Source organism: Phalangium opilio, unplaced genomic scaffold, assembly GCF_054372755.1.
Source record: "Phalangium opilio isolate 3A_F unplaced genomic scaffold, DU_Popi_V2 ptg000094l_1, whole genome shotgun sequence".
Classification (NCBI taxonomy): domain Eukaryota; kingdom Metazoa; phylum Arthropoda; class Arachnida; order Opiliones; family Phalangiidae; genus Phalangium; species Phalangium opilio.
The window spans coordinates 2,356,016-2,428,104 of record NW_028324199.1 but is presented as its reverse complement, the minus strand read 5'-3'; the positions used below and the strand labels follow the sequence as shown (position 1 = coordinate 2,428,104).

Sequence of the window (72,089 nt, the reverse complement as noted above, 5' to 3'; positions counted from 1 at the left end):
TAAATGATAATGGCTATTTACAATGCATGTGATAGGATGGGAAGTGAGAGCGCCAGACTAGAGGTGTGCCTTTCGGAGGTACCTAAAATAAGCAACACTTACTAGGGTTGAAGTAGAGCCATTTGTGTCCCAAAGTAGGTCTACTGAAGTGATGGCACGAACTGAGAGAGTTAACGCGCGAAGACTAGTCATTGCGGACTTAATCACTGGATTGCCTCGTAGAAGGTCAATCTACCCTACATCTAAACAGGTCTTAGCTTAGAAGGTGAATACGGCCTAGGGGCCTACCGCACTAGCTAACTATCTCTCAACTAACACCAACAACTATCCATGATAAACTGCCACTCTATCAGGATACTATCATGATGACTAATGAGAGAGACTGCCGAACAGACAGCAAGAAGATGAGACTTTACACTGACTCTAATACACAGCTGACCTGACTTTATATAGCCCTAGCAATAGGTATAGCTCAATATAGGGGGAACTCACCAAAGCTGCAATATGAGACGCCACCTATCCCACTCATGTTCAACTAATCTATTATGAGGCTAAAAAAGTCTTAATATAAAAAACTTAAGATTGGAGAGCAAAGGGAGCCGGATGTAAGCTTAGCTATGTGTGACTATGAAGGCTCAGTAGCGCATCCGCTACACGTCTAAAAGTCTGTTTTATCTCAAAAGTCCTTTTATAGCATAGCCGCTACGTATAAACGGTACTTCCGCCTCAAACGTTGCCAAGCTAGTGACTTGTTTGTCCAACAAGCCCATTAGTCCAACCTGACTATATCGGAACGCCCGCTCTGCTCTCACCAAGGCACAACGAATATGTAAGCGAAAATGGAACGCCAGTGGGAGTATTTGATAGAGACCAATGAGAAAGCCCTCTTTTCCCATGTGAACCGCAAGAGAAAGACCAAATTTATTATCACGGAACTGGAGTGTGCCTTACTTCCCACCTAGCGCTAATCGCTAACATCTCAACAGTTATTTCACTAGTGTTGCCTGAAACTCGCTGCCTTCTGCCATGTCCGGTACTGCACTGGCACGGTTAGCCTTAACGGAACTGGAGGTGCCCCGAAAACTCGCCAAACTGCAACCTTCCAAATCAGCTGGCGCCGATGGCCTTCACCTCTACCTACTTCGCGCTCACGCCCCAACACTGTGCGGGCCACTACCAACTTTTTTCAACGCTAGATTCTCTCTAGTCAGAGTTCCGCAAGCCTAGCATCTAGCCCGCGTTACTCCAATTTTTAAGAAGGGTGGTCGCTCCAAGGCCACCAATTACCGTCAAATTAGCCTTACTATCGTGGCATGTAAGTTCTGTGAGCGTATTACCAAAAACATTATAAATGCCCACCTTTCCGCAAAGGACTTCGTGCACCCCTCCCAACACAGTTTTCGTGCCCGTCGCTCTTGCTTAAGGCCTCTCACTTGTGGATCACATGGCTAGACTATAGTGGGCTATTAGATGTCATCTACCTAGATTTGTCCAAAAAGGTTTGATACCATCTCCACTCTGAGCATTTCCGAGGGTCTCGTAAGTGCTGGTATCTCCAGTTTGGCACTCGCTTGGCCGTCGTTTGTGACTGGCCGCTTGCAAAGTCTTGTCTTTAAGGGTCATATATCCCCGCCTTCGCTTCTTCACATTGGGGTTCCCCAAGGCCTGTCTTGCGGCCGCTCCTCTTCGGAGTGTACCTTAACTTGCTTCCGGCTTTAGTCAAAGATTAGGGTTGGCATGTATGCCAAAAGGGGGTTTGAGGCGAAGTTCTTTGGACCTAAGCCTGCAGTTCCCATCCCCCCTTATGGCATCATTCATGAAAGGATTCACTGCCGGATGTCTGCACTCCAACTGCAGCTCTGGCTCGACATGGATGGCAGGGACAAACCAAGGAGTATGCCCCAGGTTCATCCAACACTTGGGCAAGAGAATTGCTTGCCCTCACCAAAAACCAAATCAAATGGGCTACCATTTCCTTCACTGGACACCGTCGGCTTTATAAAAACCTGCATTTAATGGGCATCGTTGATGACCCGTTCTGCAGGTTCTGCAGGGAGGCAGAGGAAACCTCCTCGCATATCCTCTGTACCTGTGACTACCTCGCAGCCTTGAGGTTTGAGCACTTTGATAGGCATTCCATGGAACCTGACAACTTCTCCTCTGTCTCGGCTAATTGGGAAACGATAAGACTGTGTGTAGGCTGCCGATGAACAAATACATCCTCTGGCGGTAGTGGCAAAACGATTTGGAGAGTGACGTATCGCTCTCTTGTTTTGCAGAAAAGCGCCTTAAGACCCTCAATAGTATTAGTTTTACCAATTTACTTTAAAAATTTGGTTTTGGGTTTAACCAAAGGGATTTTTAGAAATTATAAATTATGCTTCAGGCATAAAACTTATATATAAAAATATATTTTGTATAACCATTCCTTTAATGAGAGATTGCACGTTGAGAAAGTATAAGCTCAGCCTCATTTTACGAAGCATGATATTTCGACTATTACTTTTAAATTTATAATATTTGATTTTTAAATCACGACGTTTATATTGATTACAGAATTTTGTGATATGTTGAAAGAAGTCAACGCACAAGGAAGACAATCAAATCTAGATATCATACGAATAAGGTATTGATGAAGAGAAAGAACCAAGCAGTGTTTTCTACAATGCTTTTGGAAACACTTAAACCTATTTGGGTTTAACCAAAGGGATTTTTAGAAATTATAAATTATGCTTCAGGCATAAAACTTATATATAAAAATATATTTTGTATAACCATTCCTTTAATGAGAGATTGCACGTTGAGAAAGTATAAGCTCAGCCTCATTTTACGAAGCATGATATTTCGACTATTACTTTTAAATTTATAATATTTGATTTTTAAATCACGACGTTTATATTGATTACAGAATTTTGTGATATGTTGAAACAAGTCAACGCACAAGGAAGACAATCAAATCTAGATATCATACGAATAAGGTATTGATGAAGAGAAAGAACCAAGCAGTGTTTTCTACAATGCTTTTGGAAACACTTAAACCTATTTTCAAAATATACCTTTATGGCCATTTATTGGCAATTGGTGCACTGGTCATTGAACTTTCTTTCGGATTTTACTTTAGACTGTTCTAGTAAGTTTTAAAGTATAAACCTCCATTAACGCCATCGTGATTAGTTTGAGGGCTGGCTTTTATCATGTTCTCCTTATTTTTATGAACTTCGATTCCTTGGTAGAAAAATATAAAATGGTTATTGTCAAAAACGGATTAATGTCACAACAAGCATCTGTCCATACTTCATTGAGAAACTTCATCTTCTTATATTTTGGCTCCACCCACAAAATTTGTATATAGCGATTTCTAGTGGTCCAAAATTTTATTCTTATCCCTATTATCCAGGTTAAATACCTAGTTAGGAAATTGTGCCAGTTGTTAAAGATCAAAGCGGACAACAATGCGATATAACTACTGATTTAGTGGAATTAAGTGTAAAAGTTACGAATATATTTAATTGATGTTTCTTACGATTGACATTACAGTATCTTTAAATTATTATAAAAATGGCACTTAGCTGAATGGGTTGTTGGTATGTTAAAAGTAATTGAAGACAAATTATTTATTTTCGTTACTATTTTTCCGTAGTACTACTTATTTAGAAGGATTTTTAATAATGGTTCTTCTTTACCTTAAGTATGTGCTTTTTCTTGCTTTGTACTAAATTAAAAAATAAGTAATAATTGTACTAAAATTATTATTGCACGACCTAATAAATTACTTTTTCTCCTTCAGATGATTTTTTTAATATAACTCGTCTAACGATTAAAAGATTCAATGCCAAAAAAGAAATGGACCGCATATCTAATTTTCCGTGAAAAACAAAATCAAAATAGCAGTCATATCAAGAAGGAATTTGCTTTAAGAAGACCTATGTAGGGAGATTTTACGCTTCTAGTCTTACGTTGGTGTTAGTGGACAAGCCCCACCCCTTCCATGTCCGTCATTGCTCTGCGCTTTCCTATTGGATCCCGTGGGGATAGGTCATACAGACGCGGATGACGTATTCCGACTAGAGAAAAAAACTCGAGCAAAGAAAACAGAAAATGGAGGCTGAAAGAGGTGTTGAAACTGTTCGCGAATGGTTTTTAATTGCCATTAACAAGTTAGTTAAAGATTTTGAACCTAACTTGATGGATTTTGAATACGTGTCTCTACGTGAAAATCGTTCGTTCTATAATTGTTTCTAAATCGAATCAAGTGTACTACACATATGATTTTGTGATTTCCAAAAACCAAACCAAGGCTTAACGAAAAGGTAAAAGAGATAAATGGTGGAAAACATAGAGTAAGATAAAATATTAAGTCCCGCCTTGGTTTCCAGCCTCCCCCCACCCATGAGGGGGGATTTATCGTCTATCACGCGCGCACCGGACGCCTTTTTAGGTCTTCTTATAGTAAATTCCTTCTTGGTAATACAAGATATGACAGGGTATACATTATACTACTTCATATTACTTAAATACTAGAAATACTAGAAATACTATTTCGTACTACAATCTAAAGCGTACACCTAATACACGCAGTGGTTTCCCCCTCTCTTTTTGAGCGAGTTATCGCAAGTGATATTTATCATCTAAAGGGTTGTTAACTTGTTATTAACCTCGTGCGTTCTATGAGAGCGAGATGTCTAAATAGGTTATTAGTCTTAGGTGTCATCAAACCTTGAATGAAAATCGGCGAATGTCTCGCGAATTCCCCTCGTGCTAATAAAAAACAAGGTGGGAAAATTAAATTTTACCGTTTTTAATTTTAGCAAGAGCTATTACTTATCGAAAGGGTTAAGGTGTTTGATAAATTATTACAGGCTTTATAATTAAAGACGGTAAAATTTTAACCGTGCCAATGAAGGGATATCCACACTAAGCCTGTGACTTGGTTCCAATTGGTTCCCTTTAAAATGCATATAGGGGTGTGGCTAGCCCCTATGCCTCAGCGAACCGACAGCGCCCTAGACTAACTATTACCGTTAACCTCTGCAAGTTTTCATGGAAAGGAGAAACCGGGTTAGACCGCGGAGGAAAACTCCTTTTAACAAGTGGGGAGAGAACTTTCAAACTCTACGCAGAAGGATTTGTTCCTAGATTTTCAACCGGTTCCCCAGCCCGGCATCAAACTCGGAATCCTCTTGCTGCGAGGCGAAAGCGCTAACCGCTACGCCTCCCCACTTACGTTTGTGCCCCTTAAATATGACTTTTATACTACACAGTGGCTAAGCTTGATATTGGCTAGTTTAGCCAAAGTCAGGAACCAATCAAACTTAACGCACTAGGTCTAATTGCTTCCTGCCTTTGGCAAATTAAAATTCGTGCGTAGAAAGTTAGCTAGAATGATGGGGGTAATAATGGATCCGCCTGTTGCATTAATACTGCTCAAATTACGCTAAGATGTAATAGCAAAAGTATATAAACTGCGTTTCTGATAGGTATGTAATACACTAAATGGTGCGCTCTTCTGGTCTGACTGAGTGAAAAGTGTCAATAAACACGGGTCTAAATCACTTAGTCTTAGAGGTACGGGGAACTAAATCAAGGAAATTGGCACACGTGTGGTGAAAGACATACTATCTTATTTAGTCCAATCTTAGAACGTTTAAGAGCCTTTATCTTACAAAAATGTACGTTTAAAGTGTGCTAAGGCTGGTTATGTGAAAATTATTCAAAGTGAATTACACGAAGGTAATTTACTGGTAATTTAGGCAGTATTGGTAAATTACCGGCAATTTACGAACCTTAAATTATAGACACATCTCTAGGTCAATCTATCGAAATAACAACTAGGAGTGTTTTAATTAACGATTTTTTGAACACATCAATGTCAAAACTATGGTTTTGTCTTAATTTTAAAACAATATTAATTATACGATATTAGAATTTATATAATTTAAGTAACCAACATCATATGTTTAAATTAATTGAATCCATATTAGAATAATTTTAAGAATATTTAACTTTACATAATTAAAAACTAAATGTACATAACTAATTATTTGTGATTTTATCTATTGCAAACTCCTATTTGAAGTTCGTCATCACTTTTACGAAAATAGTCTCGTGAAGTGTGTAATTAGCTATTTTTACGCGCAATAAACAACCTTGTCATTTCATCGTTACTATTGGAATAATTATGAACTTTGTAGGTCTAATATTGAGGTTTAAGGCCGTAATTCTATTACGCCAGAGGTGTAACCGTTCATTTAATTTAAATTATATTCTTAGTCTTTCGCAAAAATCAAAACGTGCGCAAATGGTTTTAAGTTAAATCTGTCTTAATGGAAGCAAATTTCGTGATGCGAATATACTTCGATATACAGGGAAATCACGCATATGACATGTCAAGTTCAAGATGGCGCGGCTATATAAAATAAATATTTTACCGGAATTAAAATTCCGTTCAAAGCTAAAAAAACCCCCGGCTCTTAATTGCCAATGACAGATAAATCTACATAAAGAGTCGCGATTCTCGCCTCCAGGATACCCAAACCATCTCCGTCGTAGTTTTCAACAGATGTTTCATCAAGCCAGTTCCGTCGTACTTTTAACATAAGTTTCATCAAGCCAGTTACCAATTGACAAACATCCATGGCGCTTATACATGTTGGAGCTTACGTTTTTCGATCAGTTTCTCAAATTCTTTAATACAACTCAAACGCTTTCGGATCGGCTTTCGACGTCTGTTTGTTGCTTTTCGCACCTCAGTGACGAAACCTTTAGACTGACCGCATTCCGAACATCTCTGACTGTGGACGCTTTCCTTTGCGATGTCCTCGGGGATACTGCGGCAATACGCCTCAAGTTCAATTCCTCTGAGACTTTTCTCAACGCTCGTGTTCTTCGAAGAGCACCAGATTTCAGCGAACGAAATCAAAATGGCCATCATGGTCGAAGCCGCGAATACCAGAAACATGACGCTGACATCGTGGAAGGAAGTCTTTGAAAATTCCACCAGTCGTTTTTGATTCAGATATTTCGAACACGCTTTCTTGTTAAAGAGGTCATTTGCTAGGATTTTATGTCCAGTCTCCCAAAAATTCATAAGCCTAAGAAAAACCTTAATCTTGAACTTAAACCATTTTTTACAAACCGCGTCTTTATATTTTTAGGGGCCTGCCAACCTTTCTATAGTGATGCTGGGGGGAAATCGATGGCGATTTTCTCAGACCTGAACAACCAGTAAGTTGTGTAATGTAATTTACGCTCGTGTAAACATAGAGGATATATACAATAGAGGAGTAGACAGTTGTTGTATTCAGTTCTCGTAAAATATTTGGGAGCTACTTCCGGCACTAGGTGTCTTGGTTGACACTTGGTTACCTGTGTCTAAATATCACTTTTCACCTCCATAGAGGATATACAGTAAAGTTTATTTTTCAATAAAAAATAATGTTTTACACAGAAGGTAATCACACTGCAGAAAACCAGAAATTAATAGTAAAGATTTGGCGAGATATCCCTTATGTTTTGGTAAAGGATAAAGTGTCAACTCTTCTACTGTATATCCTCTGTGGTGTAAAAACCTTGCGCGGCCCTAACCTCTTTCCAAAACATAAAACTGAAGAAATTTGCCTATTTGATTTTTACCTTATCTGCCCCCTTGGTTGGCACACCCCGGGTTGCCACTTTACGTCAAGCAAACGAGATACTACAAAACCCCTCTTTTATAACGGTATTTTAAGTGCGAAATATCGGCTAAGCAGCGGAATACTTTACCTTATGTTTATAACGTTTTTGATGAAATTTGTGGAGTTGATTGAGAGCTGAAACGAATTAAAGGATGTGAAGAAATTGTTCTTCCCGTAATGCAAAGCGTTTTTCGAGGTGTAACCACGATTACAAAAATATTCCAAATGACTAAGGCTCCCTATGTATACCGCGTTTCCTTTATTGAAGACCTTATCCCCGTCTTCTCCCTCCTTTTTCTTAAGCTTCTTCAATCTTCTCGCGTATTCTTTAATGACATCTGGACGGGTGGCCTGTTCAACAAAACTTTAAATTGAATTAGAGAAATATTAATGACAAAATATAAGCTAGATTGAATCGGAGTATTTTTCATGGTTTCATCGGGGAGGAGTAAAATAGGAGTCGCATAGTGTAGTGAGCACCGCGAGTCTAGATTACCATAATGGGGTAAGGGTTCATTCTTGTTGCATTGGTTACTGTTTCTACTGTATGTTGAGCTGCTTTTTGGCACCCTCTCTCCAAGACAAAATTTTCTATTTTTAAAAAGTCTCGTATGATTTTGAACTACAGTAAATGAACGCTTTTTGGGTAACGAAGTCAAAGAATAAACAATAAACTAAACTTTAAAGCTAGATTTCACCTGAACAAAATCAAAGCAGTCTTTTTTGTTCTGGATAACAATGCTCATCTTGGGGTATTTGAAGATATCATCAAAGTAATTTATATTTCGATCAACATCCACTGTTAATTTAGTCGACAAGTGGGCTTTGAAGACTTCCGCCAAAATAAAACAACCGGCGAAATAGGTGGCCAAAATAACCTTCTTGCCAGTTTCGTATTTGTCCGTCAAGTTATTATTGTACGCTCCGAGGGAAAACCGCCGTAGTCTTATCAAGAATTGAAGGGTATTTCCCAAGATGCGACACCAAGGCTTCAAATTGAACAAGGCAAGAAAGAGGGCGATAATTATCCACACCTATAAATTAAGAAAATGTTCGGTTTAGCCCGTTCAGGAAAAATTCGATGAAGTATGATTGAGTGGAAATGGTGACGGGCAACCTGCGGCGATAAAAGCCTACAGTGTACCTCGCACACACCCCCAATCTCGTTTGTTGATTGTTATGTGCTGCCGCGTAGCCTCATCGTAATTGCATGAGAACTAGCTTCTATGTTTATGAAAGAGGGGTCGTTCTTTACGATTCCGTGCCGTACCTCATAACCTTAACACCGATTACCTGTGACGTTGCTTCGGTACCGTTGGTGGGGGTACAGAAGCAACGTCAAAGGTATGCAAGTAAAATATGGTTGAGAGGCATGCCTGAGGATGAAAGACTTGTAGGAAGGCGGTCAACGATACGTGGTACTCGGCTTCGCGGAAATAAGATAGCATGTTGTGTTCAAAGTTAAAAACTGGGTGGGTGTAAGCTCGATGATAGCGTCCCATGTTGACCAGAGTTGAAAAACGAACAGGCGAGTAAACAGTGTATAGATCGCCGGTCTGAAACGAAATACAAAGAGTTTTACATTTCTATTAGCGATTGATGAAGAAAAAGACATGCATACCCCTTGTTCAGCATCGGCAACAGGAACGTACGTTATATTTACTCTGAAAATTAACCAAAATAATTTAACCTTTTGTGATAAAATTATTTACGCTAGAAAATTTACCGGCCTGTCGGATAAATAAGAAATTCATAGTAAAGTTTATCTCCGGAATGGTACCACTTCAAATTAATTGTTTGAGTAACAATGTCGTATTGTTTCTAGAAGAAACAATATGACTGAGAAAATTAAATTTGTACACTATTGTAAAATTTAGCACATTGATGCACGGTTGTTAGGCGCAAATATACCTAGTTATCAACAAATTAAATAAAATTCATACAATGAAAACTTGTCAAGTACTTACGTTTAGTATTACGACTTTCATTAAAGTTTCAGAATCCATAATTGAACTCGGAATTTTAAAGAAGACGCGAGTAACAACGAGTAATACTGAAGAAAATCGTACTTTATTTGCAGGATTTTGTTTTAAAATTTTTACCAAGTTTAGCGGAGAGGTAATGAAAACTAAATCAGTATTTTAGTTCAGATTAAAGCCTTTAAAGCAACATTTCTCTCGCGTGTCTAATCTGAAATTAGAAAACACTTCGCATTAACGTTCGTTTTCCTAAATAGCAGCTCTTTATTTGAACTTTCAATAAATCCAACTATTATCTTTTTAGCGTATGTAACAACGGTACACTTTGTTTTCGTAATTCGTAAATCCGAACATGACGTTTTCAGAAGTTGGATTTGTTTGCTTCGAACCAATAAAGCGAAAATTTTAACCTCTTAACTAGACTTAAGTGAAGGAATTACGTATGTCGTTTAGTGAAGGAATTACGTCTGTCGTTTAGTGAAGGAATTACGTCTGTCGTTTAATAAAGGAATTAAGTGTATCGTTCAGTGTAGGAATTTCGTCTACCTTAAATGTAATTTACTCGACAGAGGTCGAAACTGAAACGGTGCTAATTGACCAACATGATTAATTATATCTATGCTTCTATGGTCAGTCTATCGAAATAACTTTTCAATAACGGCACGTCGGAACGTAAGGCGAGTCGAAGGTTTTGACGGCGATTGACCCTTGCTTTTTGTCGTAACAGACAGGAATAATTCTTAATAACGGAAATGTACAATTTCCAACAATTTGGTTTTCTACATTTTCGCTGCATAGAACAATTCGTTAGGAAGTGGAAATTTAGACCGGCTCGATATTTTCTAGAACCTTGAACATGCTTTTTATCCACAAACTCTAAAATATTATGGAGCGCGACTCATCAGGCAACGAAATATTCCCTTATCAACCCTTTCTTCCAGGGCTTGGCTAAAATAATTTCCATTTTTCGTGCGTGCTTTTCGTTCTCGTCTTATTTTAGAACATTACGCAAAAAATTAGTGTAAATTATTTCGAACAAGGCAACTTTCCATTCCGTTTAAACTAAGGGTACGTTCAGTAACGAAAATCTCAAGGAAATCGCTGTTTTCTTGATGTTTGGTTGATGGGCTAGAGACGTTACAGTGACGTAGAAGGTTGTTGAACGGTAAAGTGACATTTTGAAGTTAGCGTTGTTTTCGAAATTGGACTTGGGGAAACGTATTACCCGCAAAGCGCAAATGGCTCGTCTCAATTATTAACAGGCTCGCAAATAATGAATTTTTTTAAGAAAATTATGTCTATTTGAATGGTAGAAGCAGTTTTGTCAAGAAAACTAATACAATTACTGTAGGAATAGCATCATTGGAATTTAAATTTTAAATCCCGCGCCAAATTTTCGTCTGTCAAGTGTTCAACAATCAAGCACTACGTCACGCCATCAAAAAAACCATATCGATTACATGGTTTTTTTGATGGATAAGCGCTGAGCATCATGACGTCAAAACCGGAAACGCGAAAAAGCGTACAGTAGGGAAAATCTGACATCGCTTAGTAAGCGCTGTCATCAAAGAGGGTTACTGAACGTACCCTAAGAGGAGTAGGTAATTTGGTAATATAAGATAAAATTTTTTAGACGGGAAATAATCCAAAGACGAGTCGCTAGGTAAAGTTAAATAAAATTCAGATAACGAAATAGTACAATTTCCCTCGACGTTTCCTCTTTTTAGTGATGTATTAAATCTTGAACGTGTGATGTACCGAACACTTAATGAGTTGGGGACCATAAAAGAACCCTTTTATATCTGGGAGCACGGCAGTGCTCCCAGCCAAGTCGAGCACTGACATCCTTTTCTCGAAGCAACTCTTGGCACTTTTAAGCCCACTGTAACTTCGTGATGGGTACAGGTAAAAGTCTGAAATTTTGCTTGCCGCGAGGACTGTCAATCCTAGCTATAGTTTCCAAATTTCAAGTTCCTACCCTATATACTTTTCGAAATATCGCAGGTGAAATTTACCTTATTTTGTCACTCACTCACTCACTCACCGATCATCAAAATTCTAAGGTACTTCTAGGGGAGATAGAAACTTAAAATTCAGGATTTGGTTTTCATTTATTTTATAAAGCACAGAAAAATTAAAACATCCCGAAATTTTTATAAAATTGTTCTTTAGTTCTTTATTTTAAAACTAGATGGCGCTGCCGTCTTTTCAACAGAAATAGTTTGTTCTTGATGAAAGGACGTAATGGTCCATAGTTAACCGAAAGCTAAATATATTTTAAAGCTAATAAGAGTAGTAGTTTAAAAGAAATGTGTGGTAACTGATGCTACATTCTTATATTACGATATCGCGTACAATCTTTACTTCCTTATTCTCTGTGGGTCGAAAGGGGTAATTCAGCTTAAATAAGGACAAACGTTAGCGATTATATTGGCAAACGAAGTACCACGAGAGGGTCTTGTTTTAATATAACTACCGAAGTATAACGAGAGGGTCTACAAAAAGAAGTGAGATCCTATGAAAAACATTAACATGTACAAAAATGGGCCAAGCCTCGCCTCGTGCCCTTTCCGCCGTAAAACGTTCTGAGATCCCATGTAGAGCCAAGTCTGCCTTTTGTTCTCATTCAATCGCCAATTGAACAATTATGTTATAAATTAAGTCCTTTTCCTAATTAATAACCAATATTCTTTGACTCTATCATAATTATACATCTTTGTTCGTATCAAAAATATCGTGACTTGGCAAGCGCAGGTCATCCCCTTCGATTATTTTAAAATCGGCAGCGATTTAGTGAATATCCCTTCGATTATTTTAAAATCAGCAACGATTTAGTGAATATCCCCTCGACTTCCTTTTAATATTACTTACCTGCGATTGCCAAGTCACGATATTTTTGATACGAACAAAGATGTATAATTATGATAGAGTCAAAGAATATTGGTTATTAATTAGGAAAGGACTTAATTTATAACATAATTGTTCAATTGGCGATTGAATGAGAACAAAAGGCAGACTTGGCTCTACATGGGATCTCAGAACGTTTTACGGCGGAAAGGGCACGAGGCGAGGCTTGGCCCATTTTTGTACATGTTAATGTTTTTCATAGGATTCCTTTTTTCCATAATATAAAGTGAAAATGTGGAAGTATTTTTCGTAATTACGATGCATTTAGTACTTTTGTAGCTTTAAAGCTCTGTTTCATTTTGATATTCCAAAGATTTTTTTTAATATTGTTATTTGAAATGGCTGTTTATATATTACTTAAGCTATACTACATCTGTATATAGAATAATCCTTGGTTTAGTGACTTCCTGAAGAAAACTAAAACCTAGAGTCCGGCGGGTATAACAAGTCTTATCCGCAATAGGCTTAGTGAAACAAAGAGTAAATAATTGGGGCCCGAGGTGAAATAAATTTTTGGCTCTGATTTTCGTGTCTGAAATGAAGAGACATTAACGGTTCAGAGTGAACCGAAAGTTAAACACACTCTTAAATAATCAGGTTAAGATTTTATAATAGAAGAAAAGATCATGATGGCAATTAGATTAGTAAAAGGGCTAATGGTAAACGGGTAGTAGCTACAGACTTATTATTCTCTTTATGGTGCGCATTGACTATTAGTGCGTCTAGCTACAATTTAGCTTTGGTGTTATTTAACGTAAACATTCATGTTGGCAAACTAGGAGTATTGTTGAGGTGAGACGAGACGATAGTGTTTACACTGCAAACCAGTTGTGAATGTAGCTATCAGAATATACGGTAAACAGCTGAAGCGTAGACTTCATTTCCTGTTCTTTTCTGACTGATCTCCATGTGTCCAGGATTTATCCATATTGGATGTAAAATGTCGTCTGCTTTACTGTACATTCGCTATGTTTGGAATACTGCTTCAATATTTCATAAATTTTTACTTCAAAAAAGTGAAATAATTCCTTATCTAGGTAAATAAGTTTGTAGTAGTAGACCTCTTGACTCGGAGAGGTAATATTTTGGTTTTCCCAACTTGTTTTTTATTTTCTTGGTTGTAAGAATTCCATTTTGGGTATTTAAGTCATAAAAAGCATATGCGGGGGGAAGTTAAATTTAAACGGGTTAATGGGGGTCAGGGCAGGTGGGTAGGAAATAGGCTTCACAACAGTTTGACTCCCCCCGTTGGAGTCAAACAGAGTAAGGAAAATAAATTTCAGTCACTTTAGTCTTGTTTAGGGATCATTTTGGTATTGGGCGCCATTGCTGACTTTTGCTGTTCGTGATTTGGGGCGGCTTGTGTTCGCGCTCTTTTAATTACTAACGGAAATCGGAATTTAAGTCCGCGTCAGTTAATCACGGTCGGTTGTATAAATAGTAAAAGAGATTGTACATAGACACACGGTCATCGATTGCGTGCTTTTTACCGCGACACTTTGTTAATTCTAATTAACAAAGGTTAAAAACTTAAGACTGAACAAAGAAGAAATTTGGAAGAGCACAGTAGAATTTCAAGGTGAGATTCTGTTTCAAACCATTTAATTACATAATTTATTTTAATATTACAAAAGTTAAGCTTACACAATAATATTAGTGACCAGCGGTATAGTTTAAAATAGTATTAATTAACACTGGTAACAATACTATTGTGATGAAGCTCCCTCCGCAAAGGCTTAAGCAACATGAGGCCGAAAAACACGAGCGGCATTTTTGCTCTTAGCTATTCCTCCCTGGTACGGGCCGTATTTACTGGAACCCCGTGTCGTATACGGTACAGCACGGGGGCTCCAGCAAAGCATTGAGGCGTTAGGCCCAAAGCAACGTGTTCAAAGTTTTTTTAAACCAAAAGAGGGCGCCAGTAACAAGACGCTTAGTCCCAAACAACGGGATCGGCATTTTTTTGGGTTTTTTAATCAACAAAAGTGTTTTTACTTCATACATAGGGAAATTTACCTTTTGATTTTATTGTAACAAAACTTATGCAATCAACAATCCCTAAAGGGATAAAGTCATAATCAAGGGTTAATGTGACTTGCGACACTCATTAACAAGGAAATGGTAATTATTTTTAAAATATTTTTTTTACTTTCATTTTTGACATTTGATATTAAGAAATTGTCATAAACGGTTACAGTTCCTTCTACTCTAAAGTTTATTTTTTTAATGTTTTTTTAAGTAAGGTTGAATTTCGAAATATAATTTTGTAGCTTTAATTTTTTAAACGAGGGTGAAATGAAAATTTTAGAGTTAGCATAAACTTGATTTAGGCCTAATTAATGTGATTAGTTTTGTTTTGAGATAAATTTATTATTTTGAGGTTAAGCTAAGAATCAGTAAAGGAATTTTCTCTGAACCCTTGACTTAAAATAATTTCCGGTTGATCACAGATTCTTTTCTAGTTGCGTTTAGTGACATGTATCAAAGCATCTAAAGGCTATACCAATTACACATAATTATATGGAGCCTCGTTTCTTTGATAAGTGTCTCTTAACGCAGCCAAGGTTTATCAGATGTTTATTTTGGCTTTTGTTCAGAACTAAGAATGTATCAGTGTTCAATATGCGGGACAAAAAGACCATCTTTCAACAAACTACTAGCGCATTATCGCAACCTACACATACATGATCCGAATTTGAAAATAAAATGCAATTTGGGAAACTGCGGTATATCTTACACAAATTACAACTCTTATAAAAGTCACGTTCAGCGTAATCACAAAAATTATTTGAGAGAGTATGAAAATTCTGAAGTTGGTAACGTAAAAGTACCTTTCAATCCTGGAGAAGAACAGGTCGAAGAGTTAGATAATGGTGCAAATCAAATGGAAGCGCCAAATTCTGATGATTATTTAGTAAACTTGAGGAAGAATTTGGCGTTGACACTTTCAAAAATTAGAGAAAAGTATTTACTCCCACGATCCATAGCCAGTAATATTGCAAATGATATTGGTGACATAGTTGAGAACGTTGAAGACCTTTGTAGAAATGCTAATGCAAATCAAATACCTGCCACCGAGGCTCTGACTGATATCACGAGAAGTGAACATAAATTAAATTTGTTTTGCGCGCAACAACTAGATTTGCTTCTACCCACAGAGTATACTTTGGGGGAACATGAACGAAATGGTAGAACATTTAATGACACGTTTCAGTATGTCAATATCTTGGAATTACCAGGAGCAGATGACAAAGGAGTCTCGGACGCTAGCTTCCATAATGTAGAGGGCAATGGGATCCGCGAACGTCACGGTTATTAACCAAAATCATTACGCCAGTGCCACCTCTCGTAGGAAATTTGAGCTTTATTTTCCAACCAATAGCGTGGCTGCAAAGTCTCGAAAGGAGGTCTGGGAAATCGCGTCTGGAGCCTCTCTTTAAAAATACGTATCGTCTGCTTATAATTAGCCAAGGCTTAACGAGTATTAGAGTTAAAAATTGGATTTCAACGGCTTTTTAATCTTTTTTTTAGGCTAAAATTGATAATGAAAAGCCCAGCTAGTACCGTATGTACACTATTAAAAAACTAAAATGTGTTTCAGTTAATTTTTTCTAAATTTCTTCTTGAATTAAATGATAGCTACAAGAGGTTGGGAAAAGAAATCACTCACGATCTTTTAAAGCTCAAAAAGTAAGAGACAGTGATTTCGTTTCCAACCTCTTGTAGCCAAAATACGGAATATTTTGGCCCTAAAACACATATATAACATTGTGTTTCGGCATCTTTTAAAACCTTGCTTTTATCTTTTGAAAACCCGACCCCAATCATTCCAGTGGGCACAAATTGTTAATTAAGCCTTGGCTTACCTGGGGTTCTCTGCTAGTTTGGACTTAATTTGACCCTATTTAGTAGGTTTAAAGTCACAAAATGTAGTCTTATCTTAATACCAACGGTTACAGCTGTTTGAATAAAGTAATTATATTTTGTATATTTATGTCGCGATCGGATGGGACGAACCTCAGTAGCCACCGTTAGTCCGTTATTACAAAAAAAAATTCCCAGCAGACTTTGCTGCCAGATATAATCCACCAAAAGCATCGTCTGCTATAATGTCTGATAGCGCCTCTATGGCAAACGATACCGCTACAGCTGTGACGTACGCGGGTCCCATTGCCCTCTATATTGTGGAAGCTAGCGTCCGAGACTCCTTTGTCATCTGCTCCTGATATCGTGAATACGTGTAACGAGCACCTCTACTTGAACAAAATATTCTCCTATTAATTAGCTGCCACCTTTTCAAAACATTATCCTACTAATTAGTTGCCACCTTTTCCTAAATACTCTCCTATTAATTAGGTGCCACCTTTTCCAAAACATTCTCCTACTAATTAGCTGCCACCTTTTCCAAAATATTCTCCTATTAAATAGCTGCCACCTTTTCCAAAACATTCTGCTACTAATTAGCTGCCACCTTTTCCAAAATATTCTCCTATTAATTAGCTGCCACCTTTTCCAAAATATTATTCTATTAATAAGCTGCCACCTTTTCCAAAATATTATCCTATTAATTAGCTGCCAACTTTTCCAAAACATTCTCCTATTAATTAGGTGCCACCTTTTCCAAAACATTCTCCTACTAATTAGCTGCCACCTTTTCCAAAATATTCTCCTATTAATTAGCTGCCACCTTTTCCAAAATATTCTATTAATTAGCTGCCACCTTTTCCAAAATATTCTCCTATTAATTTCTGAAACCTTTTCCAGATATTTCTATTATTCCTAATAAATTGTTCGTGGTAAGAGGCGGGCTTTTTATACTCGTATTAATAATCATCTTACCTCCAAACAAGGTTGAGTTGGATTAGGTCCCGAGACCCATTTGTCCCGAGACCCAATTATCTCGAGACCCATTTGTCCCGAGACCCATTTGTCCCGAGACCCATTTGTCCCGAGACCCATTTGTCCCGAGACCCAACTGTCCCGAGACCCAACTGTCCCGAGACCCAACTGTCCCGAGACCCAATTGTCCCGAGACCCAATTGTCCCGAGACCCAATTGTCCCGAGACCCATTTGTCACGAGACCCATTTGTCCCGAGACCAAATCGGCGAGACCAAATTGTCACGGACCGATTCCATGTCCATCCTTGTCTCCTTAGAGTAATAATTTCGACTATGTCCTTCCGTGATGCGAAATTTATTATTTCAATTCATTTATAGAAAATAAATCCATTACCAGTAAAATCAGGAGATTGAATTAAATTCTAAAGAGTAGTAAAATAAGGATTGTCTTTAAAATTATATAGAAAAATAAAATATCCGCGCTTCAATCAACTGGAAAAACTCTTATCGTTTTGTTTTTTAGGCTTGGGCAAACCAAGTCCTTTTTATATTATACAAAAACGTCTTTGTTTGGACCAAGACCGAAAAAATCAACGATACGAGTGAGGTTTATCAATTGACTGAAGTTCAGATATTGAAATTTTTCTTTAAGTGTTTTTAGTAGTTTAATCCTTAATCACTATTTAATTCAATCAACTGATTTTACTCTTAATCGATCTATTCCCTCTAAATTTATTCAAAAAATTGCATATCTCCGCTTTTTCAAGAACAATTCCATTTTCCGAAAACATTTTATCATGAAATTAATTATTTTGAAGGGAGTACGTTTAGAGGGATCAATAATTAATATTTGAAATATTCTACTGAATTTCTAAGAAGAGCACCCATACACTGCAAGCACGGATGATTGCAAAATTTTATATCATAACTCGTTTAGAGTGAAGTGATTTATGTATTAATTCCGCTGAAAAGAATATAAAATGACATTGAACAGTACTGAGAAATTTTTCTTTTTATGGAATCTTTACACTAACATTTGGTTGTTTCTTTTCTTACATAATATTTTTCCAGTCCATGAAAGGAGAGCTACCTACTAAAAGCAACCACATGGGACAAAAGTTGTTCCTTTTCCTTTGATAAACGACATTATTTTATTAGTCCGAGCAAAATAAATTACTCTTAATCATATTTTATCGAATATCAGTCTTCTCCACAAATTGCAACCATTGAAAAAACATTTTTTGGTGCAAACTTTAAAATTTCTCAAGCCACTAACATTTAAACCAATGTCCGTCAAGGTGCTTACAAGCTAAGGAACATCGATACGAAATCCCTTCAAAATAATTAATTTCATGATAAAATGTTTTCGTAAAATGGAATTGTTCTTGAAAAAGCGGAGATATGCAATTTTTTGAATAAATTTAGAGGGAATAGATCGATTAAGAGTAAAATCAGTTAATTGAATTAAATAGTGATTAAGGATTAAACTACTAAAAATACTTAAAGAAAAATTTCAATATCTGAACTTCAGTCAATTGATAAACCTCACTCATATCGTTGATTTTTTCGGTCTTGGTCCAAACAAAGACGTTTTTGTATAATATCTGTCACTTCAGTCTTATGGCAGTAGTCAACTCTTAACAGGCTGAAAATGTCATTTCCCGTCCCTATTATCTAAGGAACCAAAAATGCTATTAGTTAGCGGTTTTGAATAAAATATGAATCGAAATCATCTTTGGTTTGTCATACATTATTGATAATGATGGCACGAGATATTAGTGAGTACTAAATAAAATTAATAGCCTTTTCAAAATCGTAAAGTTAATTTCGTAGAACTGTTTACTTCTTAAATAAGTGCATTGATTATGGCTAAAAAAGCGCCTCTTTTTAGGGTAGAAAGAAGCTAAAATACCATTTTTTTTAGAAAATTTGTGGCAATAAACAAGATAATTAGCAATAATCAGGGGTAAAAACAAATCCAATTTAGTAAAATTTTGAAACAGGGGAAATATATTCAGTTGATAAAACTAGATAATTCCAAAAACAGGTGAACATTTAGCCGCTCATAACAACCTAGCCAAACATAAGCTTAACCCTGTATCTAAACCTAACATGATCTATTACATCATAAATCAAATGGGTCTTAGGTTGCCTATTTATACCCTTGATGATCTACAAATATTCTTGATTATAATAATAATTTGCCCTAAAATGTTAAACTTACAATTTTGGAGACTTGGGAGACCACAAAAATCCGAAATTGCGTTCTAACATATGAATGCTCTCTGAGAATAGCCAAAGTAAAATTAATATATAATTAAAAAATAATGAAAAGCCTGTATACCTCATATGGAAGTGTTGAATTAACTGCGCTTACGTAAACACCACCGTCTTAACTGCCAAGCGAAAACACTTTTTGTCATCTTTTCAGTAGTATTTTAAAGTGTAAAACGTAGGGTTAGGAACTTAGGATAGGTTTCTAGCATGAAACGAAGCAGACTATATCAAATTCCAAAACAAAGCTGGAAATCAGCTTTTTTTATAATCTTAAAGGACGAAAAAAGACGCTATAAAGAGTATATTACACAGACTTACCAAAATTCAACTTAAGCCTTGGCCAAAACGAACGTCGAAAAATTACTTCAAACGAGGTTAAAACCTCTATTAACTGTAATTATTTACCTGAATTACTTTTTTAGACGAAAATTGGACCTGATAAAAATAATTTTGGTTTTAAAGGGCGTTATACTTCATTATATATCCAAATAAAGGTGTTAAAGCTCGGATGAAATATCAAAAAAATAATTAGCGTTGCCTTACTGTCGTCTGCTATCATAGCCCACTCGATCACGCGCGTCACGACGCAAGCTGCTCGCGCTCGAGCAGCGCAGCGTCCGGGAGCGCGGATCGAGTGGGCTATGCTGCAATGAAATAAACGTTCTTACTGTCGTCTGCTATGAAATAGGGAATTCGAGGCATAAGTAATTAGTTAAATTACAAAAATTAGACTTCAATTATTTAAAAACTAAGCAGGTAAGTTTCTCATTTAGTAAGTGCTTGTTAATTTGAAAGTATTCCGAAAACTAACTTCGCTGTAGTTTTTCCGTATCGCCTATGACAATTTCCCCAAAAAACCGGGTAAAATGTAATGCTTTTTCTATGGGACGCTAACCCTAAAAAGGTGATTTTTTCGTTTAGCATTACAAACGGGTATCAAGTCATATCTACAAGGGCCTTCCGGCCCTGTAGAATACAACTAGTTAAATTATAGGCCTATGAGTTTAGCATGTTTCAGTGTCATACAGTCCCGTTGGTCTAGGGGTATGATACCCGCTTTGGGTGCGAGTGGTCCCGGGTTCAAATCCCGGACGGACCCGAGTTTCGCAGAAGTGATTTAATGACTATTTAAATGCAACTAGTAAAATTGTACCTTACGAGTTGAGCATGTTACAGTTACATACATGGCCCGATGGTCTAGGGGTATGATACTCGCTTCGGGTGTGAGTGGTCCCGGGTTCAAATCCCGGACAGCCCCGAGTTTTTGAAAAATAATTTAGAGACTATTTAAATGCAACTATTGACAGGGTAGTCCTATGAATCGAGCATGTTTCAGCTACATACATGATCGAGGGGTATGATTCTCGCTTTAAGTGCGAGTGGTCCCGGGTTCAAATCCCGGACGGACCCGATTTTTGCAGAAGGAATTTAGTGACTATTTAATTGCAACTATTGACAGGGTAGTCCTATGAGTTGAGCATGTTTCAGTTACATACATGGTCCGTTGCTCTAGGGGTATGATACTCGCTTCGGGTGTGAGTGGTCCCGGGTTCAAATCCCGGACGGACCCGATTTTTGCAGAAGGAATTTAGTGACTATTTAATTGCAACTATTGACAGGGTAGTCCTATGAGTTGAGCATGATTCAGTTACATGCATGGTCCGTTGGTCTAGGGGTATGATACTCGCTTCGGGTGTTAGTGGTCACGGGTTCAAATCCCGGACGGACCCGAGTTTTTGCAGAAGTAATTGACTATTTAAACACAAATAGTAAAATTGTACGCCTATGAGTTTAGCATGTTTCAGTGTCATACAGTCCCGTTGTTCTAGGGGTATGATACTCGCTTCGGGTGTGAGTAATCCCGGGTTCAAATCCCGGACAGCCCCGAGTTTTCGAAAAATAATTTAGAGACTATTTAAATGCAACTATTGACAGGGTAGTCCTATGAGTTGAGCATGATTCAGTTACACTCATGGTCCGTTGGTCTAGGGGTATGATACTCGCTTCGGGTGTGAGTGGTCACGGGTTCATATCCCGGACGGACCCGAGTTTTGCAGAAGTAATTTAGTGACTATTTAAATGCAACTAGTTAAATTGTACCCTACGAGTTGAGCATGTTATACTTTCATACTTGGTCCGTTGGTCTAGGGGTTTGATTCTCGCTTCGGGTGTGAGTGGTCCCGCGTTCAAATCCCGGACGGACCCTAGTCTTTGTAGAAGGAATTGAGTGACTATTTAATCGCAACTATTGACAGGGTAGTCCTACGAGTTGAGCATGTTTCAGGTTCATACATGGTCCGTTGGTCTAGGGGTATGATACTCGCTTTGGGTGCGAGTGGTCCCGGGTTCAAATCCCGGACGGACCCGATTTTTGCAGAAGAAATTTAGTGACTATTTAAATGCAACTATTGACATGGTAGTCTTTGAGTCGAGCATGTTTCAGTTTCATACAAGGCCCGATGGTCTAGGGGTATGATACTCGCTTTGGGTGCGAGTAGTCCTGGGTTCATATCCCGGACGGACCCGAGTTTTGCAGAAGTAATTTAGTGACTATTTAAATGCAACTAGTTAAATTGTACCCTACGAGTTGAGCATGTTTCAGTTACATACATGGCCCGTTGGTCTAGGGGTATGATACTCGCTTTGGGTGCGAGTGGTCCCGGGTTCAAATCGCAGACGGACCCGATTTTTGCAGAAGAAATTTAGTGACTATTTAAATGCAACTATTGACATGGTAGTCTTTGAGTCGAGCATGTTTCAGTTACATACATGGCCCGATGGTCTAGGGGTATGATACTCGCTTTGGGTGCTAGTGGTCCCGGGTTCAAATCCCGGACGGACCCGAGTTTTGCAGAAGTAATTTAGTGACTATTTAAATGCAACTAGTTAAATTGTACCCTACGAGTTGAGCATGTTTCAGTTACATACATGGCCCGATGGTCTAGGGGTATGATACTCGCTTTGGGTGCGAGTGGTCCCGGGTTCAAATCCCGGACGGACCCGAGTTTCGCAGAAGTGATTTAATGACTATTTAAATGCAACTAGTAAAATTGTACCTTACGAGTTGAGCATGTTACAGTTACATACATGGCCCGATGGTCTAGGGGTATGATACTCGCTTCGGGTGTGAGTGGTCCCGGGTTCAAATCCCGGACAGCCCCGAGTTTTTGAAAAATAATTTAGAGACTATTTAAATGCAACTATTGACAGGGTAGTCCTATGAATCGAGCATGTTTCAGCTACATACATGATCGAGGGGTATGATTCTCGCTTTAAGTGCGAGTGGTCCCGGGTTCAAATCCCGGACGGACCCGATTTTTGCAGAAGGAATTTAGTGACTATTTAATTGCAACTATTGACAGGGTAGTCCTATGAGTTGAGCATGTTTCAGTTACATACATGGTCCGTTGCTCTAGGGGCATGATACTCGCTTCGGGTGTGAGTGGTCCCGGGTTCAAATCCCGGACGGACCCGATTTTTGCAGAAGGAATTTAGTGACTATTTAATTGCAACTATTGACATGGTAGTCTTTGAGTCGAGCATGTTTCAGTTACATACATGGCCCGATGGTCTAGGGGTATGATACTCGCTTTGGGTGCTAGTGGTCCCGGGTTCAAATCCCGGACGGACCCGAGTTTTGCAGAAGTAATTTAGTGACTATTTAAATGCAACTAGTTAAATTGTACCCTACGAGTTGAGCATGTTTCAGTTACATACATGGCCCGATGGTCTAGGGGTATGATACTCGCTTTGGGTGCGAGTGGTCCCGGGTTCAAATCCCGGACGGACCCGAGTTTCGCAGAAGTGATTTAATGACTATTTAAATGCAACTAGTAAAATTGTACCTTACGAGTTGAGCATGTTACAGTTACATACATGGCCCGATGGTCTAGGGGTATGATACTCGCTTCGGGTGTGAGTGGTCCCGGGTTCAAATCCCGGACAGCCCCGAGTTTTTGAAAAATAATTTAGAGACTATTTAAATGCAACTATTGACAGGGTAGTCCTATGAATCGAGCATGTTTCAGCTACATACATGATCGAGGGGTATGATTCTCGCTTTAAGTGCGAGTGGTCCCGGGTTCAAATCCCGGACGGACCCGATTTTTGCAGAAGGAATTTAGTGACTATTTAATTGCAACTATTGACAGGGTAGTCCTATGAGTTGAGCATGTTTCAGTTACATACATGGTCCGTTGCTCTAGGGGCATGATACTCGCTTCGGGTGTGAGTGGTCCCGGGTTCAAATCCCGGACGGACCCGATTTTTGCAGAAGGAATTTAGTGACTATTTAATTGCAACTATTGACAGGGTAGTCCTATGAGTTGAGCATGATTCAGTTACATGCATGGTCCGTTGGTCTAGGGGTATGATACTCGCTTTGGGTGCTAGTGGTCCCGGGTTCAAATCCCGGACGGACCCGAGTTTTGCAGAAGTAATTTAGTGACTATTTAAATGCAACTAGTTAAATTGTACCCTACGAGTTGAGCATGTTTCAGTTACATACATGGCCCGATGGTCTAGGGGTATGATACTCGCTTTGGGTGCGAGTGGTCCCGGGTTCAAATCCCGGACGGACCCGAGTTTCGCAGAAGTGATTTAATGACTATTTAAATGCAACTAGTAAAATTGTACCTTACGAGTTGAGCATGTTACAGTTACATACATGGCCCGATGGTCTAGGGGTATGATACTCGCTTCGGGTGTGAGTGGTCCCGGGTTCAAATCCCGGACAGCCCCGAGTTTTTGAAAAATAATTTAGAGACTATTTAAATGCAACTATTGACAGGGTAGTCCTATGAATCGAGCATGTTTCAGCTACATACATGATCGAGGGGTATGATTCTCGCTTTAAGTGCGAGTGGTCTCGGGTTCAAATCCCGGACGGACCCGATTTTTGCAGAAGGAATTTAGTGACTATTTAATTGCAACTATTGACAGGGTAGTCCTATGAGTTGAGCATGTTTCAGTTACATACATGGTCCGTTGCTCTAGGGGCATGATACTCGCTTCGGGTGTGAGTGGTCCCGGGTTCAAATCCCGGACGGACCCGATTTTTGCAGAAGGAATTTAGTGACTATTTAATTGCAACTATTGACAGGGTAGTCCTATGAGTTGAGCATGATTCAGTTACATGCATGGTCCGTTGGTCTAGGGGTATGATACTCGCTTCGGGTGTGAGTGGTCACGGGTTCAAATCCCGGACGGAACCGAGTTTTTGCAGAAGTAATTGACTATTTAAACACAAATAGTAAAATTGTACGCCTATGAGTTTAGCATGTTTCAGTGTCATACAGTCCCGTTGTTCTAGGGGTATGATACTCGCTTCGGGTGTGAGTAATCCCGGGTTCAAATCCCGGACAGCCCCGAGTTTTCGAAAAATAATTTAGAGACTATTTAAATGCAACTATTGACAGGGTAGTCCTATGAGTTGAGCATGATTAAGTTACACTCATGGTCCGTTGGTCTAGGGGTATGATACTCGCTTCGGGTGTGAGTGGTCACGGGTTCATATCCCGGACGGACCCGAGTTTTGCAGAAGTAATTTAGTGACTATTTAAATGCAACTAGTTAAATTGTACCCTACGAGTTGAGCATGTTATACTTTCATACTTGGTCCGTTGGTCTAGGGGTTTGATTCTCGCTTCGGGTGTGAGTGGTCCCGCGTTCAAATCCCGGACGGATCCTAGTCTTTGTAGAAGGAATTGAGTGACTATTTAATCGCAACTATTGACAGGGTAGTCCTACGAGTTGAGCATGTTTCAGGTTCATACATGGTCCGTTGGTCTAGGGGTATGATACTCGCTTTGGGTGCGAGTGGTCCCGGGTTCAAATCCCGGACGGACCCGATTTTTGCAGAAGAAATTTAGTGACTATTTAAATGCAACTATTGACATGGTAGTCTTTGAGTCGAGCATGTTTCAGTTTCATACATGGCCCGATGGTCTAGGGGTATGATACTCGCTTTGGGTGCGAGTAGTCCTGGGTTCATATCCCGGACGGACCCGAGTTTTGCAGAAGTAATTTAGTGACTATTTAAATGCAACTAGTTAAATTGTACCCTACGAGTTGAGCATGTTTCAGTTACATACATGGCCCGTTGGTCTAGGGGTATGATACTCGCTTTGGGTGCGAGTGGTCCCGGGTTCAAATCCCAGACGGACCCGATTTTTGCAGAAGAAATTTAGTGACTATTTAAATGCAACTATTGACATGGTAGTCTTTGAGTCGAGCATGTTTCAGTTACATACATGGCCCGATGGTCTAGGGGTATGATACTCGCTTTGGGTGCTAGTGGTCCCGGGTTCAAATCCCGGACGGACCCGAGTTTTGCAGAAGTAATTTAGTGACTATTTAAATGCAACTAGTTAAATTGTACCCTACGAGTTGAGCATGTTTCAGTTACATACATGGCCCGATGGTCTAGGGGTATGATACTCGCTTCGGGTGTGAGTGGTCCCGGGTTCAAATCCCGGACAGCCCCGAGTTTTTGAAAAATAATTTAGAGACTATTTAAATGCAAATATTGACAGGGTAGTCCTATGAATCGAGCATGTTTCGGCTACATGCATGATCGAGGGGTATGATACTCGCGTTCAGTGCTAGTGGTCCCGGGTTCAAATCCCGGACGGACCCGATTTTTGCAGAAGGAATTTAGTGACTATTTAATTGCAACTATTGACAGGGTAGTCCTATGAGTTGAGCATGATTCAGTTACATACATGGTCCGTTGGTCTGGGGGTATGATACTCGCTTCGGGTGTGAGTGGTCACGGGTTCAAATCCCGGACGGACCCGAGTTTTTGCAGAAGTAATTGACTATTTAAACACAAATAGTAAAATTGTAGGCCTATGAGTTTAGCATGTTTCAGTGTCATACAGTCCCGTTGGTCTAGGGGTATGATACTCGCTTTGGGTGCGAGTGGTCCTGGGTTCATATCCCGGACGGACCCGAGTTTTGCAGAAGTAATTTAGTGACTATTTAAATGCAACTAGTTAAATTGTACCCTACGAGTTGAGCATGTTATACTTTCATACTTGGTCCGTTGGTCTAGGGGTATGATACTCGCTTTGGGTGCGAGTGGTCCCGGGTTCAAATCACGGACGGACCCGATTTTTGCAGAAGAAATTTAGTGACTATTTAAATGCAACTATTGACATGGTAGTCTTTGAGGCGAGCATGTTTCAGTTACATACATGGCCCGATGGTCTAGGGGTATGATACTCGCTTCGGGTGTGAGTGGTCCCGGGTTCAAATCCCGGACGGACCCGATTTTTCCAGAAGGAATTTAGTGACTATTTAATTGCAACTATTGACAGGGTAGTCCTATGAGTTGAGCATGATTCAGTTACATACATGGTCCGTTGGTCTAGGGGTATGATACTCGCTTCGGGTGTGAGTGGTCACGGGTTCAAATCCCGGACGGACCCGAGTTTTTGCAGAAGTAATTGACTATTTAAACACAAATAGTAAAATTTTAGGCCTATGAGTTTAGTATGTTTCAGTGTCATACAGTCCCGTTGGTCTAGGGGTATGATACTCGCTTTGGGTGCGAGTGGTCCTGGGTTCATATCCCGGACGGACCCGAGTTTTGCAGAAGTAATTTAGTGACTATTTAAATGCAACTAGTTAAATTGTACCCTACGAGTTGAGCATGTTATACTTTCATACTTGGTCCGTTGGTCTAGGGGTTTGATTCTCGCTTCGGGTGTGAGTGGTCCCGCGTTCAAATCCCGGACGGACCCTAGTCTTTGTAGAAGGAATTGAGTGACTATTTAATCGCAACTATTGACAGGGTAGTCCTACGAGTTGAGCATGTTTCAGGTTCATACATGGTCCGTTGGTCTAGGGGTATGATACTCGCTTTGGGTGCGAGTGGTCCCGGGTTCAAATCCCGGACGGACCCGATTTTTGCAGAAGAAATTTAGTGACTATTTAAATGCAACTATTGACATGGTAGTCTTTGAGTCGAGCATGTTTCAGTTTCATACATGGCCCGATGGTCTAGGGGTATGATACTCGCTTTGGGTGCGAGTGGTCCCGGGTTCAAATCCCGGACGGACCCGAGTTTTGCAGAAGTGATTTAATGATTATTTAAATGCAACTAGTAAAATTTTACCCTACGAGTTGAGCATGTTTCAGTTAAATACATGGCCCGATGGTCTAGGGGTATGATACTCGCTTTGGGTGCGAGTGGTCCCGGGTTCAAATCACGGACGGACCCGATTTTTGCAGAAGAAATTTAGTGACTATTTAAATGCAACTATTGACATGGTAGTCTTTGAGGCGAGCATGTTTCAGTTACATACATGGCCCGATGGTCTAGGGGTATGATACTCGCTTCGGGTGTGAGTGGTCCCGGGTTCAAATCCCGGACGGACCCGATTTTTCCAGAAGGAATTTAGTGACTATTTAATTGCAACTATTGACAGGGTAGTCCTATGAGTTGAGCATGATTCAGTTACATACATGGTCCGTTGGTCTAGGGGTATGATACTCGCTTCGGGTGTGAGTGGTCACGGGTTCAAATCCCGGACGGACCCGAGTTTTTGCAGAAGTAATTGACTATTTAAACACAAATAGTAAAATTTTAGGCCTATGAGTTTAGTATGTTTCAGTGTCATACAGTCCCGTTGGTCTAGGGGTATGATACTCGCTTTGGGTGCGAGTGGTCCTGGGTTCATATCCCGGACGGACCCGAGTTTTGCAGAAGTAATTTAGTGACTATTTAAATGCAACTAGTTAAATTGTACCCTACGAGTTGAGCATGTTATACTTTCATACTTGGTCCGTTGGTCTAGGGGTTTGATTCTCGCTTCGGGTGTGAGTGGTCCCGCGTTCAAATCCCGGACGGACCCTAGTCTTTGTAGAAGGAATTGAGTGACTATTTAATCGCAACTATTGACAGGGTAGTCCTACGAGTTGAGCATGTTTCAGGTTCATACATGGTCCGTTGGTCTAGGGGTATGATACTCGCTTTGGGTGCGAGTGGTCCCGGGTTCAAATCCCGGACGGACCCGATTTTTGCAGAAGAAATTTAGTGACTATTTAAATGCAACTATTGACATGGTAGTCTTTGAGTCGAGCATGTTTCAGTTTCATACATGGCCCGATGGTCTAGGGGTATGATACTCGCTTTGGGTGCGAGTGGTCCCGGGTTCAAATCCCGGACGGACCCGAGTTTTGCAGAAGTGATTTAATGATTATTTTAATGCAACTAGTAAAATTTTACCCTACGAGTTGAGCATGTTTCAGTTAAATACATGGCCCGATGGTCTAGGGGTATGATACTCGCTTCGGGTGTGAGTGGTCCCGGGTTCAAATCCCGGACAGCCCCGAGTTTTTGAAAAATAATTTAGAGACTATTTAAATGCAACTATTGACAGGGTAGTCCTATGAGTTGAGCATGTTTCAGTTACATACATGGTCCGTTGGTCTAGGGGTATGATACTCGATTTGGGTGCGAGTGGTCCCGGGTTCAAATCCCGGACGGACCCGAGTTTTGCAGAAGTAGTTTAGCGACTATTTAAATACAACTAGTTAAATTATAGGCCTATGAGTTAAGCATGTTTCAGTGTCATACAGTCCCGTTGGTCTAGGGGTACGATACTCGCTTTGGGTGCGAGTGGTCCCGGGTTCAAATCCCGGACGGACGCGAGTTTTGCAGAAGTAATTTAGCGACTATTTAAATTATACAAAAACGTCTTTGTTTGGACCAAGACCGAAAAAACCAACTATATGAGTGAGGTTTATCAATTGACTGAAGTTCAGATATTGAAATTTTTCTTTAAGTGTTTTTAGTAGTTTAATCCTTAATCACTATTTAATTCAATCAACTGATTTTACTCTTAATCAATCTATTCCCTCTAAATTTATTCAAAAAATTGCATATCTCCGCTTTTTCAAGAACAATTCCATTTTCCGAAAACATTTTATCATGAAATTAATTATTAATTCCGCTGAAAAGAATATAAAATGACATTGAACAGTACTGAGAAATTTTTCTTTTTATGGAATCTTTACACTAACATTTGGTTATTTCTTTTCTTACATAATATTTTTCCAGTCCATGAAAGGAGAGCTACCTACTAAAAGCAACCACATGGGACAAAAGTTGTTCCTTTTCCTTTGATAAACGACATTATTTTATTAGTCCGAGCAAAATAAATTACTCTTAATCATATTTTATCGAATATCAGTCTTCTCAACAAATTGCAACCATTGAAAAAACATTTTTTGGTGCAAACTTTAAAATTTCTCAAGCCACTAACATTTAAACCAATGTCCGTCAAGGTGCTTACAAGCTAAGGAACATCGATACGAAATCCCTTCAAAATAATTAATTTCATGATAAAATGTTTTCGTAAAATGGAATTGTTCTTGAAAAAGCGGAGATATGCAATTTTTTGAATAAATTTAGAGGGAATAGATCGATTAAGAGTAAAATCAGTTAATTGAATTAAATAGTGATTAAGGATTAAACTACTAAAAATACTTAAAGAAAAATTTCAATATCTGAACTTCAGTCAATTGATAAACCTCACTCATATCGTTGATTTTTTCGGTCTTGGTCCAAACAAAGACGTTTTTGTATAATATCTGTCACTTCAGTCTTATGGCAGTAGTCAACTCTTAACAGGCTGAAAATGTCATTTCCCGTCCCTATTATCTAAGGAACCAAAAATGCTATTAGTTAGCGGTTTTGAATAAAATATGAATCGAAATCATCTTTGGTTTGTCATACATTATTGATAATGATGGCACGAGATATTAGTGAGTACTAAATAAAATTAATAGCCTTTTCAAAATCGTAAAGTTAATTTCGTAGAACTGTTTACTTCTTAAATAAGTGCATTGATTATGGCTAAAAAAGCGCCTCTTTTTAGGGTAGAAAGAAGCTAAAATACCATTTTTTTTAGAAAATTTGTGGCAATAAACAAGATAATTAGCAATAATCAGGGGTAAAAACAAATCCAATTTAGTAAAATTTTGAAACAGGGGAAATATATTCAGTTGATAAAACTAGATAATTCCAAAAACAGGTGAACATTTAGCCGCTCATAACAACCTAGTCAAACATAAGCTTAACCCTGTATCTAAACCTAACATGATCTATTACATCATAAATCAAATGGGTCTTAGGTTGCCTATTTATACCCTTGATGATCTATAAATATTCTTGATTATAATAATAATTTGCCCTAAAATGTTAAACTTACAATTTTGGAGACTTGGGAGACCACAAAAATCCGAAATTGCGTTCTAACATATGAATGCTCTCTGAGAATAGCCAAAGTAAAATTAATATATAATTAAAAAATAATGAAAAGCCTGTATACCTCATATGGAAGTGTTGAATTAACTGCGCTTACGTAAACACCACCGTCTTAACTGCCAAGCGAAAACACTTTTTGTCATCTTTCCAGTAGTATTTTAAAGTGTAAAACGTAGGGTTAGGAACTTAGGATAGGTTTCTAGCATGAAACGAAGCAGACTATATCAAATTCCAAAACAAAGCTGGAAATCAGCTTTTTTTATTATCTTAAAGGACGAAAAAAGACGCTATAAAGAGTATATTACACAGACTTACCAAAATTCAACTTAAGCCTTGGCCAAAACGAACGTCGAAAAATTACTTCAAACGAGGTTAAAACCTCTATTAACTGTAATTATTTACCTGAATTACTTTTTTAGACGAAAATTGGACCTGATAAAAATAATTTTGGTTTTAAAGGGCGTTATACTTCATTATATATCCAAATAAAGGTGTTAAAGCTCGGATGAAATATCAAAAAAATAATTAGCGTTGCCTTACTGTCGTCTGCTATCATAGCCCACTCGATCACGCGCGTCACGACGCAAGCTGCTCGCGCTCGAGCAGCGCAGCGTCCGGGAGCGCGGATCGAGTGGGCTATGCTGCAATGAAATAAACGTTCTTACTGTCGTCTGCTATGAAATAGGGAATTCGAGGCATAATTAATTAGTTAAATTACAAAAATTAGACTTCAATTATTTAAAAACTAAGCAGGTAAGTTTCTCATTTAGTAAGTGCTTGTTAATTTGAAAGTATTCCGAAAACTAACTTCGCTGTAGTTTTTCCGTATCGCCTATGACAATTTCCCCAAAAAACCGGGTAAAATGTAATGCTTTTTCTATGGGACGCTAACCCTAAAAAGGTGATTTTTTCGTTTAGCATTACAAACGGGTATCAAGTCATATCTACAAGGGCCTACCGGCCCTGTAGAATATCTGTTCCTTCAGTCTGCATTTGTATTAATCTATTATAAAACAATTTTTTGCCTGAAATGCGAAATTTTTCACTTCTAGGACGAGGTTAAAAATGGTTATACACTTCTACTAATTCTTATATGATACGGCTCACAATTCGTTTTAGAACCCGAGCTTTATAGTCAACTTCAAAACCAACATCGTGCCACGATTTTTAAACTATCAAAGCCGTATCTTTTACAGCCCACTTTACGATTGCAATTATCCATGACATTGCGTTCACTGCCCTTGTACGTTTACAGTGAGTGGCACCGTGGCCAGTTATTTTAATTAAAATACCTAGGCCACAGGTCCAGTTTTAAAAAAATCCTTATTTCCAACACTGATCCAAGTTTTTACAATCACCCATTTCATAGACTCACTTAATAGTCTGCCTAAGCATGGATTTATAATAAAAGCTTACGCTTCCTGGATATTTCACTCACCTTAAAACGCGCACAACATTTATTCCTCGTCTGAAATAGTACCAGCCTGGCACGCGCGTTTGTGACGTAGAATTTGAGGCAAATTCAGAGGGAGGGGGTTGAAGTTTTTCACGTGATCGAGTTCTAATTTTGAATAGTGCGCGCGCACGCACGCCTAAAGAAAAACGTTTGCCTCAATTTCTACGTCATCAGCCCCCCAGTCCCCACCCGCGCGAATTTTTGTGACATAAATGTGTTTAAAATCAAAATGCCTTACTGAAGGCTACAGGGAAATATCCATGAAGCGTAAGCTTCTATTATAAATCCATGGCCTAAGTAAGGCAACTTAAGCCTTGGTCGAAACTAACATCTAAAATAAAAATTAAAAAGGTACCTTAAGTATAGAATTTCAACCGAGACACATAATTAAACGAAAATTAGACCCGCCAGAGAAGTTTTTAATAAATATAGTGTTATATTTATTGAAAAATATCAAGTTAAAGTTTCAAGGCGGTGAAATGTTAAATTAGCGTCGTCTACTGTAGAGTAACGAACAATTAGCGTCGTCTGCTGTAGAATAATCTTTTGAGGTACTTACGTTTTTAATTAAATTAACATACTTAGACTTAATTAAATTTGATGAAACTTGAAAAAGGCACACCTTGAATAGTTACTTGTTAATTTAAAAGTATTCCGAAAGCTAGCTTCCATGTAGTTTTTAAATGATTCGATGTACAGGAGCACCAAAAACCCCATGTTATTCCAATGGGAAAATCGGCGAAAGTCTGTGAATTTTCATTTAACATTACGGGAGGGTGTGGGATCTTATCTAGAAGGGCCTACCGGCCCTCTAGAATATTCAATATAATATTCAATATTATTCATAAATTTTCACACACTTTTATAGGGGTCAAAATAAAAATTAAAGAAAAATCAAAAGGGAGGTTTGCAATTTATAACCTCTATGGAATGTCTCCTTTAAGTTTCAAATTTAAATTTTAGGGGTGTTTGGGTTAAAATCGTGCAGTTATGCAATAAAAACAATAATATTCAAAAATAGAAAATTAAGACTTTAAAGAAAATGAATCAATCCGTTAACCATAATCTAAGTTCTTTAGCCATAGTTTCAAGTCAGTTTATCAAAATAGTTTCAAGTTTTTTAATTTCTTACGACAAGTTGCTCCTTTTCCATATTCTTCTTTCTCGTGTTATGAGATAATTATGATTTTTTTTCTTTTCTCGCGATTTAAGGGTTAATTATAATTTTTTTCTTTTAATATCTCGCGCATTCGCGCTCCTTCTCTTCTTCAACTTAGGGGTTAAAAAAATATCTCCGAGTTTATTTTCCGAAACATTAGGGATTCAAATTGATGAAAAATAAAGGTATCAAAATGATTAAAATAAAACTTTCGATATAAAATAATACTCCGGACTTCTAAGGGTTTCTTAAGGGTGAGCCGACAGGGTTTCGTTAAGCAGTTCAGGAATCGACTGAGGGTGGGACAGGAGGGACTTCGTATATATAACTTCTAGTTTCTCGCAAGGATTTCTCGGACAATGACGTTGATTGACTTCGGTTTAGCGAATAGTGGACCATATTTATGACGTAGCCGGGCGGATTCATGTTAACAGCGAATAGGCAAAACTTTTTGTTTTGGGACCAAATACGGATTGGTCAGTTTAAGGGTTAAAAAAAATGTTCTAGAAGTTTCTCGGGCCAGGTACCAGGATAGTAACTCAAGGTCTTGTTGCTTGGGGTCTAAATCAGCGTGACATTTCTCTGGGTTCTTGGAAAGAGTTTTCGTTGCTAGGTATTTCATTTTGCACTATGGATATAGGGGTATAGGGTAGTTCTAGAACGTTCTGTGTCAACATTGAGGGGCTAGTTCCTCATCTATATTGTACGAAAGAATTTCTTTTCAGTTTATTTTAAAGGGATAGGTTTAAGTTTAAAGGGCTACTATTATCTTTATAGCGTAAATTTAAGGTATTTCGTTGTTAATTTAATGATTAATTGTAAATTTAATTTGATTTTCGAGTTAAGATGGTTACAGAATCCAGGATATGGTGCTTTGTGAATCAGACCAAAAAAATGGTTTCTTGGAAGGTTAAAAATTTTGTTTACTTTTTTCATTAATCTCGCTGCTAATAAGGCTCCCATTAATTCTAATCTTGGTAAAGATAACTTCTTTAATGGGGCCACTCTTGACTTCGGCATTAATAGGTGAGTGGATATTTTACCATTTTCTGGGATTATTCTTACATAAATCGCGGCTCCATATGCAGCTTCCCTGGCATCACAAAACCCGTGCGACTGTTCTTGTTGTATTTGGTTTTTCGGCCATCCTGCTCGACAGTGTCGTGGTAATTTAACCTGTTTTATTTTTGGCAACTCGGTGGTCCAGTTATTCCAGTCTTTTTTTACATCTTCAGGTAGTTCTTCGTCCCATTCAATTCCTGCCACACACAGCTTTTGAAACAAAATCTTTACCCTTATAATGAATGGGGATAATATTTCCAAGGGATCAAAAAGTCTTGCTGAAAATTGAAGCACTGCTCTCTTAGTGTTTTTCACCTCTGGAATTAACTTCGTTATGTTTTCAACATTAAAGGTGAAATTGTCCTGCTCTGGTATCCAAGTCAATCCAAGAACTTTCAGTGTTTTAGAAGCGCTTTTCAATATGTTAATTCTTCCATTTTTTCGTCTTCTTCTTTTGCAGTATCGTTCCTTTTTCATCTTTGATGATTGTACTTAGCAATTTGGAATTAGTTTGCCATTTTCTTAATTTCATCATGGCATCTTCCATTATTTTTCGAGCCTCACTTGCCTTTTGATATAATAAGGTTTCGTCATCCTCTACGGTAGTTAAATCGTCCACATATAACTCATTTTTCAACATTTCGCATGATAAGGGGTATTTGTTCTTATAATTATCCAAATGAAGTTAAATCGTAGCTGATTATTGGTAAGGACTTGCGCTCACCCCAAACATAACTCTGGTCATGCGGTACTCGATTATTTCTCTATTATTTTGACTGGTTGCAAATGGATCCTCTACCCATAGAAACCTGATACAATTGCGATCTTGGGGGCAATAGAAATTTGAAGGTATGCCTTCTCAATGTCCGCGACTAGCGCGATTCTTTTTATTCTGAATTTTAACAGTATGTCGTAAAGATCTGGATTAAGATTGGGCAGTTCTTCTAAACAGTGATTTAAAGATACTTGTTCTCCTTCATGAGATGATGCGTCAAAAACTATTCTTACTTTTGTGGTGTTTCTCTCTTCGTTTACCACTCCTTGGTGTGGAATATAATAAATAGTTCCTTCTTCTTCCTTTCTCTGGGTGCAACTCTTTCTATTATTCCGCTCTGTTCGTAGTCTTCGAAGATTTTTGCGTAACGAGCTAAAAGACACGGTTCTTTCTGCAGCCTTTTTAAAAGACCAAAAAGTCTTTTTCTTGACATGAAATAGTTGCTTTCGATTTCGGGGTGTTGTTTTTTAAAGGGAAATTGATCTTGGTATCTTCCATTTTCTCTGTTTGTAGTTTCTCTGAAGGTTTTCATAGCTTCTTCTTTTGTGCTGCTATTTTGGTCTTCTACTGTTTGAACTCCCGAAGCTTCTAGTTTCCAAAAGTCTTGTATGATTTCGTTAGTTTTCTCTGATTCCTGAGTGCAAGCTATGTTAATTTAACAAATTCCTTTTGTATCCCTTTTTTCTTGAGGTATTATCTCTTCAGTTGTTATCTCTGTTGTTGGACCGTGAATAACCCATCTAAACATGCTCTCCATTGCCATTAGTGATGGCGTTAAACGCTCTAGTTTGCCTGTCATAATTGCCCAATAATAATCTGCCCCTATAAGCACCGTCAATTCTTCGATGAGTGGATCTTCAGATGTGAAGTCTTCGGATAGCTTTATATTTTTGCTTTTCAGTTTTCTCTTAATCTTTTCATTGGGGACTTGCTTAACGGTTGGGAAAATACGAGGCACTTCCAGTGCTTCTATCGAGATGGACTTGTTTCCGCTAAGGCTTTTTAATTTCAATTCCACTTTATTGACTCTAGTGCTTACGGGATCATGAAGAAATGCACCAACGTTTAAATGTTCTTGGCTAATTAATTTTAGGCCCAACGTTTTGGACATGTCTACTCTTATATATGTATTATGACTTCCACCGTCAAGAATGCAGCGTATCACTCTTTCTTTTCTTTTTCCTTCGCCGATCGCTTTAGCGATTTGAAAAAAGTTTGTTTCTCATCTAAGTTGTTTGTGGCTGTGGCTGTTACTGTATCTTGGGGTGTATATTTGCTATCTTCATTCTCTATCTCTTTTGTGCGGGTGTTGGTGCTACCTGTCTCTTTATTTACATTTTCGCACGCAGGGCCGGCGAGAGACTTTGCGGGCCCCGGGAATGGTTATCTGTCGGGCCCCTAGAAAAATATATGGGTGCACAACTGTGGGTCCGCCAAAATAAGCACTCCGTGCATTCGCCAAAAGCACTTCAGAGTGTAGCAGGTCCAAAGTGAAGCTTGTTATAATTTTACAAGTTATTGTTTTTGTACGGAAATTTAGTTTATTAGTTCACATAGGATACTCTTGGCTTCTTTAATTTTAACTCGCAAAATATCAAGTTACAAATAAGCACCCATTTATGAGCGACTTATTTATGACGCTGTCTGTACTACTTGTTGCGTTGTTAAAGTATTAAACGACATTGCCTATACCCTTAACCATCAGCTTTGAAGTTATGAAACTGTTGCTATATGACTTATTAGCTTATTATCCATTTAATAATATTAATGTTTGTCTGATCGTCCACAGCAAAGAACCAACTGTATGAATGTGGAAGTTTTTCCATGGTTAACATTTTACTTTCAGTCATTCATGCTTAATGAGTAAAGAGACTGAGAGCATTTATAGAGAATTATCAAGTTATAAAACTACACTCTTCATTACCTTTTTTGTCCTTTACCGTTTAAAGGGTATTAAAAAGGTCAGCCGACCGTTGAATTTGGGGGTCTCGAACTCTCGGAAGTGGGGCCTGGGTAAACGCCGGAGCGGGGTGGCTCACAACCAATCACAAGAGAGATTGACCTGAAGTGAGGAACCGCTTAACAATCACGAAATAATTCCTTTTTGACGCGTTTTACATCAGCTGCTGACGTCAATGATTGTGGGGGGAGGGGGTCGGGTGACTTTTTCAAAACAAATTCAACGGTCCGCCGACCACTTTTCAGTCCCTTAACACTCAGTTGAAGAAAACATTCTTTTAAGTTCAATATTTACATTTTCACAACCATTATCCACTAGAATTAACAAGGGTCGAGACCGGGCCGGGCCCCCGAGAGGTACGGGCCCCGGGAAAATGGTCCGAATTGCCCCCCTCTCTTGACGGCCCTGTTCGCACATAGCTGTGTGAAGAAACTCTGTTTCCTCTTTCTCTATACTTTAGTAATTTTACTTTAATTTAAACTTCCCTATTTTAACTCTAACTTAATTACTAGGGCTCTGGTATGGACCTGTAAGATAAATCCGACTCTTTCTTTAACAAGTAACAACATTTATTTCAAAAACTAACTGTTCATTTTACAATTTCAATCATTCTTTTCCTTAAAGAGCTCTCTGATTTTTCTCTGCTTCCTTGCTCTTTCTGATTTGGCTCTGGCCCTATTAATACATTCATTTTCTTTTTATACTCTTTTTTTAACATCTCTTGACATCAAACAGACACTTTTAAAAATAGATACAGTTACGCTAAATAATTTATAACCTTTAGTAATTATGAATCTCCCTTTAAGATTGAGTTGTTCTTATCTTCGTTTTTCTTACGGTGCTGTGTGATCACATTTTCAATCCTGACAAAGTATATAAATACTACTAAGGAGCCAAAAAAACCCAGATGCTAATTGAAAATCAGTTTTTTTAGAAGAATTTCTACGCATGACCATTGGCATGACACCTTAACGCTGCGTGTTACTAATTTTAACCATATGTTCATAAGATACGTTACAAACGAGTTTGTCACGGAGTGACGCGGGTCATAGATTCTCGTAAAGTGACGCCTGGTGAGTGAGGCGCTGCTATCAAAGGCTTAGTAATGCTGACTAAAGCTAGATTCCCACTCGACGGAAAACCCGGCAGAAAGGGGTTCGACTAAAAAGTCTTTAAGCCGAGCCCGACGGAATTGCCGTTTGGCCGGGTGTAAGTTGCGATCTATTTTTTTCGGTCTTGTTCGGCGTTACGCAGGTCTCTCAGCGAATAAAATTATCCCACTGACTACGCCATAAATTTCAAGAGCGCACGCGTACGCGAGATAGATTTATAGCCACCATTTTCTTTTTTTCGGTTGACTAAGGCTTATCGGAAACATGCCACCTAGAAAGAGAAATGAAACTAATGGAAATAAAAAGAGAATAGATGTTAATAACGAAGATTTTATTAAGGAGGTTAGAAAATATGGCTTCTGGTACGTTCTAAACGACTAGGGGACAAAGAAACCAATTCAGAGTGCAATATAGAAACCACTCAAATCTGTCACGTGACCCAAAACTATCTACGGCCAAATTCAGTCGTAGTGTGAACGGTCTACCGCCGGAAGTTAAAATTTATACTGTCGGCTGCATGATTTCCGCCTACTTTTTTCGGTCGAGTGGAAATATTGCTTAAATTGGAAGATGGACTGAAAAACTGCGTGAAGTCTGCAATTCTCGAACTAGCTCTCAGTAAAGCATGGTTTTCACTTGGCGTAAAATCACGACTTTTCGCCCGACGTCAAGCGACAACCGAAAAAAGAAAACATATAGTTACGTTTGACAGAAATTACGTTGAGTGTGGCTATATTAGCTTTCTATTTTGGGATCGACTAATCTGCTGAATGTCTGAACTGCTGAAAATAGTAGAAATCCTACTATAAATTCTCCCATCCTACCAAACCATAAACTGTCTGAACCTTTTTGACTATTTTGCTGAAATGCCGAATTCTGAACAGTGAACAGTGAAATAAAGTAAGAGATCGTCTGAACCTTTTTGACTATTTTGCTGAAATGCAGAATTCTGAACCGTGAATTTTGAAAATGAAGTAGAATGGAGACTGTCTGAACTTTTTTGACTATTTTGCTGAAATGCTGAATTCTGAACCGTGAATTTTGAAAATGAAGTGGAATGGAGACCGTCTGAACTTTTTTGACTATTTTGCTGAAATGCCGAATTCTGAACCGAAATTAATGTAAGATAGAGACCGTCTGAACTTTTTTGACTATTTTGCTGAAATGCTGAATTCTGAACCCTGAATTTTGAAATTAATGTAAGATAGAGACCGTCTGAACTTTTTTGACTATTTTGCTGAAATGCCGAATTCTGAACCGTGAACTTTGAAATTAATGTAAGATAGAGACCGTCTGAACTTTTTTGACTATTTAGCTGAAATTACGAATTCTGAACCGTGAACTTTGAAATTTATGTAAGATAGAGACCGTCTGAACTTTTTTGACTATTTTGCTGAAATGCCGAATTCTGAACCGTGAATTTTGAAAATGAAGTGAAATGGAGACCGTCTGAACTTTTTTGACTATTTTGCTGAAATGCCGAATTCTGAACCGTGAATTTTGAAAATGAAGTAGAATGGAGACCGTCTGAACTTTTTTGACTATTTTGCTGAAATGCTGAATTCTGAACCGTGAATTTTGAAAATGAAGTGGAATGGAGACCGTCTGAACTTTTTGACTATTTTGCTGAAATGCCGAATTCTGAACCGTGAATTTTGAAATTAATGTAAGATAGAGACCGTCTGAACTTTTTTGACTATTTTGCTGAAATGCAGAATTCTGAACCGTGAATTTTGAAAATGAAGTAGAATGGAGACTGTCTGAACTTTTTTTGACTATTTTGCTGAAATGCCGAATTCTGAACCGTGAATTTTGAAAATTAAGTAGAATGGAGGAGAAAGGTTATTTTATTTCGGAAGTAGATAATTCTAAACAGTAATTTTTTTTAAAAGGCATATAATAATTTGAGAAAGGTTATTTTATTTCGGAAGTAGATAATTCTAAACAGAATTTTTTTGGAAAAGGCATATTATAATTCGAGAAAGGTTATTTTACTTCGGAAGTAGATAATTCTAAACAGAAATTTTTTGTAAAAGGCATATTATAATTCAAGAAAGGTTATTTTATTTCGGAAGTAGATAATTCTAAACAGAAATTTTTTGGAAAAGGCATATTGTAATTTGAGAAAGGTTATTTTATTTCGGAAGTAGATAATTGTAAACAGTAATGTTTTGGAAAAGGCATAATACAATTCGAGAAAGGTCATTTTATTTTGGAAGTAGATAATTGTAAACAGTAATTGTGTGCAAAAACAATATTATTATTTGGGAAGTCAATGAAGATAAACAAAAATATTTTAGAAAAGGCGTAACATTGTTACACTATTTTCATTTTCAAAATTCACGGTTCAGAATTCAGCATTTCAGCAAAATAGTCAAAAAGGTTCAGACGGTCTCTATCTTACATTAATTTCAAAATTCAGGGTTCAGAATTCAGCATTTCAGAAAAATAGTAAAAAAAGTTCTGACGGTCTCTATCTTACATTAATTTCAAAGTTCACGGTTCAGAATTCGGCATTTCAGCAAAATAGTCAAAAAAGTTCAGACGGTCTCCATTCTACTTCATTTTCAAAATTCACGGTTCAGAATTCAGCATTTCAGCAAAATAGTCAAAAAGGTTCAGACGGTCTCTATCTTACATTAATTTCAAAGTTCACGGTTCAGAATTCGGCATTTCAGCAAAATAGTCAAAAAAGTTCAGACGGTCTCCATTCTACTTCATTTTCAAAATTCACGGTTCAGAATTCAGCATTTCAACAAAATAGTCAAAAAGGTTCAGACGGTCTCTATCTTACATTAATTTCGGTTCAGAATTCGGAATTTCAGCAAAATAGTCAAAAAAGTTCAGACGGTCTCTATCTTACATTAATTTCAAAATTCAGGGTTCAGAATTCAGCATTTCAGCAAAATAGTCAAAAAAGTTCAGACGGTCTCTATCTTACGTTAATTTTGGTTCAGAATTCGGCATTTCAGCAAAATAGTCAAAAATGTTCAGACGGTCTCCATTCTACTTCATTTTCAAAATTCACGGTTCAGAATTCGGCATTTCAGCAAAATAGTCAAAAAAGTTCAGACGGTCTCTATCTTACATTAATTTCAGAGTTCACTGTTCAGAATTCAGCATTTCAGCAAAATAGTCAAGAAGGTTCAGACGATCTCTTACTTTAATTTCAATGTTCACTGTTCAGAATTCGGCATTTCAGCAAAATAGTCAAAAAGGTTCAGACAGTTTACGGTTTGGTAGGATGGGAGAATTTTATAGTAGGAATTTTACTATTTTCAGCAGTTCAGACGTTCAGACATTCAGCAGATTAGTCTATCCCTTCTATTTTTTCGGCCACAAATTAGCAATAAGCTCGAGTCGTGACGTCATTTTCAACCACGCGTGTCCGCCATGTTTTTATTTATATAGTTCCTAATCGAGTCAGTTACTATCCCTGAGAATGCCGAAGTTCAATGCTAAACGTTTTACTGAGGAGGAGGTTCGGAACCATCCATATCTTTATGATACGCGACACAAATATTACAAAGACCAAAAATGAAAGGCAATAGATGGGCCCGCATTTATTGCAATGTTCAGTTTATCTGGTAAGCCTTGGTTCTCTTATACGCGGGAACTACGCTAACTGAAAACGCTATAACGCTGCCGCTGGGCAACAACGTAAAAAACTTACCCCTGAAGAAATTTTGCCAATATCCATGGAAGCATTTTAAATACGTGTTTGCCAGAGCCCACTTCATGTTCACACGTCTCCTGGGCCCGTATTTTTAACATTACACGAATCAATCATAGTTTGATATACTAAACGAAATCCCTGACCTATCCCTGACTTTTTGGGGGAAAAAATTCCCTGACTTAACCAAGTTCTGTACGAACCCTGAGACTAAATTAAAATCTTTCTATAATCTACATTTATTTTTTCATTCGCCAGGCAAGAATGAAGCCAATACGCGACGCTAATCGTGATACAAAATGAGCCAAACAGCTAAACCTTAAATTACGCGGCGACAATTCACCACTTACCACTACAACTTAGAATCCTTCCCATATATAAAACCTGAGGAATTCCGTATTTTATAAACTAATTAAGTTTACCTAAATCATGGTTTAAACCATTCTAATTAAATTCAAAAATAGCCCAATTTCGATAGTACGTACCCTTCCAATACTAAATACAAATGAAACCTTAGGAATTCCGTATTTTATCAACTAATAATGGACTAATTAAGTTTAACTAAATCATGGTTTAAACCATTCGGCAAATTAAATGCAAAAATGACCCTAATTACTGTTGGAGAAATCGACTCCTATCTACTCGGAACATATTAACTCTGTAATTTAAGAAAGGCGATGTTGTTTTTTAACCGGTTAATATCGTAATACTGTTTTTTGGGAACTGCTATAAATAGTTATGTTATCATTTAATATCACTTCACTTCACTCTCTCACTCGTTTAATAAACAGTTCGTTATTTTATTTGGTCTCTCTCTTCCTTATGGATTATCTCTTTAATATAAGTTAGCTATAAAGCTATGAAAATCTATCAATTACGATTATAAAATATTGTTGCAAAGGACCCTTCCGCTTACCACTTCTTCGGACGTTAGAAACAGAATATAATCTGAATTTCTATAACATTGCGTTTCTTACGAGTTGTAGGAAACGGCCACCAGGGGGCAAAAAAGCGCGCAAAGGAAAAATAGACCTAATAGCGTCACTAGGCCAAAAAAGGCGTGAGAGTGATATTGTTTGGGAGGAGAAGGAATGGCGGGGGAACGCGCGTCGTGTTTTCCCCAATTGAAAACCTTGGAGGAAAGAGGTGATATGGAGTTGAAACGAAATCGTCCCAGCTATTCGGTACGGTCAACGTGCGGTACAAACACGCACCCTGTGCCATTAAAAAAGAAGCTACTTTTCATACAAATACAATACAGTCGCCTACCGAAGTTTAGCGGCGGCGTGCGTTAGGAACACTGGGAGACATTAATTGCACTCAATGCACTGTGGATAAGTTTATAAAAGCCATACTAAAAATTAAATAAACCAAAAAAAATAGAACGCTACAAAGTTTAAGTTAATAATTCAATTCAAAGACTTTTTATTAAAGGTCAATTGTCTGTCGCTTCATTGGCGATATCGTCGGGCAACGAAAATTGTTCTTCATTCTGCTGTTTTTGATAGGATCCTTTCGCTAGCAACTCGTCAACATGAAGCGCAACGTTCTCAGACTAAGCGTACCAATTTCCGGTAGGGTTTTGTTTGTTTCTAAAGCCCCGTTTTAAATCAAGCTTTTTTGATCAAAAACGCAAGCTCTTGCTTGAAAAATCACAGCAAAACGCAAAAGCAAAATATTTAGCCGTTTTCAATCGCGCTTGGGCTGAAGCTTAAAGGTACGTTCACAAAGGCGCTTTTTCCCGAAGCTGATCGCGGATGGCTGAAAGTAGTCTTCTCGCACGAAGCTGCCGAGTTGAGCGTCTGCTCTCAGCCTTCAGCGTGAGCTTCCTCTCTATCGTTCACAAAAGTGTTTCTTCGTCGTAGTTCGTTTGGGGACAGCGGGTAGATAAGCAGTCGACAGCATCTCTATCTCTGTGCTTCTTCGCAAATTTATTCCAAATCACGTCTCTTTGTTTCACGATTTCAATTAGGTTTTCCTTTTTTTGGATATCTTTAAGCCGTAGATCGGCTTTCAAGGCTGTGTCAATTTCTTTTTTCTCTTTCAAATTCGTTATGTTTATTGCAAAAGTGCCACACGAAATTTATCAGAATGCCTAAAATAGTCTGCTAGAGGTTAAAATTCGTCTGCACGATGGGGAGGGGCAAGAGCTTTTTCTCGAATATATCTATCCTCAACAGATCGAAGCGGACTCCATCAATCAGCCTCAGCAACCAGCGTACGCCACTCCCAATACCGCTTAAGCGGCTTTGTGAACGGTCACGCGAGAAGCAGACACTAGATTCAGCCTACGCTCTCGGCAATCGGCTTCAGCTAAACGCGCCTTTGTGAACGTACCTTTAAGCTTTCAAAGGCGCGCTTTTGCTTGAATGTTAGTTCAAGCAGATATCTATCCTCCGTAGATATTTGCGTTAACTTTTTGCTTTCAAGCGCGATGGAGGATGACGTCACAGTTTAGTGTCCAATAGAAATTCTCCATGTTTCATGCCTCTGAGTGTGTGTTGACCGTTCGATTCGGAGATTATTAGTGTTATATTTTACATTGAATAACTTGTAACAATTATACTATTATTGAAAATGGCAGAAAAAAATAAATAATAAAAGAAATGCACCGGATAGAAAGATAGGCAGCTAAAAAAGGTGGCGCTGTTAAAAATTGGTAAGACATAAAGCAAACTTACGGAACCGAGGCTTAGCATACTCCGTCTTTTCGAGGTGACCGCCATATTTGTTTATAGTTTTAGGGCCGAAAATGCTTTGGTACCCGCCCACTATCACGTGATATCGGTAAACGCACGCTTTAAAAGCTTTGCGCGACCAGTTTGAAAACGGTTAGTAGTTTTGCAGTTTGCTTTTTTCTCACGCGGTAGCGCGCTGATTGAAAATACGCTTTTTTGCCACCTCAATCGTAAGCAAAAAGCGTAAACTTTTTGCTTGATTGAAAACGAGCCTTTATTCACTCAATCAGCCCTTTATACGTCAGAAGTAGAATTATTGTCTAACCTTCGTATGACGAATTTAGACGCTTTGAGCCCATCATTTGTACGTATTGCGCAACACCTCATTCGAGCGTCTCCACCGATACGCATCATACGCCATAAGTCCCAGGAACGTTTCCAGAAGCGCGGGATACATAAGTACTCCTTCAATGTCACACAGTCCCAACTTAAAGTCCATCAACTACTTACCATTGTGTCCGTCAAAAGGCTGAGATCGGTAAAATAACTCTATCATAAGCTTATTAAGAGTAGGTCATCGTAAGTGAGAAACCACGTATTAACAACATGGATATGTAAAATTTCAGACGCGCTTACGGGGTTTATTACTTAATTGGCTTTTGAATCTTACGCGGCATTCCAGCATTTAGTTGTTCCCCTGTTAATAAAGTGCACTAATGCCCTTTAATTCCTCAGCTTCATCACTAGTAGGTCTGAGAACAATTTTGAGTTGAGTTCGCGCAACCTGACTGGCGAATCAGCAGCGTTCAAAATCGCTATGAAAAATCAGAAATGCGACAAAAAAAAGTAATTAAAAACATTGTAAATAATGAAAAAAAAATAATTAAAGAAACATTGACGGTGAACACAATTAGTAGAGATTTCTTTCATTCAGTTTTATTTGCGTGAAGAACTTTAATTTCGTTTTTAATCAATTAATTTTATACATTTAACCAACGATGCACACAATTTATTTTAATTTTGTTTTTAATCAATTAATTTGATACATTTAACCAACGATCTTCTCATCGCGATCGGTGGACGAGTGCTGGACCAAATTCGTGTCGCTTCTCGACCGCGTTGTCTCTCTCTTTGTGCCGTTTCGTTCGGATCGACGATACACGCCTTTCGCCGTAGCTCGCTTGAACCAATCATTTGTGAGTAAACGAGTCACGTGCCGTCCCTTTGTTAGACTTCAACGCCACCCTACCAGCTTGGCCCTCCTGAAACTCGCCCACGTGGCCTTTCAACGAGCTCGCAAAGCAATCGCTTGCCAGCTGCGGTCCTGAAGGAGCTACGTACGTGCGTTGGATGCCTCTAAATCCGCTGGTCCCGACAACTTACACCCATTCCTGCTTCGTGCCCTGGCCTTACCGCTCTCCGTACCCCTGACGACTTTGTTGAACCTCACGTTCGAGGTCGATTCGGTCCCCCGCGCATGGACCACGGCCAACGTGACCCTCATTTTTAAAAAGGGTGACCGTATCACCGCCGTATTAGCCTGACCAGCATTGTCTGCAAACTCTTTGAATGTATCGTGAAGGCGCAGATTGACGCCCATCTATCCGCGATCGACTTCCTCCACCCGCGATCGACTTCCTCCACCCGACCCAGCATGGCTTCCGCGCGAATCACTCCTGCTCTTCCAACCTCCTCAAAGCCACTCACTCGTTGGTGGACTGGTTGGACAAAGGCCTGTCGGTCGACGTCATTTATTTGGACCTTGCTAAGGTTTTCGACACCATCCCCACGCAAGGCATTATAGAGGACCTACATAGGGCACGGGTAACAAGCACTGCTCTCCGGTGGCTAACCACCTTCGTCACTGGTCGAACTCAGCGTGTGCTGCACCAGAGAAAGTCATCCCTGCCTCTCGGTCTGAGCAATGGGGTCCCGTAAGGTTCGGTCCTTGGACCCCTGCGGTTCGGCATCTTTATCAACTCCTTGCCAACCGTGGTCCGTCACTCCCTGATTCTCCTCTTCGCCAACGATTCCAAATTGTCGAGGGTCATACGGGACGTCTCCGTTTGTGGGGTTCTTCAAGGGGATCTTGATGCCGTCATCAGCTGGGCTTCTTGATATGGCCTAGTCTTTAACGCGTCGAAATGCTCCATCTTGGTTCACGCAACCCTCAACACCCCTACTACGTCAATGGCGTGCCCATCTTCATCACCTCCTGTGCTCGTGATTTGGGAACACTCGTGGACTCGCGATTCACCTTTTCTCAGCACTCTGCCAAAACTGCTAACCGTATAAACTCCATTACATGGCTTACGTAACTTTTATTTTCGTTCTCCGCGCCTTATGCGCTCTATTTACAACTCTCTCGTGCTCCCGTCTCTCTATTTCACGTCAGTTAACTTGGCGTCCGGCTCAAGAGGGCGCCAGGGTTCGTCTAAATAAAGCCCACAACAGGTTCACGAAGGTCAATCAAGGTTGTGGGGCTCTTACCCCCACCACGCGCGACGCGAAACTGGGTTTGGTGACTCCTGCGGTGCGTCATCGCGCTAACCATCTAGTTTGTCTTCACGATCTTCACTACGGTCGCGTTTCATCCCTGCTCACGGACTATTTCAGTCCCGCCCCTTTCGTCCGTCAAACTAAGGAAGCCGAAGGCGCGAACGAGTGCCAAACAGAACCATTTCACTACACTGGTTATCAACGACTTCCGTCATGAACTGGCTAACAACACCAGCAACCCGGCTTTGACTGCTCCTACCTTAGTGACTGTTTGTGCCCCCATGTTGTTTAGGTTCCCTGAGCTTTCGCTTTGTTATTGTTCTTATTATTACTTTATGATTTTTTCCCTGTTTGATTTTATTTATTATTACTATTATTTATTTTTGCTTTTTATTTCTCTGTTGTGTCTCGCTGTTTTATTATTGTAATTTTCATTATTTTTTAGAGGGTGGACACTCAGGGGCCTTGCTGGCTCAGTGACAAAGCACCCCCTCGGCGATTACTAAATAAATCTAAGAATACATTTTGCAGCGGAGTTTTCCTTATGCTAGGTTATTATCAATGTCTAAAACTAAAATCTTACAGTCTTTGCATTGTGACTGAGTTCATGATACAATTCTACATATTAGAAGAGGTACTGTTAATTAATATTGCATTTTACTTTCTTTATCTGCAAGGATAACTTCACTATAAGTAAATTATCGATTTAAAAAGCCCTTGAAAGCTTTGATCAAAATAATGTTATACAAGAACAAAATGTCGCCATTTCTGTATTTTTAATGTGCTACTTATTTGCCGTTTAAGCCAGATTTACATCTAACCCTGACCGTCTTCAGCAAGTAAAAGACCACGCACCATGGATTCGGCTCCATGGCGTGTTTGGATGTTCCCATACATGCAGCGGAGTCTTCACGTCTGACTTTCGACCCTCCTGACACGCTTGACATCGGCGGGTTAAATCTTCATTGTCACGATCCATTTGTGGCCACCAGCAATAGGATCTCGCAAGACTTTTGGTTTTGACAACTCCCATATGGCCATCATGGAGCTTAGCCAAAATCTGCTCACGAAGCTTGCTCGGAACTATGACACGAGATCCCCACATCAAACATCCGAATTCTGCCAAGATCTCGTTGCGCCTGATGAAGAACGGCCGAATGTCATCGTTGGGTGACGTCTTCTCCGGCCAACCGTCCTTAACCGAACGTAAAACTTGCGAGAGCAGGACATCTCTTCTTGTTTCCGTTGCAATCTTCTTAGAGTCGACGGGCAAGACGTCCAATTGCTGACGAAAGATACTTCTGATTTCGTCACTCTCGCCCGGTTCTTTGTCCATCTTGGGTAGCGGCAAACGGAACAAAAAATCGGCAATGACGTTGTCGGTTGTGCGGACGTATTTAATTGTGAAATCGTAACCCATCAAGATGATGGCCCATCGCTGCATACGAGGATTAACGGTGTCTGGAATTCCCTTCGTCGGATCAAACAACGTTACAAGTGGTTGATGATCAGTCCACAGGGTGAAATGTTTTCCATACAGGTATTGGTGAAAACGTTGAACAGCGTATACCACTGCAAATGCTTCTTTATGAATTTGCGAGTAGTTCTTCTGGGCTTGATTCAAAGACTTCGAGGCATGAGCTATGGGCTTTCTACTTCCGTCGGGACATCTAAGCATCAATACAGCTCCTACGCCGTATCCTGACGCGTCGTAGAATAGCTCAACTGGTAACGTAGCGTCGAAGTGAGTCAGAATCGTTGATCGTGCAAGGCGATCCTTAACATCTTCAAATGCTCGCTGGCACGAGCCATTCCAGGTCCACTGTGACTCTCCTCTAAGCAACTTGTGAAGCGGTTCCAAACAGGTCGCCGAATGGGGTATGAACTTTCCATAATAATTCAGCATTCCCAGAAACGATCTTAATTGCGTGATGTCCCTGGGTGCGTTTACTGCCAGAATCTCTTGAACCTTTTCGGGTACAGGATGAATTCCATTCCTGTCAATGACGTGGCCCAGATATTGAACTGATTCTTGCATGAACTTGCACTTGTCTTTCGAGATGCGCAAACCGGACTCTGCCAACCGACCAAGTACCGCGTCCAAATTCTGAATATGCTCATGGTCATCCGCTCCGGTAATGATAATGTCGTACTGGAAGGCTCCGGTTTTCGTCAGTCCTTTGATCACGCCATCAATCGCTCTTTGAAACATTGATGACGCGGGCGTTATTCCAAATGGTACGCGCGTTACTTCATATAATCCGTTAATGGTGTTGATAGTGGTGTATCGGATGTAATCTTCTTCCAATTCGATTTGCAAGTAAGCCGCAGTCAGATCTGTCTTCGTGAACTTGTCACCTCCCGCCAGCCTTGTAAACAAGTCGTCGTTCGTGGGAAGCGGGTACTTGTCCTTACGCAATTGCGGATTGATTGTGACTTTGTAGTCGCCACAAACTCGTATGGATCCGTTGCCTTTCACCACAGGAACTGTCGGTGTTTCCCATTGAGAGTGCGAAACGGGCCTTATAATGCCCGCTGTCTCCAACCGTCGTAACTCTGTCTTCACTGCCTCTTGAATTCCAAACGGGACAGGTCGCGGTCGAAAAAACCTTGGTTCCACCGTCTCGTCAATGTACAGTTTGGCCTTAGACCCTTTTAGTTTTCCATATCCTGGCTCAAAGAAGGCTTGATGTTTCAGCAACAATTCCGGTACCGTAGTTCCCGTGGCTGCAGATACAGAGTTAATCTTGATTTCTCGCCAATTTACTCGGAAAACAGTCATCCAGTCCCGTCCGACCAGCGCTGGACCATCGCCGGGAACAACGTACACTTCGAAATCGTGCGTTTGATCTTCGTACCGCATTGAAGCTCGGAATACCCCCAACAGTAGTGATAGCCACCCAGATTCGCAGAGATCCAAGATGGCCGCCACCCCAAGATGGCGGCCATCCAACCAACTCCAGCCATGTATGTTATTGTATAAAAACAGCTTACCTTGCCTTCCACCATGCTAGGCCCGCAAACGAGTCTAAACCAACCCAGACTTGTGTTATTTTGCCAGATTTCTGTTTGAATTTCCCGCCATAAAACCTTTAAATATGTCTGAGAAACAAAGTCGAATATACAAATAAAGATTTTTTAATAACAAATAACATATCCAATAAAATAGAGCATAACAAGTATATAAACAAAGATATTGCCATTGTTTGTCATTGAGACTTTTTTTCTCTGAGTTATGGCTTATGCCCGCATAAAAAACATGTTACATGCTGAATCTTAAATTAAAACTAAAGTTATTTACCGGCGCTTCTACCGGACAACAACAAGGTTTTTTTAGATCTAAAACAGGTTGGTTTTGGCACTTCTTGATTTTGAACTGTAGGCTTTACTCGCGGTGTGCCCCAAAAACAATCGAATTTGGTCTCTTCTCACACAGCAAAAGCTGTGTGAGTCCACGATCGGCGGGTAAAGACATCTTCGTACTGGTACTGAGTAGTTTTATGGATAAGCGTCTAGTTAAACAACTGATAACTCTCTCTTTAAAACACGGTTCTTATATACTGAAAGATCGAGGTCAAATTTAATATTAGAAGAGTTCTCTAGGCAATGCTTTCGATAAATTTATTTGTTACCGACCCCCAATCTTTAATCTATTTTATTGGATGCGGTTTAATTAACTATTCACGACTTTCACGTAGATGCTGCAATGATGACGACTTAAAACCTTCCTTGTTTTGAGGAAAATATTCTATTGGATGCGGTTTAATTAATTATTGACGTAGATAGTTCAAGGATGACGACTTAAAACCTTCCTTGTTTTGAGGAAAATATTTTATTGGATGCGGTTTAATTAAGTATTCACGACTTTCACGTAGATGGTTTAAGGATGATGACTTAAAACCTTCCTTGTTTTGAGGATAATATTTTATTGGATGCGGTTTAATTAACTATTCACGTAGATGTTTCAAGGATAGCGACTTTAAAGGCTTAACAATTTTGTTGTTTTGATGAAAATAAACTGAGTGTTTTTCAAGATTGCCAATGGCTCAATGGTTTAAGGCAGGGTGTACTATTGTGATACCCAAAAAGGTGGCGAGTTCAAATCCCGGCCAGTCCACCGAGCCATTGGCAATCTTTTTTATGTATAAAATAACGTTAGCCTAAGAGATCAGTGTTAGTTGGTGAACAAGCGTCAGTCATGAATGACGCCTTTTTTTTAACTCTAGCGTCTAATACGTGTCTAGATATATATCCAAACAATACTCAGTCAAGTTTTAAAAATTATTTGCATCAGCCCCTTAACTTGACTAGTGATTATGAAGTTGGGTTGGCGGAAATCATATTTCCAAATCATTGGGTGAATATAAGCGAAGAGTTTAACAAGTTTGAAATTCAGGTCGTAAATGATCCAAATAGTGACAAATATGCAGCTGTTAGAGAGCCTGTTGAATATCAAAAAATAGAGATACCTGTCAATCGTTATACCAAGACCAAAGAGTACGAACTGCCCCAAAATTTTGTCGAGCTGTTAAATGATGATGTAAACAGTCATCCGTATTTAAAAGGCAAATTATCTTTTAAATTAGTGAATAAATATAAAGACGGGGCCCTGGGAAAACAGTTAGATACAAACTTTCCCGTTTACCTGCAAGTTTTAGGAGAGGAGAACATACGGTTCAAAATACCAGCTGATTCCCCCTTGACCACGCTATTTGAATTTAAAGAGAATAATTACGAAGATGTTCCATATATATCCAAATATCCTGTATCAAAGCATGCTAAAAATATAAGTTTAAATTACACTAATAATTACGTGGAAATCGAAATTGATAATGTTGGAGATAGTTTTAAAAAAAAATTTGACTACAAGTACATTCCTAAAGCCGCCATTAAACGTAAAACAAGCCACGAGGTTCCGCCGATAAGAAAAAAGCCCCAGCCAGAATATAGACCTGTACCGCCATCTATACCTATTTTACCGCGAACTACGCCTTTTCTTCCGATACCTATTGCTACGACTGAACCCGTAGTATTTGTACAACCACAGCCATCCAAAATAACCCCTCCCCCGCCACCACCACCCAAAATAACGCTTCCGAAACAAACCTCTCCAAAGCCTTATTATCCAACATATTCAGGGCCTAACCCCTCCAAAACGCTAGCTTCAGGTAAACAGTTACCTCCAAATTCGACTAAACCGATACCTCCAAGTTCAAATAAACCGATACCTCCAAGTTCGGATAAACTAATACCTCCGAGCTCAACTAATTCAGCCGCTACTACAACGATTAATTCAACATCTACCACAACAACTAAACCAACATCTACTACAACAACAACAACTAGGCCAACCCCGTCTACTTCAGATCCCTTAAAGATTCTGACTACAGAGCCACCAAAGGCTGAATTACCGAAGCCAAAGCCGGAGCCAACGAAGTCCGAACTACCAAAACCAAAGGCTGAATTACCGAAGCCAAAGCCGGAGCCAACGAAGTCCGAACTAACAAAACCAAAGGCTGAATTACCGAAGCCAAAGCCGGAGCCAACGAAGTCTGAACTACCAAAACCAAAGGCTGAATTACCGAAGCCAAAGCCGGAGCCAACGAAGTCCGAACTACCAAAACCAAAGGCTGAATTACCGAAGCCAAAGCCGGAGCCAGATCCTCTGAAACTTCCGGATCCCCCCAAAATTCCAGCTCCGGACCCATATAAGCCTGATCTATCAAAACAAGAGGCCCCGAAACCCTCTACCTTCGAGCCACTGACGCCGACCCCCTCGCCAACGGAGGTTGAAGAAAAATATATATTTCCAGACCCCCCAAAACCTGACTTACCGAAGCCCGCCTCACCGAAACCCGACTTACCGAACCCCGACTTACCGAACCCCGACTTACCGAACCCCGACCTATCGAAACCCGACCTATCCAAGCCTGATCTCTCAAAATCTCCAGACTCTACAACATCCTCTACTTTTGAGCTACCCGTATTACCGACCCCCTCCCCACCAGCGATTGATGAAAAACCCTTGTTTCCGCAGCCGGTTGATCCGCCAAAGAAAAAACCAGAGCCAACTATCTCTGAAAAGCCTAAGCAAATTAACCCCGAAGATTATGATAACTATAAGATATTGTTCTTACCGCAAACTTTTAGAGCCAGTAAAACGCCAGAGAAAAACGCCGAAGGGCTTTATCGAGCCGTAACGCGTACTTTAGAAAAATTAGTATTTAAAAAAATTGAAGTAACATATCACACTATAGATAATCGGGGTGATGCTATCATGTATAATTTTAAAACACCGGAATGGGTGGAAATTAAATTTTCTCCCCAATTAGCTAAATTGCTTGATCTTGACCCCAATAAATACTACACAGGGCGCAATCAATCTGGTCCTTTGAGGATGACGGTACAAGAATATACCATAAACGAAAACAATGCATATCTAGAATATCGAGTTAATAGAACCATAAAGCGCTATACCCCCTGGGAAGAACCGTGGCTTTATTTCTTTTTTAAAATGTCAGGCGAGTTTAGATCGACAGATGATTATAAGATTTACGAAGATATTGCCGAAAACCTCCAAATAACGGCGCGCAATTTTGACCCTTTAAGATTGCAAAAGGCCGAATTTAGCGTTATTAAACAAGGAGCGGAGCATTATTTTAGAGTCCATTGTCCGGCAAAAATTGAAATGCTCTTCCCAAAAGAATTGCGTGATATATTAAATTTAGAAGCTGAATACGTTGGTGGGACGTTTCTATCCACTAAACCTTTAGAGCGTAATTTTACACATTTCAAAACAACTAATGACACATTTGTCAATTATCGCGTTCATGACTCGCTAATGTATCTATTTACTAGGACTAATTTTACAAAAATTAAAATACCCGCGGGCGAATATACCTGCGATTTGACGGCGACCGGGGCCGTAATTCCCTTCTCTTTACATTTAAAAATTATAAATCAGTTATTGGGTGTTCAAAAATATATGCCTCGCCAGTATTTTAAAATGTACATTCTCAAAACGGAAACGGAAAATAGATACTATGTTCGTCTCGAAATAGAACCAGGTGTTCGCGTATCAGTAGCTGGTCCAATGGCCAAGTTATTTATCATTCCCGAAGAGGGAGAAGTTTTGCAACACAGTCACTCGGGAGTAGCTTTGGTAAATCCCCGATTAAGATCAATGACATTGACGGATAATAATAATTTTTGGACTAGCGAATACGATGTGGATAGATTTCCAGAAGATCCCGACTATGCTGACCAACCGTATTTACCCGGGTCTCAAGCCAGACGAGTTGATAATTTCGCGTGCGAGATACCTCCCGGGGTATATTATCATATTAGCGATGTTTTAAGTGCTATGAGCGAAGCCATGTCCCCGACGCATAGGAAAAGTCTAAAATTTACGCAGAATGTAGACGGAACCGTGACGGTTTCAAAACTGAACGATACGGTCTCAATTTTGTTTCCCAAAACAACACCCGGGAGGGGGCTGGGGAGACTGCTAGGCTTTAGTGCCAATCAATTAGATCGGTATCTTAATAACGAGACTTCGGAGTATCCCGCGGATATCATGAGAGGCGTCGATGCCATGTTTGTCTATACCAATATTATTCGGCAACAGGTAGTAGGTGGTGGTCAAGCCCCTCTGCTGCGTTTCATAAAAATGCCGGCTTTTTCGCTGCTAGACGAAGAGAACCAGGAAATATTTAATAATATCGACTTTTATCCAATTTCAACTAGCGATATACAGGAAATTGAAATTGAATTGAAATCCGATTACGGGGAAAATATCCCGTTTAATTTAGGCAAAGTATATATTAAACTGTTTTTTAGGCGTCGACGTCAATAGAACAGGAGCAATGGTGCCTAATAGATATACTCTGTATTTCCAAAGAGGATCCTCTCTGCCATCTTTACACGCGAACGTTTTCCAATCCGGAGGTCGCTTCAGTGTGGGCGGTATCTTTAATTCTTTATTGCGCAAAATTACACCCTTTATTAGGCCAGCCCTTAGTACGCTAGCGTCCGAAGCTGTGGGTTTGACAGGCCGAGTTATTAGCGATGCTCAAAACCCCACCATATCACCACGTGAATCTATTAAAAGAAATGTCAAACAATCTATAAATTCCCTACTACATAAAGGCGTGGACCGGTTCGTCAACACTCAGAGCGGGACGGGCCGAAAACGAAAGAGGACTGCTAAAACAAGCCGGAGCAAACGTGTTAAGCGACGCACTAAACGCGATTTTCTAGACTAAACATGTCGACCTACGAAAGTGTTCTATCCGATTTTGAAGTATTTGAAAAGCCAGTGGTGAATAATAATATTGTGGGGACTAAAACGACTGCTCATTATCCAATTGCCCCACTAACTAATGCTAAATATGTAGAATTTATCATTCCTCCCTCAAACAATTATCATGATTTGACTAAAACTCTTTTGAGAATAAAATTTCGCGTTTTACACGAGGACGGCACGGCCGTTCCAGATGCGGAAAAGAAAGTCTCGGTAACAAATTTAATAATTGCCTCGCTATTTTGTCAAGTAGAATTATTTCTTAATGGCGTTGCCATCCAGCAACCTAATAATATGTACCCATATATGGCCTATTTTAAAATACTTTTAAATTATGGACAAACGGCGGCCAATTCCTGGTTAACTTCTATGTTATATTATTTGGATACCATTATCGATCCGGCGACGGCTTTAGAAGACGCCAATATTAACAAAGAAGATAATGGTATTGGTCGTCGCGCTAAACGCGTGGCAAAATCAAAGACGTGCGATGTAATTGGCGAATTATTTCTGGATATGTTCAAAACGCCCAAATTCTTACTAGATAATATCGAGGTGCGAATTAGACTTCATCGGAGCTCCACGGATTTCGCTATTATTCACAATGAGCAGGGCAAAAAGTATAAGATTGATTTAACGGAATGCACCTTGTTTACGCGCGAAATTGAGGTTAATCCCGAACTGCAACTAGCTCACGCTCAGATGTTAAACTCGGGAATAAACGCTCGCTACGAAGTAAACTCTATTGTTATGAAAAATTTCTTAATAACCACCGGAACGCAAGATTTTATTAGGGACAGCTTGTTTACGGGGCAATTACCCTCGCGAACTGTCGTGGCTTTCGTTACTAATAAAAAATTTGTAGGGGAAGCAACTTCCAACCCCCTGGATCTCCAACATTTCAAACTCGATTTCATGCAATTCTCTTTAAATTCTCAAAATTATCCCGATATCCCCTTTACGCCTAATTTTGACGACGATCAATACGTTAGATGTTACAATTCTTTATTCGAGGGTCTCGAGATATTAGGTCTTGACCGGGGAAATATAATTTCTTACGATTTATATAAGAAGGGCTTTTTTGTCGTTGTTTTTGATTTGAGTAGAGAACATCTCGCTTCGTTAGGTTTAAATTCCATGCCCCAGACTGGTAACTTGCGGTTATCGTTAAGATTTAGCTCTCCGCTAACCGAAAACGTCACGTGTATTGTCATGGCCGAATTTCCAAACAACCAATTAATAATATCTAAAAATAGAGAAATAATTTATAATCACCCCAACGTATAAAAGACTAAAACTTTATAAATACAATATCAGTCGCGAGCCAATATGCACCCAGTACACACCGTCACGCCAAAGCTCGACATTTGCGTCATTGAGTCAATTGAACCTAAAATATTAATTCAAAGATCGGATACGCGTACAAAAACTATATTAAAACCTAACGCCTGGTACGCTTTGTTTCGGTTTCAAAATGAACTCACCTCCTTTTTTGACGGAAAAATACCTCGCTATCATATTTGGTTGCCCGTCAAAGAGCGCCTCAAGCTGGAATGCTTCGTCAACTCGAAAGATGAACGTATAATCGATCTTCGATACTATGAACGAGGCAGCGGCAGTCGTTATTTCCTGAACTTAAGCACCAGCGAAGGATTCAGCCTGAACAAAACAGGATGGCAGACATTGATTGATTTAAAGCCGCTGATTGACGAGGATCTCAAAGCTAAAGGGATAGCTGTCTGTCGCATGCGCGAATTAATTTTAAACGAGCTCACTACCACTTTGTTTGACGTCACTTCCACTTGCGCCAACGTCGAGTGTCGAAAACAAATATGCCACTCTCAAAGCTGCTCGGAATTTGACACAAATTTCAGCGATCGAGTCGAACGTAATTTGCACGAAGCGCTGCCTCAATTGGATCGTGAGAAAATTTTGCATCAATTTGAGACTGAACACGGATGGATCGAGGATCAAGAGGATATTTACGCTTATTTTGTCAACAGTTTTGCCGATTTAAAGAATGCCTTGATTTATGGCTATTAAAATAAATGTACTGATATAGCGTATTTGTTTAACTGATATTGTTTTTATAAAATACCTTTGTGTGTATTAAATAAAGTTGATTATTGGGAAACCATTTAGTCGTTATTTATACTTGTTGAGACATGGACGCTAAAATTAGAAAAATTTATTACGACGTGGCTAATCCGGCCGCCTATGGGTCGCTAGCGAGGTTACAAAAGGCTTTACCGCACGTGCCAAAAGCAAAATTAGTCGCCTTTCTCGAGAAACAACCGGCCTACACGAAACACCGATTTCGACGTTTCCGATTCAAAACCAACCAGGTGTACGCTTCGAGCATGGACGATGTTTTTCAAGCTGATTTGTTGGATCTACCGAAATTGAAACGTTTTAATAAAAATGTTCGCTATGTTTTGTGCGTCATTGACGTCTTAAGCCGCTACGGATGGACAATACCTCTTAGAAACAAAACATCTGGCGAGGTTATCGAAGCTTTTAAAAAAATATTTCGAGAGAGGATCCCTTTAAAAATATACACTGACTTTGGTGGCGAGTTTAGTTCACGCAACTTTGCTTCCTTCTTGAAACGGCACAATGTGCAAATACATTTTGCCCGGAGTCAGCATAAGGCCAGTCTAGCGGAACGCTTTATTAGAACAATTAAGGAACAAATTGCCCGGGTTATTACGGCCACGGGGAATAAAAATTACGTTAAATATTTACCTTTAATTACTCAAGCCTATAATGAACGGGTTCATTCAACTACTGGAATTGCACCGGCTCATGTTAATATAGATAACGAGTCAATCATTTGGAATAAACTGTACGGGAAATCAAACGGCATTAATCGATACGCACCGAGGCTTAAAGTTGGCGATCACGTGCGTCTCTCTATAGCTAGTCGGGTATTTAGAAAAATTAGCTCGGGTGGCACATTTACTGACGAAATATTTCGCGTTGTTGACGTCATACCCAGGTCACCACCCGTCTATCGCGTAGCGGATTTAAAGGGGGAGCAAATTTTGGGTGTTTTCTACGGCGCCGAACTACAAAAAGTCTCGTTACCTGAGACGGGCCTTGTCAAGAATAAATTATGAACACTTCGCAAATAAACGCTCTTTTAACTTGCGACAAAAGAACGCGACCCTACTATTTAGGATGCTTCCCCGTAAATAAACTCCCAGCACATCCTAAAAGGCCCAAATTTTGCTTTATATTCAATAACGAAGCAGCTGGAGAGGCTGGAGAACATTGGATAGCATGCTTTTCTAACAATGACACGGTAGAAATGTTTTGCACTTACGGAAAGTCGCCGCGATACTATAAAGTTAATTTAAAACGATACGGGAAACGAGTTGTTTACAATAAACAACAAATTCAACATCCATTTTTTCAACTGTGCGGTCTGCATTGTAGTCTGTACCTAGCGCTCCGTTGCGAGGGCGTGGCTAGACAGACGATATTAGACGCAATTTACGCTGATAACCTTAAACTTAACGACTATGTCGCCTTATTATATTTATCTTTACATTTAAAAAAACATGTACACAGATATTGTTCACAATAAAACAATTTTTTATTTGTCTTAATATTACATTTAATCAATATCACGCCATTTATGGTGTTTAGCTCTTCGTTCGTTAGATGGCACTACTGGACCGAGATTTTGAAGTTCGTCTTTCTTTTTCCGAGGTTTTTTCTGTTTTTTCTTGTTCTTCTGTTTAGCGGAGGCCGTCTCAAACAGGTTTTCCAAGTCCGTTAAATTGTCCCCGTTTGCCTCCGCTAAATTCTCTTGTTCATCGACAATTTCTTCTTGAAAAGCGTCCGGATTTGCATAACCGACAGCTCCTTCTTCTAGCTCTCTTTTTGGCGTGAAAAATGTGTTTTGCAAACGATTTGCAAGAACTTCGGCCTGCCGTTTCACCATATCTCCAACATAGGTCGGCCCATATTGCTGGTAAAAATCTTCTCGTGTTGGTGTCCCCGCAGCCGTTTCGCTTTTAAAAACCTTTTGCCGAGGCTCGGTTCGTTTAGGCGTAGTAAAAGAACTGCCCGACGCGCTTGTTGTCGGTGATGACGTGGCATAGTTCGGCCATGACAATTGTTTTTTTCGCGGGGGCATTTTAGGGGTGACCGGTAATGGCGGCGTGGGGACATTGGACGTTGCTTGTGTTACGACCTCAAATTTAGGTAAAGGAATTTGTTTCTCGATACTTAAATATTTCTTAAAAGCGTCTAAATATTTATATAATTTATCGTAAGCATTCAATGGCGATTTTAAAATATCATCAATCTCTCGGTCCAAGGCCGAGTGTTCTTGGGCAGCTGTTGAAGTTACTGCGCTAGCGGGGACAAGAACCATTTGTTTCATAGTTTAGCAGCTATGGCTTGGACAATTGAGGGCAGGATAGCTGCAAGCAACGTCGTAAGAAAGCCACCTGATTGCTGCAACAACAGCTTTTTTTTGCTTTTCTGCGACAAGGTACTCGAGCCTAATTGTCTAATAATTTTCTTGTACTTTGCTAGCTTTTTCTTACGGTCTTTACTCAAATAAATGCCCCCGCCCTTTAAATTCTTACAAATTGTCTGAATGCTTTTTAATTGGGGCGTGCTACTATTGTTTAAGAGGGTTCGCCGTTGTTTACAGCTAGTTTGACGCAAACTTTGTAAATAAGGGACAAATTTGGCAAACTTTGTCGAGGGACGGGCTACGACGAGTCGGGAGCCTTTTCCTGATCGATGTTTAACGCGTGGGGCCATTATTCAAATGACAATTAAATTTAATCGACATAGACATACATAGGCGATTCGTGAGGTAGAACACGCGACCTTAATCGTAAATTTTCCGGAGTTTCTAGTTTTAAATCAATTAACAAATAACTATAGGGTTCTTTAGTGGCTAGCCTGTACGCATCCGTAATACGTCTCGGGTTATCGGGACTAATCTGTTGGGCTAGATAACGAATAGAGGCAACATCTCGAGGATTTTTCATTATTATAAAATAGGAAGAGTTTTGAGAAATTATCCGCGATTGGCTACCCTTGGGAAACAGTTGTTGCGTAATAATAATGACCGTATACCCTAAATGATGCGACGTCACGCACACTAAATCGGCAATATGAGTTTGCTTAAATAATTGACTAGCTAAATCATCTAATACCAAGTAGGAGTCGCGATGAGTTTCCCAAAAATCCGGATCAGCCGTTGGTAAGCCTTGAATAAATTGAATTCCCGGAATCAATTGTTTCAATTTTTCGTAGTTTGGTTGCCAGGCCGCGTAGCAATAAATAACCTGTTTATGCGGCGGGTCAAACATAAGTTGATGATTTTGCAATAAGTTACTTAAAAGAAAACTCTTCCCCGCTTGCGTTGGCCCCACGATTAGAAACTGGGCGGGTGTTTGGAACTTTAAAAAATGCGAGACCGACTCGGCTGGATTCATCTTGATTAATAAACATTTTTATTTTAATTAACAGTTTATATATATATATATATATATATAATCAAAAATACAATTAGCCCAAAAACCCTTAATAAACACAAATTAGAAAATATTTAAACAATATTAACGAAACCCTTTTACCCAAAAAAAAATTCCCCTATGAAGTAATTGTTTTTTTAAAAAGTTTCTCTTCTAATTCCAGACAACGCTGGCGGAAGCGTTGGGCGTTGAGGAGGTTAAAGTTGACGCGCGACTCGGAGGGTGGTAGGATGTAAACACGCACTACTGTAGCGAACACGACGGATGGATGCGCACGCGCACTTTTTCGGTTCCCGACCGCTCTTCGTTGGTGGTTGGGCGTGTCTGGACCAGATGGTCGCAAACATCCGTGCCCTCGTTGGTCGGGAAGTCGGGAAACCCTTGCCGCAGTGGTTTGTTGTTGCACGACTTTTTGGAAACCATCGCGCACGATGGACTGTGCTTGCGATGCTCCCTCGATGGACTGTCCGTGCAACGCCACTGGTACAAGGTGATGCCGCAAAAGGCGCAGCGCGTCGTCTGTGTTTCTACATCTGCAAGATAGAAACCGTCTTTGGCCAGGGCTTCGATGGGAACGCAAGATTCCCACAAGCCCTCGAAAGTATGTCTTCGCCTAGCCTCGTAATTCATGCGCGAGAGATGTTGAAGCGGATGCTGACTCTTTAAAACCGTAAGGTCGACTGGTTGTCAAATCGGCGTTCAACAATCTCTTATTCGAGGTTTGGCGAAATCTTTTGGTGATTTTAACGGCCTCTAGCTGCAGCTTGTATTTGTCCCGTTTAAAATTAAAAGGGACATTGACTGTAACTTCCTTTTCCGGATTCATCGCCACACTTTCAAAGGTTTCAAAGTCAAGTTTTTCCAGATTTTCTCGATTTAACGTCAACCCTTTAATTTTCTTAACTTCTTTTCCTTTGCTAGTGCGAAACGAGTAACTTTTGGCACCGGTACTACAAAAGGAAGTTATATAATCACCGCCGAGTTCGTCCGCCCAGCAACCAATATGGTTGCCAGTTGGAATGTCAAATTTTCCCGGTAGATGGCGGTAGATTATTGAGTCAGTGTCACAATACAAAGCTGCGCGGTCTAATTGAAGCAGCATCTTGTTCAATGCGAGTCGCCCGTAGCACGAGACGAAGCTCCCCACGATGGCCGAGCCCAGTTTATAGTCTAAGATGTAATCGCTTTTGGCCTTATACGATAAGAGAGCGATTGACTCCGTAATTGGCCGCAAATCGACTAATTCCAGAGTGTAATCGCTCGCGTATCGTATCAATTCGTAATAATTGTTGATAAAGATGCTGCGAATCTTTCCCGTATTTAATGCCATGCGACCCCAAAGAGAATTTAAATTAATTTTAGCGATATTACGCAGGGAAGGATTTGATTGAATATCCGCCACCGTCAGCGAGAGCTTTTCATTCTTGTTTATATCGGCGATATACGCCTCTTTTTGCAGAGGCGTTTGCGCGTGAGCGGGAAATCCGGAATTCTTCACTTTTAGGGCGATAAAATCAGTCATGTACTGGGCGAAGAAATATTCCGTTTTTGGATAATGGTACACCTCGAATATATCAAGGAGTTTATAACCATGCTCCATAGCGGCATAGACTTCTACCGTTGGCCAGACTGATTCGAAAGCTCGTTCATTCACCGTGTGATCGCAGATTTCCGCTCGCAGTTCTAGACACGTGCGACAGAGGGCGTAGGCTAATTTACCACCGCTGCGAAAGGGAATTAAGGGGATGTGGAGATCTTGAGGGGCCAGCAGGCGACAACTCATAACACCAAAATACCACCCTGGCGATTTGTCAAAATCTCTGTTATAGATAATGGGATGGCCGCTAGGGTACGGAAAATCACGACAGACTTTCGGATACAAAGAAATAATATCCTTGTAAAAAATTTTCTCCTCACCTTGCACGTGGCAGTTGAGAACAAAATTTTCCGTTCGTCCCCCATAGAGAGCGCTACGAGCTGATATTTGAGGTCGAAAAGTTAAACTTTTGCAGAAAGCCTTTGCTTCGGCGTTTTCTTTTAAAAGCTTAACAAATTGACACTCAAAAATCGATGTGTACTCGTAGCCGGGCATATTCTCTTTAATAAAGAGCTCTCTATCCAGCGTCCGCTCGTACAGAAATCTGTTGCTGGCCTTGAGTTGGGTATTGTAGACATTAAGTTTTTGACATGGACAACCGTGAAAGTAACAACCGTGGAAATCGTAGATTTTGGGCGGAGTTTCGCTATAGCCATCGACTAAATAGCGACCCACGCGATATTCACCGCCATAGCTTAAAGCCGTTCGCAATTTTATATTTTCCGTTTTCTCCACCCAAGCGAGATATTTTAAGCTAATTTGACTGTGATTAAATTTTGCGTTATACCCATTAGAAGGAACGATACCCATGCTGTAAGGTTTATAGTAATTGTTAAGATAAATAGTTGTTAGAGCACCTGCCAAAGTGATATTTTTCAAGCAGAAAGGGTCTAATTTTGTTAGATCAACGTAAATTTTTCTAAAAGCTTCGACGCCTTGTCTCAGGACTCGGACATCTTGAATGCAATATTTAATAAGCTCCTCTTTGATATTGTAAATAGATCCTTCCATTGACGCGTACCAAGTTTGAAAATCTCGATAATCATTGGCCTTCATTTGAGCTACGTTAAAGTACGAAGCTTCAGGGATGACGCCAATGTAATTTAGATTTTCTTCGGAATGAAAATCAAATGGAAAAAATCCCTTCGCCACATCGCCGAGGTTAAACATGCTGGTGAAATTACGCAGAGGCTGACTAATATAATTAAAGCTATCGAGAAATCTAATTTGCGGTCCCTCGAGATGAATCATGAGAATTTTACTGCCGTCAAAAATAACGGCAGGGGTGACATGTCTATGAATTAAAGCGTTAAGAATTAAGAAGTTATCAAAAGCTTTCGCGTAATGAGCTACGACTTGCGTGTTAGTAAAGCGTGGTCGGTACGTTTTACGTTTTTGTCCAGTCAAAACTACTTGTTCTACGCTAAATAAATAATTTAAAAATTGCTCGACGCAATTGGCGCCGTAAAAAATTTTGGTTTCAAAGCCAGCCTCAGTCTGCACGTCGCAAACTAATAAAATGGGGACGTGGATATTATTTCTAAGAATAGTCTCAATGTCGTAATAAATAAACCGCGAGGCTTTCATTTTGGTTTCCAAAGGCATAACAAAATGTTCACCTGGCGGATGAACTATTTTACATTGAGAGCATTCCGGATTGCAGTCGTGATCCTCACCCATCAGCCGCCCACATTCTAAACATCGTTTTTGGCTCGCACAGGTGCCATTAAGAACATGAGTGTCGAAGCAGGGGCCGGGGAAGAAATAGCGGTGGCATTCGTCGCAACGTTTTAAAACATCCTCGCTGGTTAAATGAAAAGCTTCTCCTTGACACCGAAAACATATATAGGGTTTTGTATCCTCGGGGCATTTATGCTCTTTTAACAAATTATATTTGTAAAAAGATTTCAGGCATAAATCGCAAGAGATACAACCCCCCATCATGCCGTGCCAAGTTTTCGCGGGGTGGATATGGTCGCCAATTTTTAAGAGATAGATAAATTTAGGAGCTTGGGGTCCTTTGAAAAATATGGTAAAATTATTCGCAGCATCAACTATTACGATCCTATAATGGGGAGCTAAGTAGTTTTGAAATTTTTGAATATCCTCTAGAGTAACGAAACCTTCGGGGACGCCGGCTTTTCGGTGCAAGATTTTCGCAATATTACCCACGAGGGTGCTATTGCGTTTCAGTTTGTCAAAATTGTTCTGGTTAAAGGGCGGACCTTGCTTATTTTGTTGGTAAAAATTGCGATCGGCCATCTCTTTACCCAGAACTAAACTTCGAGCAAAACAGAGATTATCATTGTTTTCCATAAAAATAAATTGGTTATTTTGTTTAACGAAATAATCCAAATTAACCAAAGTTCTATTTTTAATGGATTTATACAATGTCCCTATATTCGCATCGAGGTTTAAAAAAATTATGTCAAACTGAAAATCTTCCCCATTAAAGACAAAGTCCCGACTAGATTGCGTCACTCTATAGATGGTGCGCATAATTCGCTTACTGGTGAATTTATCAATTTTTATAAATTTAATATTAACGGGGGTCGTCAATCCGGGGGAGCTTAAAACAAATCGAACCCGATTATACCCGGGATTCTCGGTTACTAATTTCCGTATAACTTCGTCGAGAATTTTCCGAAAAATTCGAAAAAAATCTCGCGTTGGGATGTCATCCAAATTTTTGAAAGCTATACGCAAATCGATTTGTTTACAGTGCCATTTGCGACTCGTTTTGTCTAGCTGCCGCTCAATTGTGTAGTACCGGTCTACCTGCGCGTGTTCTTCTCTCTCACTACCCTCCGAGTCGCTGCCGCTGCTGCTGCTCGAACTCATTTTTTAAATTTCTATCAGAAATAAAACAATTAGAAAAGACTTGGCTTGCAGATTTATTGTTAAATAGATACGTACTTTACTGGGGGGCTGCTGTTTAGCTTCCACGTCCTGTTTGACGGTCTCCACCAGCTTCTTGAAGGCGTTAAGGAATTTAACGCCTTCTTTGTTGTTTTTTTTTAAAACTATTTTCAGTCTTTTGTGGTTACACTCCCAGACCTTATCAGGCTGGGAGTTTCTAATATCGAAAAATTTATAGACTGCCGCGTCTATAAAGTAATCCCCCTGGCGTGGGGGGACTTTAGTTTCGTAGTACTGCCCTTCCTTTCTAACGCGAAAGGAGCCCTCAATACCACTGGACCCGACAATATTTTTCTGCAGGACGTCCTGCACAAAGCTTTCGTCGTCCGAGTCCAGCAGTATTTCGAGGGGTTCTGGCTTCAGGAACTGGGTGATGGTTCTTTTTCCACTGCTGGTAGAAGGGGCTGGAAAATTTTCTTGCGACGACGGCGGTGAATTAAGGAGCGATTGTGATAGAGACTGCGATTCTTGATACTTGTTCATGGTGGCAAGTTAGATTGTGAAAATACAATGCCGATGCTCCAGCTTTTATACCAAAATCTCAGGGCTATTTTTTTCGAATACAGGCCCAGACGTGGTTTTTTTTATAAAACCACCTTATTTTACTTTTATTAAGTGTTTAAAAAATATAATTATGCACGATTTGTTAATTTAACCTTAAATGCATTTTTTATTGATGAGTTGATACTGGAGATTATGAAGGATATCGGCATAAATACGCATATAAAAAATACCTCTCTAGTTTAATATTAATATACGTTTATTTATATTTAAATCATGTTAAAAAATAATTTTTTTTCCTCCTACAATAATTTTAACCAAATTTTCCTATAAGGAAATTTCATGCATATTATTCAAATTATATTATTCACATCACGCCCAGACAGGGTCAAACAAACTCTGCCCCCCCTCGGACTTCTGCCAAGGTAACACCTTTTTAACCTTCGCGCATAAATTTCTTCTATCATACGATCTTATTTGAATTATTTAAAACATGACTAGACAAATTATGTATATAGAAAAAACTTGGCCCTCGGAGAAATTTCTAATCTTATGAATATATACCTAATTAACTTTTTTCCTTATTATCGAAAAAATAGTTTCTTAAGAATCTTGAAAGCTAGACACTATTACATTTAACCTCCATAATTTACTATATAAGCCCCGTGTTTCAAGGTGAAAGTTATCAGTTGTTTAACTTCTGTTACTTAAACACCAATCCCAACCAAGATGTCTTTCTCTACCGCTCCTCGATTACCCGCCCTGTCGTTTGTCAAAATTCATCCGGCAGCGCTAACTCCTCGTCGTGCCACTCCCCACTCGGCCGGACTGGACTTGTATTGTCCAGTAGATACCATGATTGAACCGCATGGTGTCAAAATCTTGTCGACCGGGTTAGCCGTTATGCTACCGGCGAACAGCTACGGTCGCATTGTTGGCCGTAGTAGCTTAACGGTCCAAGGGCTGTTTGTCGCCGAAGGGACTATAGGTATATTTATTAGTTACTTTATAATGCCCAACAGTATAATATTTCTAAATAATAACAATAGACGCCGACTATCGGGGCCCCCTGAAAGTGGTCATAGCCAACGTAGGGGAAACCCCCTATACTGTCCGGCGGGGCGATAGAGTTGCCCAATTAATAGTTACACCGGTGCTATTGTTAAGGCCGTTGGAAGCAGCGGTAAATAACTTTAGTTTTAATTTAGGATTCAGCGTGTAACACGTTTTATATGTTGTTTCTAGAATCTAACCCCAACGCTTCGTGGGAGTGGGGGGTTTGGCTCGACTGGTGTCTAGTCATTTTTTAATGGGGGTGGGTTCTTTTGTAAATATCTTTGTTATTATTATACATGTCTTTTTGCTAGTTATTGTATATACTTTATGTTATTAAAAATTTTTATTTGTAAATCTGTATTTTCTTTTCAGACTTATAATTATATGCTTATTGTACTACCTATTTAAATATCATTTACAATTGGAACCCTCCCAATATGCTGTGCCGCATTTTCTTCTTTGTTTACGGGTTCATAGTTAAGGGTTCATTAACTCTTTACGAAATCGAGCCCATTACTAGCAGGCCAGCGATGAATATAGTTTAAGTTTTGGTTTGAGTTAATAACATGACGTCATGGGGTTTGAAAATAGCCTGTAAGAGCTCGGGCCAGTCCGGACTTGTCTCAAAACCTTGGTTTGAAACCAATCTAGGGTTGGAAGTTTGGGTGGATGGCGGCCATCTTGGGGTGGCGGCCATCTTGGATCTCTGCGAATCTGGGTGGCTATCACTACTCCCAACGGTTTCATAATAGGACTCATGTACGGCTTTAGTTTGACCGACGTCTCCTTCAGTTGACACTGAGTGAAACCTTCAGTGTACATTCGATGGGAAATGACCGTGACTGCAGACCCAGTATCCAATTCCATTACCACCTTCCGGTCATGTATGTACACGTCTACTAGAATCGGTGGAATATTCTTCCCGGCGAGTGTATAAAACGGGAACGCGTCAGTCTCGTCTTCCTCGACGTAATTTGTAGCCTTGGTGGTATTTCTATTTGCGTGCCTACGTCGTCGATGTGATCCATGTTTCTTCCTGCCCGGAATACTGGCACCGGTATTCCCGGAACTGTTGCGACAGACATTCGCATAATGGCCCTTCTTCTTCCAGCTATTACATGTCTGGTTCATGACAAAGCAGTCGCTTGGGCTGTGTCCTGACCTTCCGCATCGGTGGCATAGCTGCGTACCTGAAGACTCGCCCTGAGACTTTCCCGATACACGGTTTACGTCAGCGACAGGATCCTTATGTTGTCTCAGCTCGATGGCATGACGGCCAGCTGATTCCATGGACACCGCAGAACTGAGAGCTGTTGCCAACGTAAGGCTTGACTCACTCAATAAACGCTTCAGGATGCCCTCATTCTTCATTCCTTGTACGAACTTGTCGCGTAAGTTGTTTTCCAACTGTGCTCCAAAATCACAGTGCATCGCCAAGCGCTTCAGCTCCGTCAAGTATTCGCTGACAGTCTCCGATCCTGTCTGGTTACGTAGACTGAAACGGTAACGCTCCACCGTGGGGTTCGGAGCAGGGTTGAGATGTTCCTTTACCAATTTAACAATGACGGCATACGTCTTCGTGGTGGGCTTGTCCGGTGCTGTTAAGTTTCTTACCAGCCCGTAAGTATCTCTTCCGATCAACGCAAGCAACGTGCGACCCTTCTTCGCTTCCGGAATGTCGTCGATCTCGAAGAACAGCTCCAACCGATCTACGTATGAGTCCCAAGTCTCCAATTTACCATCAAACGGTCCAACATTTCCAATGGTCGCCGCCATTCCAACTGGCGAACTAGCGTTTGTGACAGAAAACTTCCTTTCCTCTGTCATCACACGGAACTGCAGCCCGAAACTAACGCGAATACGCGACAAAAAGCTCCGTCGCTACTGTAATGTCTTTTTTAGAGAGAAACTACATCCACGAATCCGGGTACGAAAGTGATACTTTATTACAATTTGAACACATTTATATACTGTAACCGTCCACACCAAGCTTCTCCTTCCCGGGGAAAAACCGCGTCGTCTGCTTTACTCATTTTTATTTTTTATACAAAATTTTGTATAATGTTAAATTGTCCCGAAGTGGCGCCTTAAGCGCCACTGCTGTCAAACTGATTAAAAAAAACATTTTTCGCGGGGAAAAGAACCCCCGCCCACAATCTGTAAAAGGGCAGTCTAGTCAGTAAATGTAACGCGCTCGAGTCAGACGTGTTCTATTTTTGGTACAATAAATTCAAGTTCATATTATTAAACTACCACTGCGTTTTCCTTGCAACAATGGACTTTCTGGTAAATATAGTTAGTCATGGACAATAAGTCCTTTAAAAGGGAACCTGGGAACTTCTTCGATTGCTAGTTTTATTTAATTTCTTTGTGAGCCGTGAAATTAGGCCCCCTTTCCTACTTTCAAATTTTACGGTTACATAAAGTGGCGAGCTTGCCAGGACTCGTTACGACTGACATTACCAATTGTACTTAACGCGTACTTGTGAACATTACTTGTACCATTGCTTAACTGTCGTTTCATAAATCCCGCCGACCCTCATGCTTTAATCGCCGCGATTAACGCGCAGTTACCGGGATCTTATACTCCCCCGAGGAGGAACACTCCTCCTCCAAGCCTTGGTACTAGTCCTATGCATGGTCAAGGACAATCGGCAGGAGGAATCTCACCTCCGCCGCCGCTAGCGCAAGGTGCAGCGTCCAATGTTCTGATTCAAACTATTCAAACACTTGCGACTACGTTAGCAAACATCGGAATTAGACCAGCCGCCAAAAATAGGCCAAAACCACCCCCTTACTTAATATTTAGTGGTGTTGAAGGTGAAAGCGCGCCGGAATTCCTTCGGACTTTAACGGAATTCGCTGAATATCACAGCATGACAGACGATGACATTATCGCGCTTCTCCCCCAAATATGAAAGGGCCGTGCATTAATCTGGTTTAGAGACTTGAATAGGCCTAATCAAGTACTAACGTGGCGTACAGTGAAAGGCTCGTTTAGAGACTATTTCTTTTCGGTACGAGCGGAGGAATCCCTCCGCCTAGAAATAGCTCAGTTTAAACAACCCGCCGATGTATCTTTTGACGCGTACATCGCGAGTATTACCGCGATGAATCAGAACCTACGCGTTCCGTACACTGACTCCGAACTTGTTGGTATTTGCAAGAGAAATATCCTCCCCGAAATACGCATCTATGTCTTCAACGACAACATAAGGACAATGCGCAGCTTCATAGAAAAGGGCCGGGTAACAGAAGAAATTTTACGAGCGACCCCTTCTAGCTCATTTTATCCTACCGAAAGAACAAAGTCTACCTCGCGTGAATCAAGTGGGAGAAGAAATTCTCCCACAGCCGCGGTTTTAACTAAACCGCGCATGGTTTTTCAACAGAACAATGCATTAGTTGACTTTCTTAAGGTAAATAGTTGTTTCAAGTTTAGTGAGTTTTAATTCCTCGGTTTGAAAAAAAATAACTTATCATAACCCTAAAACTGGAAAGTCCGTAACCTAGGTAGAATGTAGTGACTTTTGTCTTCGTTAATTACTCACACCGTGGTACAGATCTGGCGATGCGGGTTAAGACACATTTGCTCTTGTCCGAACATAGCATAGACCGATCCGAATGAAAACCCTAACATAAAGTTCATTTTGTCATTGTTGTCTATTAAGCTCAAACTAAATTCCCTCTTCTACAGGCCAACCGTCAAGATATTTTTCAAGAGTTCCAGAGAAGATTGAAGACTTTTCCGAGGAAGACGGGAGAAGACGAGGATTTCGTCTTCAACAACGGAAACGCAGTCTACTTTGGTAGTCTTAGTCATTTGGAGTTTTTCTGTCATTATGGTTACACCCAGAACAAGTCATTACATTACGGAAAAGATCCTTTCTTATCGACCTATAAGATTTTTGAAATGTCAAATAAGGCATCGCCTATTATCCAAAACGTCATAAACATGAGGTAACTTATTCCAGAAATTGTTCACTTTAGTCTCTTGTTTCAACTACTCAAGCCGAGATAATAAATTAACAAACCTTGCGAACAATTTGCATGGTCTTGAAGATAATTCCTAGGGCTGTGCGAGTCTTGAATTTTTGGTTTCGAGTCGAGTCTCGAGTATTGAAACTTTCCCTTATCGAGTACCGAGCCGAGTCTCGAGTACTCGAATCGAGTATCGAGTAGTTGGAAAATTTGCTTCGAGTATTTATCGAGTATTAGGGAATTGATTTTCTAGTATTATCACAATTTCTGTTAATTTATCGCCTTTATAATAGACATTTAGTGTAATTTTGATCATCGACAACTACTTCAAACAATTCCCAGACGCTATTAGTCTTATTCCCTTTAAATTTAACAAACTTTATCTTCTTCGGAATCTCATTCCACACCGAAGTCACTCCTAGCCATTGTTATACATCGCGCAACTCCCAAACGAACATAACTAAGCTGAACTTAAAAAAATAAGTAAATTAATAAAATAAAATAAAAATAATAATAATAATAATAGTCAACGCGCCTTTAACTGTATCTTATTACTTATACTTCCACTATTGAACCAGCTAGGAGCTCCTACCCTACTACATTACACTGGCATTGTGATCTAAACTACTCAATGAGCGCTAACTCGCGTCTGTTAACCAATAAGCTGGACTTTCTAGTAGATTTTTATAGCTACTGCATCCCAATTTCAGAGTTAAAGGCCTTCGAAAAGCAGGTTCGAGTATTTATCGAGCCTTGGTTTGATACTCGAAACTTTTTCGAGTCTCAGAAAATCTCTTATCGAGCATCGAGCCGAGTACTCGGCTCGATACTCGATCGAGTACTCGAGTCTTATCGAGTACTCGCACAGCACTAAATTAATTCCCAGCTGCCTCACGTTTTAAAG

The 72,089-nt window shown here is 39.7% G+C and overlaps 1 protein-coding gene and 7 non-coding genes across 8 annotated transcripts; all 8 read left to right on the top strand.

Annotated features, from left to right (window-relative positions):
- The first annotated feature begins 14,580 nt into the window (after positions 1-14,580).
- On the top strand, positions 14,581-15,808 carry LOC149637921 (uncharacterized). Its single transcript, XM_089850864.1, has 3 exons — positions 14,581-14,680; positions 15,157-15,718; positions 15,799-15,808. Exons 2-3 carry the CDS (start codon positions 15,165-15,167, stop codon positions 15,806-15,808), a joined length of 564 nt encoding a protein of 187 aa, XP_089706990.1. The 5' UTR covers positions 14,581-14,680; positions 15,157-15,164.
- Positions 15,809-21,174: 5,366 nt separating this feature from the next.
- Positions 21,175-21,246, top strand: TRNAP-CGG (transfer RNA proline (anticodon CGG)). Its single transcript has one exon. It is a non-coding gene; the product is annotated as a tRNA-Pro (tRNA).
- A 724-nt stretch (positions 21,247-21,970) lies between these two features.
- TRNAP-UGG (transfer RNA proline (anticodon UGG)) lies at positions 21,971-22,042 on the top strand. Its single transcript has one exon. It is a non-coding gene; the product is annotated as a tRNA-Pro (tRNA).
- A 3,410-nt stretch (positions 22,043-25,452) lies between these two features.
- Positions 25,453-25,524, top strand: TRNAP-UGG (transfer RNA proline (anticodon UGG)). Its single transcript has one exon. It is a non-coding gene; the product is annotated as a tRNA-Pro (tRNA).
- A 1,510-nt stretch (positions 25,525-27,034) lies between these two features.
- TRNAP-CGG (transfer RNA proline (anticodon CGG)) lies at positions 27,035-27,106 on the top strand. Its single transcript has one exon. It is a non-coding gene; the product is annotated as a tRNA-Pro (tRNA).
- Positions 27,107-27,510: 404 nt separating this feature from the next.
- TRNAP-UGG (transfer RNA proline (anticodon UGG)) lies at positions 27,511-27,582 on the top strand. Its single transcript has one exon. It is a non-coding gene; the product is annotated as a tRNA-Pro (tRNA).
- Positions 27,583-28,147: 565 nt separating this feature from the next.
- TRNAP-CGG (transfer RNA proline (anticodon CGG)) lies at positions 28,148-28,219 on the top strand. The gene has a single exon. It is a non-coding gene; the product is annotated as a tRNA-Pro (tRNA).
- Positions 28,220-28,623: 404 nt separating this feature from the next.
- TRNAP-UGG (transfer RNA proline (anticodon UGG)) lies at positions 28,624-28,695 on the top strand. Its single transcript has one exon. It is a non-coding gene; the product is annotated as a tRNA-Pro (tRNA).
- The last annotated feature ends 43,394 nt before the right edge of the window (positions 28,696-72,089 follow it).

What these genes read in the sequence shown, in the direction of transcription:
- LOC149637921 (XM_089850864.1), top strand. Translation starts at nt 15,165, where the DNA reads ATGTATCAGTGTTCAATATGCGGGACAAAAAGACCATCTTTCAACAAA.